Genomic DNA, 72089 nt, shown 5'->3' with positions numbered 1-72089 from the left:
TCTTTATTTTCAAATGCTCTATTCTTAAATGTATTTATTTTAACAATAGGAAAACAATATTTTTTTAATTGAAGTATAGTTAATTTACAATGTTGTGTTAGTTTCAAGTGTACAGCAAAGTGATAGGAAAACAATATTTTTAAAAGGCTGTTTCATTTCTTGTCATCCTTAGCTCTTCAATGTATTGAAAGTTACCATTTGATTGTGTGGGGAGTTGGGAAGGGGATCAGGGATCCTTCAAAACCCAGTTCCATTCATCCCCCACCCCCAAAATACATGCACGTGAGTAGCAGGAAAGGGGAGAGGAATATACATACAAGAAAATGTGACACTTTCATCTTTGCACACGCACTGTCTTGTGAAAAGTAAGTGAGGCAGACGATGAAGAAATGGGAGTCAGAGAGAGGAATCTTGAGGTGATCTGGGTGCTCAGTGAAGATGGTGGGATTTGCACTAGTTTATCTTCGAAGGAAAGAAAACGTGAAGGCTAGGAAAATCATATTCCAAGCTGGCAGAATTATGTGAGCAAACAGCAATGTGGGGGAGGGTTTGGCAGAAGACGAGGAAACCTGGCAACTGGGAACAAAGGATTCATGCAGGACTCAGGGCTGGAAAGGTGGGTTTGAGACCGAGAATCCTTCTGGCAGCGGGGAATCGCTGAGAGTTCTGAGTAACTGTTCTGACGCAAGAAACACGGGACTTGAGGAAGATCAGTCTGGGGCGGTAGGCAGGACACATTGCCAGGAAGGAAATGCGGTTCACATGTGGCTTCCCGATTGCCACACAGATCTGAATGCCAAAGCTGTCTTTCACTGATTCCTTCCAAACGGGCTGTTTCTTCCTTCAAAACAGAAACGACTGTGTCGAGATACAATTCACAGACCATACGATTTACCCATTTGAAGCATGGAATTAAGTGTTTTTGAGTACAGTCACATGGTCGTAGAAACATCACCATAATTTAATTTGAGAACATTTTTGTAAAAGAAACCTCAAACCCACGAGCAGTCATTCCCCATTCGCCCCTAACCCTCTGCTTTTTCACTCATCTGATTTCTCTCTCTGGATTTGCCTGTTCTGAACATTTCATATAAATGGAATCAGACAAGAGTGACATTTTGTCTGGCTTCTTCCGCTTACCGTAACGTGTTCAAGGTTCATCCACACAGTAGCATGCGTCAGTACTTCATTCCTTTTTATTGCTGAATAATATTCATTGCGTGGATGACCGCATTTTGCTTATCCAGTCCTCAGCTGACAGATATCTGGGTCATTTCCTCTTTGGGGCTCTATTATCAATAACGCTGCCATGAACATCTACGTACAAGTTTTGGTGCGGTTATAGGTTTTCACCTCTCATGGGCATCTTCCTAGGAGTGGAATTGCTGGATCGTACAGTAACTAGACTCTCTGTTTCTGACCTATGTGTGCTCTCTGATGAATCTTACTGCTTATTTGTTTGTTTTTGAAGCTGGCTTCTGTCTCACCCAGTATAACTGAATTCTCACCAACTAGAGTCGTTCTAACTTAACTCAGCCCTACTTGTGATTTTTTTCGAAGCCAAGAAGGAAGTAGGTGATGTGTCAGAGCCTTCTGCTCTGATCCAGAAAGCAGATCTGATCACAGAGCACGTCACAGCAGCCCACATCTGGGCAGCCCTTGTGCCTCTTACACTTTCATGGGAAAGGAAACCAAATGTCAATCTCTCTCTGTCTCTCTCTCTCTCTCTCTCCAAAGTTTGGGTACATCAGAAGCATCTTCTATGGAAACAGGAGATTTCAGCCCAATCAAGGCTCATCTTCTAGAACTCTCTTCCTTGTTTACTGAGACAAGGATTCCTTAAGGAGGAATCTCAGGATCTCAAAACTGATAACAGTTGGAGCAAAGGTGGGAGCCCAATGCTTTAGAAATGTGTGTACAATTAGAAATACCAAGAGGGGCTTTCCTGGTGGCACGGTGGTTAAGAATCCACCTGCCAATGCAGGGTACATGGGTTCGAGCCCTGGTCTGGGGAGATCCCACATGCTGCAGAGCAACTAAGCCCGTGCGCCACAACTACGGAGCCTGTGCTCTAGAGCCCACGAGCCACAACTACTGAGCCCGCGTGCCACAACTACTGAAGCCCGCGCGCCTAGAGCCCGTGCTCCGCAACAAGAGAAGCCACCACAATGAGAAGCCCGTGCACCGCAACGAAGAGTAGCCCCTGCTCACCGCAACTAGAGAAAGCCCGTGTGCAGCAACAAAGACCCAACACAGCCAAAAATTAATTAATTAATTAATTAATTTTTAAAAAAGAAATATCAAGAGGTTTGAGGGTTTCTTAGTAGTTTAAACAAGAACACCTGAGAAATAAATGACAGTCAAAAGTGAAAGAAAAAAGAAATACATTGGACCCCCTAGGTCACAGTGACATCATTTGAAATAAAAAAACAATTTTTTTTTTTAATGCAGTCACAGGTGAGATAAGAGAGAGTTTTGAAACACCTTGTGGTTTCAGATTCCAGAACACCTCCTCCCCTAGGAGCTGATGTAATAGTAACCAACATCACGTACAGTACTAAAAATGCTAGGGTGGCCAAAACCAGCTAATTGACCTACGATCGATACCAAAGGCCATCAATGTGCAGTTGAGTGGTAGCAAATGATTGACCTGTACTGAAGACTTGACAATGGAGGGAGGAAGATTTATACCTCAATAATGTTCTAACAATATTTCAACATCTCTGCCAGCCCTGTGGGATTATAAATAGTTTCTGCTAAGAATAATAAACTGACTCCTGGAATCCTATATGGATGGGAAATAGGGTGCCCGGGGAGCAGACACACTGAGACAGCAGTGTTATAAAGCTTGAGTTAGGAAAGAGATGAATGTTCTAGTGCTATAGAACAAAACTGTCCAAGGAACACAAGATGATGGCCTGTCTCCCTGTTATTGGGAACTTGTAACCTACAAAGAAACATAAGAAAGAACAAGAAACTCGACATTGGAAACTGAACCACCTGCCTTAAGAAAGTAAGGATTTCACTCTTGTACAAAAGTATTGTATAAACTGGCTTGCTAATGATCAGGAAAGTGTTCTGTCCTTCGGGAAGAGACAGATGTCCTCCTTTCGTGTTTCAGAACTCTCTAATTCGGACAAGCCAAAAGGCCTTCTGGAGAAATAATTCAAAATGTCTCTTGTGAAATGTTCTCAGGAAAGAATCTTTCTGGGGAATCTGTAAGCATGGGGTTTCTGCAACTCCCCTGATTTGAGGTGTCATTTTGAGCCTGTTGCCATATGCCAGCTCTGCTTCACACCCCATTCTCTGAAGCTTAGCCTTTGACCAGCTGGACACCCCCAGTGGGCTCTTAGCCAGGTCCTTAGCCAGGCGCTTTCTCTCTGACCTAGTCCCAGATTCTTCTGTTTACCTCCTGGCTGGCTGACTTAATTGAGGTTGGTACCGTGCACCTAAGGGTACTTAGAAATCCAAGGATAGCCAGTACATTGTGAGACCAGCCTCTGACGGGTCCATATCCACGTCATTGCATTACTTCAATTTCCCTGCCCTTCTTTCCTGGCCTGCCCAAGGCCAGAAATACTGAAAAGAGGAAGAAAGGGAGGGAGGGAGGGAAGGAGGAGAAAAAATGGAAGGCAAGAGAGATTCAACCTCTGGTGTTGGAAAGTTCACAATAGCCCATCATACTCAACAACAGACTTCAACCCCTAGCAAGGCCTTAAAAAGTTTTATTTCTAATACTTACTTTCCGATAAGAGAAACGTGGCATTTAATTGAGTTCTGCTTATACTCAAATTTCCTTTTCAGCAGCCAGGGTTGAAGGCAGCTTTTGCAAGTGAGTAGCAAATTTTGTTAATTGACGTTTAAGGAAAATAAATATGTGATCAATGAGAAAACAACTCCCCTGCCTATGATGGAAACAATATTTTTTTCAGCCTGAGGGATTAAAAAGTCCTAAATAATTTCATGTACCTCGGTTGCATCCTAACGTCTGCTTAAGAAAACAACAGCAACAATCTCTACACTATAGAAACAACATTTCCCTCTTCTAGCAATTAATGTTTTACACTACAAATACGCATTTGCTGTTAAAAAAAGAATTCTAACATTACAAAGGTATAGAGAGTAAAAAGTCAAAATCTCTATTCATCTCTCCTTAAACCCCACAGGGGTGGGACTCGCCACATCACACTTCCTCAGGTGGGGACGGGAAACTGTTTGCAGTATGTTCTTCCAGACTTTCTTCTATGCATGTGTGTCTATTTACACACACAGGTGTTGTGAGTTTCATTTGTTTACACGTATTGGGTTGTAGTAAACATATCGTTCTGGAACTTGCTTAATGTTGAGTCAGAAACTTCTTCCGTGTCAGAACAGCTAGAGCTGCCTCACTCTCTTTCACAGATGTAGAGTTATCAGTGTACCATAAAGTATTCGACTATTCCCCAATTTGACTGTTTAGGTTTTCATTAATGCAAACAAGGCTGCAATAAATATTTACGTGCACTGTGCATATAGTGCTGAATCAGAGTGTATGAGCATTACTGGGTTTTTTTTAATTTTTAAAAATATGTACTTACTTTGGCTGTGCCAGGTCTTAGTTGCAGCACGCGGGATCTTTAGTTGAGGCGTGCAAACTCTCAGTTGCGGCATGTGGGATGTATTTCCCTGACCGGGGATCGAACCTGGGCCCCCTGTATTGGGAGCGCAGAGTGTTAACCACTGGACTGCCAGGGAAGTCCCAGAGAATTACTGTTTTGATAGATGTTGCCAAATTGCTCTCCACAGAAGCTTATAACATGAACACTCCCACCAATTGAACGTGAGAGTATATATTTTCATTTATTTGGGGGGGCATTGGGGAAATGAAAATAACATATTATTGTTGTTTTTATTTGTATTTCCCAGACTCTTTTTTTGGGAGGTTGAATAACTTTTCATATGTTTCTTGCCCATTTATATTTCTTTATCTATAAATTTCCTTACGTTTGCCCATTTTTCTTTTCGTTTACTTTCTCTTGTGATTCGAAGGAGCTCTTTATATATTATGGCTCTCCTATAGTTCTGTGAAAACACTTCCTCTCTCTCTGCTGCTTGACATTTAGCTTCACTGATGCATCATCATTTACTAAATAGAAGTTTAAAAAGATATTTCTGAGGACAGATCTGTCAATTTTTTACTTATGTCTTTTGAGGTTTGAGACTGATTTGGAAGGCCATGTTCAGCCCCAAGATTATTAAAAATAAAACAAATCAAAAGAAAACCTCCTATACTCTGCTCGTATTTTTATGGAAATTTTTTTTTTTTATCGTTGGATTTTCAATTCATTTGGAATAGGCTTCTGAGTGTAGTTGGAGAGCAAAATCCAAAATAAGATGATGGTGGAATTCCTATCCTGTTCCTATCTTTAATAAGCGTCTCCTAATATCTCATTATTATGATATTTGCAGTGATTTCTGCCTCTATCAAAGCTTATTATTAATAGTTTCTTTTAAAATAAGGAATGCATATTGAATTCTATCAAGTGTCTTTTCAGCATCTAATGATGTCATCATTCAATTATTCTCCTTCAGTTGATTAATATGTGAACTGCATGACTGGATTTCCTAATGTTGAAATTTCATTATCTTCCTGGGAATTCTATTTTTCAATGTCTCAGCTTCATGATACAAAAAGAAATGGTACTTCTATCCCACAGTATTTTAAAGGATTTTCAAATGAAAATCTAATTATTCTGCTTTTTCAAAATCCAAAGCCATGTTAGTTACACAGAAGAATATGTTTTTATTTTGTTTCTTGCTAAAAAACAAGTACTCAACTGGCTGTCGTAGCGGGTGGCCCCAACGTTAAGTTTATCCCTTTGACACTTTTGTCTCCCTGCTGCTTTCATCTGCATTTACCGGAAGGTCACCTTGTAACGCAGCATTTCTTGAGCGGCTCCCCTGGGCCAGGTTCTGGGCTTTTGTTCTCGCAAGGGATTCAGAAGGCCTAAGAACCAGTCAGTCAGCCTTCAATCCGCTGAAGTAACACAGAATCGATAGGATCTCACCTTTTATCTGTAAACTCAAAGAGTAGCCACGTTTATGCTACCTAATGCACGGAAGACACAATGTCAAATGCTTTACCAATAGCCACGATGTGCATTGCTGTATATGCACTTCTCTGGGTACCAACTGTGCAGATTATCATGCATACTTAGGTGACTAATAAAGTCTTTTTAAATAAAGTTGATGATGATGATAGGGTTAAAGAATAATGAGAACTGGCAGAAGGTTACACGAGAAGCATTACGCAAATCAAGGTACTACCACGTATGTACATAAGGTCATTTAAACCATCTTTGTACTCTTTACTAGTGACGTGTGAATGATTTCGAAATATCCTCAATGACCTCTCAACGTGATCTGAGTTCTTGTTTTACTCATCGGAATAGCATCAGGTTTTCTTTTCTGTCAAGTATTCAAATAACATCAACTGATCTGTCTGGACCTGTCAGTAACTGATGATGAAACTTCCTATATTTGCTGAAAACATATCTTAATAATTCATATTAATACATACGTTATGAATCAAATATAATTTTCTCAGACCCAATCATTTGTGAAAACTTTTTTAGCCTTTCAATAAATATAAATCAAAAAGGAATGATCTCTTGCAAAGACTTTTCCATAAGCCTACTGGAAATTAATTGAATAATAACATTAGAATGATATTGAAGAAAATGAAATAAAGAAATTACATTTTTTAAAATAATTTCATGTCCTAGCGGCATCACCTAGTTTTTTAATAAGTATTTGTTAGAATGGCAAGAGAAGTGGAAGAATCCTCATCTTTTAAAACCAGTATACACTGCTTTTTCAAAAGCAAATATTAACAGTAACAAAGATGTGATGCTGAGCTATGCATTATTTGAGAAAACAGAATTTGCTGAAGAGAATTGTAGAAAAAAATAACTGAGGGATCATTACTACTATTATATCAAGGAGACTTGCAATCATTTTGAAATTTTTAATGAATATATTTCTTCCAGAACTTTTTAGATGGGGGATAATTTTGTCTAGAAAAGTAAGGATATTTGCTTACAATGCAAAATCAGGTTTCAGCAGAAAAATAAAGCCTATTTTAAAGCAACATCAGCAACAACGAAGGCAAAACTTCCAAATACTTCTTCGGCAATTCTAATAAAAGGATGTATTTATTTCTTACATTTTTTTCTGTTATTTTCTTTCTCTAAAAAGGAAGACAATTAAAGAGACTCAGACACCTGAAGGAACTATTAGTGGGTTACAAAGAAATTACAATTAGAAGCAACAGTAAGAAGAAGAAAAAAGATTTCTGTTTTCTATTTTTTTTTTTTTTTTTTTTGGCTGTGCCGCATGGCTTGTGGGATCTTATTTCCCCAACCAGGGATCGAACCCAATCCCCCTGCAGTGGAAGTGCAGAGTCCTAACCACTGGACCACCAGGGAATTCTCATTACCTGCTTTTAAGATAGGTGCTTTTGGGTTTTGAATTGGTTCTTTTTCCTGTTTATGTATTTATTTATTTGGCTGTGCCAGGTCTTAGTTGTGGCACACGAGATCTTCGTTGCCGCACGTGGGATCTTTGTTGCGGTACGTGGGATCTAGCTCCCTGACCAGGGATTGAACCGGGGCCCCCTGCATTGGGAGCACGGAGTCTTAGCCACTGGACCACCAGCGAAGTCCCTGACCTGGTTCTTTAAAAACTAGGAAAAGGACATGCTTGTTGAAAAAATAATTTTTCATACAAATGTACACGTAGTAAAATGTGAACATCTCATCACCTCCTCATTCATTTTCATTCCCACTTCTCAGGACTTACCCTGCTTAATAATATTTGTATGAGTCCTTCTAGATTTTTCTCTGAGCAGGTACACAGTTTTTCATATGAATATAAATATATACTTATTTTATACATTGTCCTACCGCTTTTTTTTTTTTAATATGCCAAGTTCAGACAGCCAGCAAGACCTAGAACTGAGACGTGACTTCCGGTCTGTCTGACCCTAGAACATACTTTGTTTCCAACACACAATCGCCAAGAACACAGCACTAATTTAGGAAGACTGGTCTGGTAGTATTGTATAGCTATACGTATAGCTAAAAGATATCAGTTGAATTCTAGATTGAGTCAAGATATTCTTGGTTAGTCTTAGAGATAGCCAACAACCCGGAAATAAATGGTGGTACGTCAACTAAATCAAGTGTGAAAAGTTACAAAAACTGTGCTGCAACATGGAAACATGATTGTGGTGAAATCTTAAACAGAAAAAAAAAATGGTATCTTCTGGTGATTTTTAGCAAAACCAGAGAATTTTGCATCAAACCTATATTGACATCTTTACTTCCTGTAACAAAACCAGCACCTAGTTTTAATGGGAGTTTCTCCCTTTACAAAAAATCTTAAGTCCTATCTCCCTGGGCAGAGATAATAAAAGCCTTCTAGAAACTCTAAAGTCACTAGACAACTATTGATTAGTATTTTCCTGCAGACGATGGGAAATCGTTATGGGTTGAATTGTGTTCTTCAAAAAGATACGGACACCTAACCTGGGAATGTGACCCTATTTGGAAACAGGGCCTTTGCTGATGCTAATGTTAAATTTAAATTTAACTTGCCGATGCAGTCAAGTTACAATGAGGTCATTAGGATGGGCCTTAATCCAATATGACTGGTGTCCTCAGAGAAGAGGGTAATTTGGACACAGAGAGAACGTTGCGTCAAGACAGACACAGAGGGAAAACTGTGATGACATGGCATTATTCTGCCACAAGCCAAGGAACATCGGAGGTTCCCAGAAGCTACAAGAGGCAGGAAGGATTCTCCTCTAGAGGCTTCAGAGGAAGCATGGCCCTGCCAACACCCTGATCTTAGACTTCTGCCCTCTAGAACAGTGAGGATAAATTTCTGTCGTCTACCTGATTCGTGGTACTTTGTTACGGCGGTCCTAGGAAACTAATACAGAAATCATTAAAGATTGTTTAAAGGGGGGAGGGGAAGACTAACATTTACTGACAACCTATGACATTGCTCCAGGTTCTGTGCTGGACGCTTTACATATTGTATTTAATTCCAACAACGGTGGGAAGAAGGCATTTGACAAATAAGTTGAGGCTCAGAAGCTAAGTCAGTCATATGCTGAAGTTCCCTCAGCTGGAAAGGGCTGAGGCTAAGGTTCTGCTTCTAAAGGCCACAGTGCTTCTGGTGCACAGTTGCCAAGGACACAGCATTGGCCCGAGAAGACTGATTCAGCAGAATTGCATACACGGGTGTTAAACCATCAGTTACCGTGCAACCTTTATCCAGGTGAACCAAACCTCCATGGGCTCCCTGGAAGATATGTCAACATCTCTTTTTTTTTTTTTTTTAATTTATTTATTTTGGTTGCGCTGGGTCTTAGTTGCAGCTCGCGGGCTCCTTAGTTGCAGCATGCATGTGGGATCTAGTCCCCTGACCCAGGGATCAAACCCCATGTCCCCTTCATTGGAAGGCAGATTCTTTTTTTTTTTTAAATGTGAATTTTTTTTTAAGATTTAATTTTATTTATTTTTGGCTGCATTGGTTCTTCGTTGCTGGGCAGGGGCTTTCTCTAGTTGTGTCGAGAGGGGACTATTCTTCATTGCGGTGAGCAGCTTCTTACTGTGGTGGCTTCTCTTGTTACGGAGCATGGGCTATAGGCGCACAGGCTTCAGTAGTTGTGGCACGTAGGCTCAGTAGTTGTGGCTCATGGGCTTAGTTGCTCCGTGGCATGTTAGATCTTCCCACACCAGGGATCAAACCCATGTCCCCTGTATTGGCAGGCGGATTCTTAACCACTGAGCCACCAGGGAAGTCCCCAATATCTCTTGACTGCCAAACATAGCTGCTAATTGCACTGAAGCTTCATACTTTGCCAACTAGTAGTCAAATCCTTTTTTTAACAAAAAGTTAACTATAATGCTGAGATTGTGAATAAACAATTCTATCCGTTTACCATTAGACCTTCATATTGAATGGGAGAAGTAAAACATGGTATGGTGTACCAGGGAAAATGATTCTTTCTCCAGCAAATACTGATCACAGACAATATCCTAGTATCAAACTTAATTTTTGGTTTGAAATATTTTGCTTCAACCGTCATATTCTCCCAGGTCTTCAATGACTGCTAGCTGCTAAATGATAAAGCTGGTTGCCAGGACATGAAAGCCCAGTACACTGTTAGTTTATAAAGTCAGTATGGTGTGTAGTTAAGAATTCAGACTCTGAGGACCTCCCTGGCGGTCCATCGGTAAAGACTCCACGCTCCCAATGCAGGGGGCCCGGGTTTGATCCCTGGTCAGGGAACTAGATCCCACATGCCACAACTAAAGATCCCGCACGCCATAACTAAGAGCCGGCACAGGCAAGTAAATAAATAAATATTTTTTTTAAAAAAAAAGAAGAATTCAGGTTCTGGAACCACTGGATTTCAGGCCCCCACTCACCCCTTCAGCTGGCATCCTTGTGCAGGGCACAACATGTACAACCGCGCACAGCAGCCCTGCAGGTAGGTTTTCACCTACCCTGACGACGGGTGGTAGTGTTCTCACATCATACTAACCACCCCAGACATACGAGTAAAAAGGAAGCAAAACAATCTGTGAGTTCCAAACCATTCCGTATATTTGATACTCATGATATTGCTAATGAAATCATGAATCTTCCCCCAAAAAGGAAAGTAGAAACTGTAAGTATTGCTTAATCACCATAGTTTTCCTCAAGTGGGACCACTTTGGGAGAAAAGAAAGGACCACAGGAGGGGAGTATTGGGATTTAGTCAACTTAGCCCCTCATACACTCATCAGATTCCCCTCGGGGGGCAGTAGTCAGAACATGACACCCTGGATGTGGTGCCTCATGTGTGTCTCTGGGAGGAATAATTAGCAGCTCGTAGAGAAGAAGGCAACCTCTGGTGCCCCGTTAATTACAGAGCTCCTGGCAATGCAGGAGAATGCCTCCTGCACAAAAAGGTCACATCCTGGTGTCACTAGTCAGATCTGTGCAAGACCTTTTTGCTGTTCATGGTTACTTCCCTGATAATCACTCCCTGGGGGTCGCTCTGGCTACAACCTGGAATATTTGAGCTCGGTAATTTGCAAGATTTATGGAAAACAATTTTTCAGAAACGAGCTCTCCATTTTCATTGGGCAAATTCCTCTTTCTCTGATAAGTACTGGGGCATATGGAGCAGGTAAATGTTTTAACGGACAGCATAAAAGTAACATTTTTTTCTTCTGAAGTTGATGCTTTGCACTTAGGGCTCCCATTCCCATTTTTTAGCAGAGCAAGTGTTCAGCGCAAATTAAAGGGAGAGGGGAAAAGTCCACTCTTTCAACCCTGCTCTCTCCACAGCTTAGCCATGAGTGCACCATTTCACAGGCTCATAACACCCCCTTGCTCCCATCCTCAGGGAGAAAACTGTTATTGAATTTCTCTACCCCAGCTGTTAGCCTCCTAACCTGTCTCTTGTGCTATATACACTGAACTCATTTTTTTCCTAAGATTTAACACAATACGATGAAAATGGCCAAAGGCGGTCTTTCTCGTCTCTGGGAAGAAAGATTAATGGTAGAAACAATCACCTAATGAAAAGTTGAGGAAAAAAATAAAGTGCAGGTAAATACCCATGTGAATGTGCAAAGCATCTGCTGGTTCTTTATTATCATAACAATTGCAACCGTTACTAACTTTTTTTTCTTTTATGACATGAAAGAGCAATAAAGGGGTCTTGGAATCAGCCATCGAACCATCTGAAGTTAGAATCACAGCAACACAATTCATTTGTTTGTTCAGCCACGTCCATTTATTAAATGTTGCACACACCTAGTTTTTATCTCCAGGTATGATCAACTACATTACTCTTCCACGTGTACTAGGTGGCCTTCCTCTAATCTCCTTTAATACCTTCTCTATATCTCTAGCAATGGACTTATCACTTTATGCTGCAATTACCTGATAATATGTGTCCTCTGAGCTGACAGTGGACTGGGGTTAGCTGGTGGGGGTGCTGACACAACCTATTCTTCCTTTGAAACTCAGCACCTAGACCAGGCAGTAAGTAATGAATGACAACATGCGTTCAATGAAATAATGAAATCTTACGTGATGGCAAAATCAACTCTATTCTCCTAAGGCCTGTTCTGAGAGTCAAAGGGAAAGGTTGGACATTTATGAGGAATTATGAAGTCAATGGAACAAGTCCTTTCTCTAAAAGTGCAATAGCAGATGGCTCTTGAAAAGCTACTATTAGATTTTTTTTTAAGCACCAGAAGGAATTGTAGAGATCGCCAGGCAGATTCCACTCCTCTCTCTGCCCTCCTCCACATGTAGAAAAATGGAGGTTATGAAACCTGCTTGAACTCAGGCAACTTGTGGGTGACTGAGGCATAAATAGAGTCCAGGGTATTGGATGCCCCCAGTCCATATGCCCTGAAAGTCAAAGCCGACCAACTGTGCAAGACAGACCCTTCCAGCACTAACTCCTGCTTTCACAAATGCCTTTTTTTTTTTTTTGGCGGTACGCGGGCCTCTCACTGTTGTGGCCACTCCGGACGCGCAGGCTCAGTAGCAGTGGCTCACGGGCCATGGCTCACGGGCCCAGCCGCTCCACGGCACGTGGGTTCTTCCCGGACCAGGGCACGAACCCGCGTCCCCTGCATCGGCAGGCGGACTCTCAACCGCTGCGCCACCAGGGAAGCCCGCAGCTCTGCATTTTAAAATGCAAATCAGAGAAGAAACATCCTGTGCGTCTCCTCCTCCCCCTCCCACAGTTTGTAATTTATTTGACTCGTTCTCAGGATCTTTGCACTGCCCGTCCCACCACTGCCAAGGCAAACGTCGCATCCCCAAGGAAGCCTTTCCTTACGATTCTCTCCCCCCCAGGCCAGATCAGATTCCCCTTTATATACCAGCGGGGTGCCCTGTATTTCCCCTTCATGGGACTCGTCACGGTCTGAAGTTACAGATCTCTGCGATTGCTTAATTAACATCTGTGAGACTGGTTCCTCCGTTAAATGCAGAGGTCATACATGACACCTCTAGAGGGAAGAGGCATTCTAAAACACACCCTAACCCATCTTTTCTCCATCATACCAACGCAGAAGGAGCATCAGTGTGATAGTCTCAAAACTATTTCTCTAGATCTACCCCACTTCCCGGTGTGGGTTCTTCAAACTCAATTCGAGGCCACTCCCCACCCCCTCACCCTCCGGGATGTGAGCCCCGTGTGGTCACACGTGAGACCTCTCAGCTCTCCTTGGACACCTCAACTGTCCTTAGACTTTCAGCAATGTGCTGCCGGGGCCTCTACGGATGGGCCTCAAAATGGCCTTTGTGTTATTGTGCGTGATACACGGGTCCCCATCACAGAGACTTTAAGCAAACCATTCTCTCCAGTTTTCCTCCCAGGCCCTGCTCCCTTAGGACTCAAGACTGGAGTCCTTCGGGGTTGGCGAAAAAAAAGAGAATCACCCCTCCCCTCTGAAACGGAAGAAAAAGCTCCGTGTGCTTTGACTCCTGTCTTGCAAAGCATTTGTCAGAGCCTCCTTGGTGGTTCATATAAATAAACCCCAATATGGCTGCCACATGGGCCCTCCAGGGACCACAGGCCTGTGTGCATTTAAGTCGAACAGAACTAAGTCGAAAGCTTGGATCCCTGCTAAATTCAGAGAGAGCAGCAGGACATCAGTGCTGTGGGCGGACAGGAGCAGCCAGAGGAGGCTTTATCCTGGCTCAGAGCCGCCAGGGTGAAGCTCCGTTCAACACACATGCGCACTCGTTCAACCGCCGTACCGCGGCCGAGGGTTTCCGCGAAGGACCCCCGCACGGGCACTGACAATTCCAGCCAAAGACACTTCGTGACTTGTGAATCTTGGCAGTCACGGAGTCATGAGGAATATGGCCACGTGACTTTGGGAGCAGAGGCAGGGGTAGGGGGAAGCCGTCAGCTGAGGACTCCGGTGGGAGTTATGTGACGCTTGGCTCCGACACTTGCCACATCTGTGACCTTGGGCAAGCTTCTGAGCCTCTGTGAACCACGGCTCCCTCATCAGACACTGGGATAATCTCTAGCTCTCAGGAATGTTATGAAAATTAAACAAAACCAGGTTGGTAAATCACCCAGTGCCGTGCTTGGGACATAGCAGATGCTCAAACCGTATTCGTTCCCTTGCCTGTGACTTTTTTTTTTATTATTTATTTATGTATTTATTTTTGGCCACGCGGGGTCTTAGTTGTGGCACACGGGATCTTTTAGTTGCGGCGTGTGGGATCTTTAGTTGCGGCATGTGGGATCTAGCTCCCCAACCAGGGATCGAACCCGGGCCCCCTGCATTGGGAACGTGGCGTCTTAACCACCAGACCACCAGGGAAGTCCCTCCTGTGACTTTTAATCTGTTCTGATTTTTACAATCATTCCTTCTCCAGTGGGTTTGGTTTTAAATTTTTCCATAAAAATACATCTTTCATTAAGTACTAGTTAAAAATCCAGCTGTGCTCCTAGAGTTAATATTGCATCATGAAATCCAAGAAATTACACTCATTATTAATCAGCTATTTCCTGGATTTATTCCTTCTGACCGAAACCGCCCGCCCTGGCCAAGCACCACAGTAACCACTCGCATGAGTTCTCGTACAACAGGAGGTCCTGGTAAAGAACGTGGAACGAATAAGCTAGCACCACCCGGAAGAAGTCGGGAAAGGTCAAAAGGAGAGAGGAGATACCAGTCCATACGTCCTACCAACCTCCCAGAATCCCCCTCGCTGGAATCCCTCTTTGCTGAGTGATGCGCGCACCACCAGGAAGGACCCTGAGTCAGAGTGATTGGCCAGAGACAACCCGGAAACTAATCCCATCACCATGAAGCCCGAGACTGCGAGCCACGTGGCAGAGCAGTCCTCCTGGGTTCCCTCACCCTCCGGCTCTCCACCCGGGCGCCCCTTCCCAAAAATGTCTCTTGCTTTGTCAGTATGTGTGTCTCCGTGGATAATTCATTTCCGAGTGTTAGACAAGAGCCCACTCTCGGGCCCTGGAAGGGGTCCCGCTTCCTGCAACAGGGGGACACTATTTTCCTCTACTTGGTTTTTTCCTTTTTTTTTTTTCCTTTTTTGGCCACACCACATGGCATGTGGGATCTTAGTTCCCCGATCAGGGATGGAACCTGCGTCCCCTGCAGTGGAAGCGTGGAGTCTCAACCCCTGGACCGCCAGGGAAGTCCTATTTTCCCCTACTTTGAAAATGGCTTCCAATTCAACAAGCCTATCTTAGGTGAAAAGACGGGAAACTAGTATTAATTTACTATCTATTATGTGCCAAGGTGGCAATAAAGCTTCGCAGCTAATTGCTTGGGCTTCGGAACCACTTGCCTCGGTTTAAATCCAGACTCCACACCACAAGTAGCCGTGTAATCTTTGGGTGGGTAACATAAATTATGGGTGCCTGAGTTTTTTATTTTATTTATTTATTTATGGCTGTGTTGGGTCTTCGTTGCTGCACGCGGGCTTTCTCTAGTTGCAGCGAGCAGGGGCTACTCTTCGTTGCGGTGCAAGGCTTCTCATGGCGGTGGCCACCAGGGAAGCCCGGTGTCTGAGTTTTTAATCCACAAAGGGGTGGCGACTGCACCCACCTCACAGGGTGGTTGTAACAATTACATGAGTTACTTGCAACAAAGTGCAGCACATAATAAATGCTCAATAAATATTAGCCGTTATTACTTCCCCACATCATATACAGTATTGTGTAGGAAGCACATAATTCATTGTCACAGCAGCCCTTCAAGGTCTATGTCTGACTAACACACAGCACCCTAGTCCTCCTGCCGAAGGTTTTCTTAGCCCGAAGCTCTGACCTTTTCTCTACAGCCTGACGCTTTCCAGGAGGCTGCAGCTGGTTCTCTCGAAGCCTTAAAACAATAAACAAGACATGAATTATGAGATGGATATCACCTATGTCCTAAAAGCACAGTTGATATAAAACCTGTTCCCCTACATTTGTCTAACTCTAGGTTAAACAAGTGAGTTTCAGGGCTACTTTTGTTCCAGATTAAATTATGGCCACATTCCTGGTGACTGAACCGTGCAACCACTTGGCAGCCAGAAGACAGAATTTCGGACCAAAAGCTACATAGCTGTTTCAATAAACAAAAGGGGAGGGCTACCCTGATGGCGCAGTGGTTAAGAATCTGCCTGCCAATGCAGGGGACATGGGTTCGAGCCCTGGTCCAGGAAGACCCCACAGGCCACGGAGCAACTAAGCCCGTGCACCACGACTACTGAGCCTGCGCTCTAGAGCCCGCGAGCCACAACTACTGAGCCCACACACCACAACTGCTGAAGTCCACGCGCCTAGAGCCCGTGCGCCGCAACGAGAAGCCACCACAATGAGAAGCCCACGCACCGCAACGAAGAGTAAGCAGCCCTGCTCGCCGCAACTAGAGAAAGCCAGCGCGCAGCAACGAAGACCCAACACAGTGCCAGTACATCGTGCCAAGCATTTTACATTTGCTATTTAATTCTCTTGGCAAAGCAGGTACTATTTCCCCCATTTTCTAGATGAGGAAATTAAAGCTTGGTCAGGTTAGGTAACTTCTCCAAACGTCAGACAGCCAGCACGTGACAGAGGCAGCATGACACAGATAGACACCTGGCTCCAACACCTTAGAAAGTCATCATCTCAATAAACACCTGGCATCTCTTCATGGCATCCTCTCAAACCCCTTGTTTAAATACTAGTTAAAGTTTATCAGGTGTTTACTGTGTACAGGCTCTGTTCTAAGCACTTATGGGCAGTAATTTCTTCTCACACTCCAAGGAGGTTGGTACTATTAGGGTTTTTTTTGTTTTTATTTTTGTTTTTGTTTTTTTAGCCACGCCACCGCACAGCAGGCGGGATTTTAGTTCCCCGACCAGGGATCGAACCCGTGCTCCCTGCAGTGGAATCGTGGAGTCTTAACCACTGGACTGCCAGGGAAGTCCCGATACTATTTTTATCCCAGTTTACAGAGGAGGAAACGGGTCTTGAGGAGTTGATAGTCTGTTTCATGTCACACATCCTGGAGGTGGAGCCAGATAATTTCAGAGGATGTGATCTTAAACACTAGGCTAGGCTTTTTCCCATTAAAAGAGGTAGGAGCATGGAAAGTAAACCCAGTATTCTTCCTGTGGCAACGTGCTAACCTAGGAAGAGCACCGGATTGGAGACACTTGATCTGGGTTCTAATCCTGACTCTTGCACTGTGCAATGTTAAGCAAAGTAACCACTCTAGGACTTAGTTTCCTTATCTGTAAACAAGAAAGGTTGAACTTGAGCTTATTCCGGTGCTAGAACGCTCGACAGCATATCGGTGTAAGTGACATGAGCAGATCAGCAGAGGAACTTCATTCGGCCGTAGAAACTCTTCCTCATCAGAGACCACTTCGGACTCTAAGGCACTTCATTAACATTCACCTGAGCTAGAAACCTGCTTTTTTGCCACCCTAGAGGATATAGTTAATATATCAATTTAGGATTAACATGCCATTCATGTGAAAGTGACAGTTCAGCATATATAACATGTAGATTTTTACTGTCTGGGATAGATGGATGGTTGGATGGATAGATAGATAGATAGATAGATAGGGCACTGGAGCCAGGTAGACCTGTGTTGTTATGCTGCCTCTGACATTCACCGGTTGTCTGACCTTTGAAGGAGTCATGTAACCTGTCCAAGCTTTAATTTCCTCAACCAGAAAATGGGGGAAATGTTACCTACCTCGCCGAGAGAATTAGATAACAAATGTAAAATGCTTAGTACAACATCCTGGCACTCAATAAACGTGAGTTCCTTTTCCCCTTTTGCTTATGAAAACTGATGAGATAATTTTTAAAAAAACAAACAACCCAATCAAAAAATGGGCAGAAGACCTAAACAGACATTCCACCAAAGAAGACATACAGATGGCCAAGAGGCACATGAAAAGCTGCTCAACATGACTAATTATTAGAGAAATGCAAATCAAAACTACAATGAGGTATCACCTCACACCAGTCAGAATGGGCATCATCAGAAAATCTACAAACAACAAATGCTGGAGAGGGTGTGGAGAAAAGGGAACCCTCTTGCACTGCTGGTGGGAATGTAGATTGGTACAGCCACTATGGAGAACAGTATGGAGGTTCCCCAAAAAACTAAAAATAGAACTACCATACGACCCAGCAATCCCACTACTGGGCATATACCCTGAGAAAACCATAATTCAAAAAGAGACATGTGCCACAATGTTCATTGCAGCACTCTTTACAATAGCCAGGTCATGGAAGCAACCTAAATGCCCATCGACAGATGAATGGATAAAGAAGATGTGGTACATATATACAATGGAATACTACTCGGCCATAAAAAGGAACAAAATTAGGTCATTTGTAGAGATGTGGATGGACCTAGAGTCTGTCATAAAGAGTGAAGTAAGTCAGAAAGAGAAAAACAAATATTGTATATTAACACATATATATGGAACCTAGGAAAATGGTACAGATGAACTGGTTTGCAGGGCAGAAATAGAGACACAGATGTAGAGCACAAACGTATGGACACCAAGGGGGGGAAGTAGGGCGGGGGGATGAATTGGGAGATTGGGATTGACATGTATACACTAATATGTATAAAATGGATAACTAATAAGAAAAAAATTATGTGTTTAATTAAACTGATAAAAAACCTGATGAGATAGAGATAGATATACATATACACACAATCCTTAACTTTAAAAATGCAAAGACTGATAGGAAAAGAAAAACAAAAGACAGGGTCTACAAAGAAGCAATCCAAGAGCAAACTGAAAAGATGAATTTTGGGGGGCAACCATCTAAACTCAGATGTAGCCTCCAGTGGAGGCAGGGAACGGGAGAAGATGGGAAAGTCACAGCAAGGCTGTAAAATGCTGCTGGTCCCCGTAGAGTTGTTTTATAAACTCTTCCCCACTCCCTTCCTCCCAAGCTTTAGGGATCATAACAGTGAGCTCCAAACCCTGATATTTCTCCTCTAGGCTCCTCCCATGAGAATTCATGTTGTAATTCACTCATGTCCCTGTTGCCAATTTTAACCACTGAAAATCACGGAAATCGGCTGAGGAAATGTTTGTGCTGCTTCCCATACGGACTGACAAACAGTAGGCCCCTTTGACATATCTGGAGGCGTCATTGGAAACGCTTTCTAGTGAACTGACACAGTTCCTGGGGCACAGGAAAAGAACAAGAACAAGGCTTCCCAACAGCTAAAGGCAAAGGCCAGGAAACGGAGCCAGAGAACTGCGCAAGCAGATTGCGTCTTTTTAATTGAACGTTTTTTGTGAGAGCATTGTAAATTTACAGGCAGTTGTAGGAAATAATACAGAGAGGGACCTCCCTGGTGGTCCAGTGGTGAAGACTCCGAGCTCCCAATGCAGGGGGCCTGGGTTCGATCCCTAGTCAAGGAACTAGATCCCGCAGGCCGCAACTAAGAGCCTGCATGCCACAACTAAAAGATCTCACATGCCTCAAGTAAAGATTTCACGTGCGGCAACTAAGACCTGGCACAGGCAAATAAATTAATTAATACATAAATACTAAAAACTAAAGAAGGAAGGGAGGGAGGGAGGGAGGGAGGAAGGAAGGAAGGAAGGAAGAGGGAAAGAAATAATAGAGAGATCCTGTGTAGCCTTTACCCAGTTTCCCCCAGTGATAACAATTTGGAAAACTATACTACAGCATCACAACCAGGATATTGACAACGATACAGTCAGTCAGCAACACCAGAACAGCTCCACTGCCACAAGGATCCCTCCTGGTGGCTTTTTATAGCCACATCTACTTCCCTCCCTCCTTTGGTAACCATTCATCTATTCTCCTTTTCTATAAGATTGTCATTACAGAATGTTATATAAATGGAATTATACAGTATGTAACCTTTTTGGATCTAATTATCTAGCGATTCATCCAGTTGCTGTATCAATAACTCTCTCTTTTTATTGCTAAGTAGTACTCCATGGTATGGAGTACATAATCATTTACCTGTCAAAGGACATCTGGGTTGTTTCCAGATTTTGACTATTACTAAAGCAGCTGCTGTAAACATTCATGTACAGGTTTTTGTACATGTCTTCATTTCTCTGGGATAAATGCCCAGAAGTGCAAATGCTGGGTTGTATGGTAGTTGCATGTTTAGTTTGGTAAGAAACTGTTTTCCAGAAAGGCTGTAACATTTTAAATTCCCACCAACAATGTATAAGAGATCCAGTTTCTCCCCATCCTTGCCAACATTTAGTGTTGCCACTATTTTTTTTTTTTTAGCAACTCTGACAGGCATGTAATGATATCTCCTTGTGATTTTTAAGCTACTATTTCTTTTTTTTTAAGGAACATTTATTTATTTATTTATTTATTTATTTATTGGCTGTGTTGGGTCTTCGTTGCTGAAAAGAACAAAATATGCCTTTCCATTTATTTAGGTCTGCTTTGATTTCTTTCATCAGTTTTGTGTAGTTTTCAGCATACAAGTCCTATACGTGTTTTGTTAGATATACAATTAGGTATTTCTCTTTTTTTGAGCAACTGTAAAGGGTACTGTATTTTTAATTTCAGTGTCTACATGTTCCTCGCTGGTATACAGAAATACAATTGAGTTTTGTATTTTTATCTTGTATCCTGTGACCTTGCTAAACTCACTTATTAGGTCTAGCAGTTTTTTTGTAGACTTCTTGGGATTTCCTAACTAGAAAATCACATTATCTGCCAATAGGGACACTCTTATTTCTTCCTTTGAATCTGTATTCCATTTATTTCCCTTTCTTGCCCTACTGCCCTGGCTGTAACTTCTAGAATTATAATTGAATTAGAGTGATGAAAGTGGCTATCTTTGCCTTGTACCTAATCTTAGGGGGTGTTATGGGCTGAAAATTCATATCTTGACATCCTACCCCCAGTACCTCAGAATATGACTATATTTGGAGATAAAGTCTTTAAAGAGGTTAATAAGTTAAAGTGAGGTCATCAGGGTGGGCCCTAATCCAATATGGCTGGCGTCTTTATAAAAAGAGATTAGGACACAGATTTATAGAAAAAAGACCATGTGCAGACACCAGAACAAGACAGCCATCTGCAAGCCAAGGAGAGAGGCTCCGAAGAAATCGCCCTGCGGACACCATGATTTTGCACTTCCAGCCTCCAGAACTGGAAGAAAATAAACTTTTGTTTAAGTTACCCAGTCTGTGATACTTTATTATGGCAGTCCTAGCAAACTAAAAACTCATAGTTTTTCACCATTAAATATAACATTGTCTATAGGTTTTTTTGTAGATGCTCTTTATTAAGTTGAGAAAGTTTTCCTCTGTTCCTATTTTTCTGAGAATTTTTATCATGAACAGGTGTTAAATTTTGCAATGCTCTTTTCTGCACCAGTTAATACGATCATGTGATTCTTCTTCTTTAGCCTTTGAACATGGTAAATAATTTGATTGATTTTCAAATATTGAACCAGCCTTGCATCTCTGGGATAAATTCCACCTAGTCATGGTGTATAAGTCTTGGTATATATTTCTGAATTCTATTTGCCAATACTTTGTGAAGGAATTTTTCATCAATATTCATGAGGGATATAGTCTGTCGTTTTCTTTCTTGTACTGCCTTTGTATGGCAGTATGTATCGGGGTTTTTTTGTATGTTTTTTGTATGTATCAGGTTTTTTGTATGTATCAGGGGTTTTTTTTCGTAGTAGTTGGTATTGTTTGCTTTTCTCTAACTACTGGTGGAGTTGATATGTTTTATTTTGTTTTGTCATTTGTATTTCTTCTTTAGGAGCTGCCCAGAAGATGTAGGTTTTAAATAAATGGTTTTATTAGATACTCTGGAGGTTTAAGTGAAGTACCTGGAAAATAAGATCTAACTTCAATGCCTGTCCCAAATGCAAAAGCAGTGGAAATAGTTTCATGTTTTCTAATTTGGGATAATGGATATAGATGTATGTATCTATATATATAGACACATACGTACAGATATAAGAATTTTTACTTCATTAGTTTATTTTGATTGATTGATTGATTTGGCTGCGTCGGGTCTTAGTTGCAGCATGCGGGATCTTCATTGTGGCATGTGGGATCCTTTCTTGTGGCACACGGGCTTCTCTCTAGTTGTGGTGTGCGGGCTCAGTAGTTGCGGCACGTGGGCTTAGTTGCCGCGAGGCATGTGGGGTCTTAATTCCCCAACCAGGGACTGAACCTTCGTCCCCTGCATTGGAAGTTGGATTCTTAACCACTGCGCCATCAGGGAAGTCCCCACTTCATCAGTTTATAACAAAAGGACTGACTCTCAATCTATTTTCCTTAAAAGGAAAAAAAAAAAAAGAGAGAATAAAGATTACATGACTAAAAAAAAAAATAAAGAAAACATGGCTAACATCCCACTTCTGTTTTCTATACTCTAAAAAACATGGGTTCCTTAAAAGATTAAATCCATCCTTGTTTATTTTGAGATTTATAAAATAGAAAGTCATATCATGAATAAATTGGATAGAGAGTCAGTCAAGGGCATATTAGAGAAACATGAATAAATCATATCCTCATCCTAAAGACTTTGCTTACACCGCTGCAAATTTACTTCAGAAAAGAAAGTTACTTTAAGTTCATTTATGTATCAAACTATGTTTGAGAAAATAAAATAATCTATCAAGTTTTCTGGAATGACTGTGTTTTTTAATTCCCTTTATACTTTTCTAGTTCAAAAGCCTTAGAGAGCATCTTCCTACCACTTGCTGATTTTTTTTCTTTTTTTTTTTTTTTTTGGTAATTTCATCCAGTATTTTGCTATTTCATTATTCGCTGTCACTTTCATTATCATGAAGTAACATTTCTTCAGTTCCTATTGGAGACTATATGACTTGGTGACACAAGTCCTGTGGCCGGATGATTGAGTCATCACCTAAGAAGCTAGGACTTTCCTTTAGCCCAGGGAACCTCAAAGTCTGGGAAAGGAGCTCAGAGAAAAACTCATCCCACCTTTGAGGCCCCAAAACCTAAGTTCTCCTGGGGTGCCTCAACTCTCTTCACACATACACGGGGCTTTTCCATAGTGCTGGGACGCAGAAAGAAAAGACGCCCATGGTTATGAGGAGTGGAATTGAAAGGGCACAGTTTCCCACTCCTGCTGTTTTGATGGGACCCATCTGTCTACAGCAAGGAGGTCATGGGGAGATAGTAGAACCTCCTTCTCCACCCAGCAGCTATTTTATGTTTTATATTTTATGTTTTTTTTTAAATTTTTTTTATTTTATGTTTTTAAATGTATTTTATATTTAAGAACATAAGTCAGATGTTGTTTTTGTTGCTTACCCTCCAATAGCTTTCCATTGTTCTTAGAATAAAATTGTAAACACAGAGCTACAGTAGAAACACAACATTGTAAAGCAACTATACTCCAATAAAAATTAATTAAAAAAAAAACACAGAGAATTGCTCACCACCCAGTTCTACAAGGATTAAGTCCTAACCCACTGCAGTCACTGACCAACAGCCCACAAAGAGGAAATTCATGATAACATGATGATAACATGATGAGTTACCCTGTACTTTGGACAAGCAGCCCCTTTAGATAGTTAGAGATATACCTTAGGAACAATTTTTTTAAATTAATTAATTAATTATTTTTTTTTTTTTTTTTTGGCTGCATTCGGTCTTCATTGCTGCACGCAGGCTTTCTCTAGTTGGGGCATACAAATTTTGTCTCCATACAAATTTTAAGATTTTTTTGTTCTAGTTCTGTAAAAAAATGCCACTGGTAATTTGATAGGGATTGCACTGAATCTGTAAATTGCTTTCAGTAGTACAGTCATTTTCACAAATTGATTCTTCCAATTCAAGAACATGGTATATCTCTTCATCTGTGTGTGTCATCTTTGATATCTTTCATCAGTGTCTTATAGTTTTCTCGGTACAGGTCTTTTACCTCCTTAGGTAGGTTTATTCCTAGGTATTTTATTCTTTTTGTTGCAATGGTAAATGGGATTGTTTCCTTAATTTCTCTTTCTGATCTTTTGTCATTAGTGTATAGGAATGCAAGAGATTTCTGTGCATTAATTTTGTATCCTGCAGCTTTCCCAGATTCATTGATGAGCTCGAATAGTTTTGGTGGCATCTTTAGGATTCTCTATGTATAGTATCGTGTCATCTGCAAATAATGACAGTTTTGCTTCTTCTTTTCCAATTTGTATTCCTTTTATTTCTTTTTCTTCTCTGATTGCCGTGGCTAGGACTTCCAAAACTATGTTGAATAATAGTGGTGAGAGTGGACATCCTTGTCTGTTCCTGATCTTAGAGGAAATGCTTTCAGTTTTTCACCATTGAGAATGATGTTTGCTGTGGGTTTGTCGTATATGGCCTTTATTATGTTGAGGTAGGTTCCCTCTATGCCCACTTTCTGGAGAGTTTTTATCATAAATGGGCGTTGAATTTTGTCGAAAGCTTTTTCTGCATCTACTGAGATGATCATATGGTTTTTCTTCTTCAATTTGTTAATGTGGTGGATCACATTGATTGGTTTGCATATATTGAAGAATCCTTGCATCCCTGGGATAAACCCCAGTTGATCATGGTATATGATCCCTTTAATGTGTTGTTGGATTCTGTTTGCTAGTATTTTGTTGAGGATTTTTGCATCTGTATTCATCAGTGACATTGGTCTGTAATTTTCTTTCTTTACAGTATCTTTGTCTGGTTTTGGTATCAGGGTGATGGTGGCCTCATACAATGAGTTTGGGAGTGTTCCTTCCTCTGCAATTTTTTGGAAGAGTTTGAGAAGGATGGGTGTTAGCTCTTCTCTAAATGTTTGATAGAATTCACCTGTGAAGCCATCTGGTCCTGGACTCTTGTTTGCTGGAAGATTTTTAATCACAGTTTCAATTTCATTACTTGTGATTGGTCTGTTCATATTTTCTATTTCTTCCTGGTTCAGTCTTGGAAGGTTATACCTCTCTAAGAATTTGTCCATTTCTTCCAGGTTGTCCATTTTATTAGCATAGAGTTGCTTGTAGTAGTCTCTTAGGATGCTTTGTATTTCTGTGGTGTCTGTTGTAACTTCTCATTTTTCATTTCTAATTTTATTGATTTGAGTCCTCTCTCTCTTTTTCTTGATGAGTCTGGCTAAAGGTTTATCAGTTTTGTTTATCTTCTCAAAAAACCAGCTTTTAGTTTTATTGATCTTTGCTATTGTTTTCTTAGTTTCTATTTCATTTATTTCTGCTCTGATCTTTATGATTTCTTTCCTTCTACTAACTTTGGGTTTTGTTTGTTCTTCTTTCTCTAGTTCCTTTAGGTGTAAGGTTAGATTGTTTATTGGAAACTCACAACTTTTTAAAATTTATTTTTGGCCGTGCCACATGGTTTGTGGGGTCTCAGTTCCCCAACCAGAGCCCTCAGTAGTCAAAGTGCGGAGTCCTAACCAGTGGACCACCAAGGAATTCCCAAAACTCGCAACTCTTATGTTGTGCATTTTTCTTTAAGTAAACAACAACAACAAATCTCTTGGGCTTCCCTGGTGGCGCAGCGGTTGAGGATCCGCCTGCCAATGCGGGGGACACGGGTTCGTGCCCTGGTCTGGGAAGATCCCACATGCCGTCCAGGAAGATCCCACTTGCCGCGGAGCGGCTGGGCCCGTGAGCCATGGCCGCTGAGCCTGCGCGTCCGGAGCCTGTGCTGCGCAACGGGAGAGGCCACAACAGTGAGAGGCCCGCGTACCGCAAAAAAAACAAAAACAAAAACAAAAAAACCAATCTCTTTATATGACAGCTGTGATCTGACTCCTGTCACATTGGCTCCTTTTGTACCTGAAATAATTTTCCCACCTCAAGGCAATTACCCTGGCAGTTCCCTGCCCCCGCCCTTCCCACGGTGGGGTGCTCATTCTCATCCTTCAGTCTCAGTTCAGATATTTCTCCTCCCTATCACATCGCTTTATTTACTTCCTTCATAGCACTGATCACACTGTGTAATTACCCTATTTATTTTGCTGGCCTATTATCTGTCTTCTCTCTCCGCTAGAATGTAAGTTCCATAACGGTACCCTTGTCTGTCTCATTCGCTGTTGTATGCCTGTAAGTAGATAGGGTAGGGGGTCCTGGGAGAAAGAGCACAAGGTATGGTTTTCTTGACATAAGAGAAACCACTTGTGGCCTAAGTCATTTTGCGATCTAAGCCTGGTGCGATGCTTGCCCTGGAACAGGTCTCAGTAATCAAAGATCTTTTAATAATGATCTTAAGGGAACAAAAGAACAAACTGTTATCAGGCAAGAGAAGTAAGGATAGCAAAGACACCAAATCAGTTGTAAAGACTCCCAGTCGTGTTTCAGTTGTAAAGATTAGCCTGAAGCACTTTCTTGAGCTGTTGTGCAGAATTCAAACCCCCCTCAAGCACTCAACCACCCAATCAACTAGAACTTAAGGGATGGTGACCTTTTCTGACCCTTCTGACTTCAATCAACTAAAGCTTGTACTCTGTTGACCTTTGCCCCAATTCTATGCTGAATTCTCCTCTGCTCAAGCCCCCTCCTGTATATGCATGTATCCTTAGCTTAAAAATTCTCCAGTTTTGCTGTTCGGGGAAACTGCTTTGGGAGAGATCCACGGTGTTCTCCTTATTTGCTACAAATAATAAACCTTTCCTTCTCCTAATCTTTGGCTTGGTTGTATCTTTTGAATCAACACCCACAAAGAGGCAAACCCAGTGTTTTGGGTAACATGCCCAGCACCTACATCTATGCCTGGATTATGGAGGTGCTCGATATAAACGTTCATGGAATGGACAAGATTCCTCTAAAGAGGTAGTGGCCATGAAACTGAGCTCCCCAATAGACACCATCTTGTGGGAAAAACAGCATCTTGCAATCCAAGAATTTATGGTTCACTCCTAAAGAGAAAGGCAAATACTCAATACTCAATGTGCTAAGAATTACACAGTTAAGGTATCTCTGTCCCACCCCCAGAATCCAAAAAAAAAAAAAACTAGGATGATTTACCATTTGAAAACAGAACACATAATGGCTTGTACCCACATCTTTCAGGTGCTACGGAAAAGACCAGGTGTTTGCTACATCTCCACTTAGAGCGTATCCTCGGGAATCCAGGATATAACTGGAATGCAGAGATGCTGAGAAATTGAAACTTCTTTTGAGCTGTACCCAGGGAGCTGTGGTTAAACCCAGTCTAGAAATAATGAGTATTAGGAGGAATTCACCTATGTTTCTCAAACACTGCATACTCTAGGGGAAAGAATGTTTATAACTAACCATCGTAATAAACGTGACTGTTCCCCCAAAGCAGGAAAGCAATCCTTTTATAGCTAGAAGCCTAGGGCTCGTCCCCTCTCAGGCACCTCCTCTCCCTTCTGTTGGGCCAGCCCAGGCCATGCAGCTCAAGTTCCTCCCAGGGCCCTTAGGTAGGCTCCTTCCAAGGAAACTATTAGTAAGAGTTAGCTGCAAGGAATGTTACCCGAAAACTGGTTGTGCCTCTTGGTGGGTGTCGAGCCAATATAGAAAACCAAGCCTCACATCGGGAGAAGGAAGCATTTATTATTATTTACAGCAAATAAGGAGAACACCGGGGGATCTTCCCCAAAGCAGCATCACCCTGGACAGCAAAATTGAGGAAGTTTTTTTTTTTTGCGGTATGCGGGCCTCTCTGTTGTGGCCTCTCCCGTTGAAGCCCCAAACCGAGGAAGTTTTAGGCTAAGGGTCCACGCATATTCATGAGCTTGAGCAGAGGAGAATGCAGCATAGAAATGGGGCAAAGGTCAACAGAGTCCAAGGTTGAGTTGATTGAAGTCAGGAGGGTCATCAACCTCCTCCTTCCACCCTCTGCCTGGGTGGGGACCTTAGTTCCTGCTGAACTCAGAGATCTATTATTATGTATAATCCCTCGAGGAGGAACTAGGACTCTGCTTTATCACTGCACTGGTGTTTGGCTGCCTTTTCTCTGTTCCTTCATTCCTTTGTTCCCTTGAGATCACTGATTCCTGAGACCTTTTCAAGGGCAAGCATCGTGGCCGGGCTTAGATCACAAAATGCCTTAGGGCAAAAATGGATTCTCTTCTGTCAAGAAAGTCATGCCTCGTTCTCTTTCTCTGGGGACCCACCCCCCAAACCTATGTGCTTACAGGAGGGGCTGAAAGTGAGGCTGGTCTTCCGTTGTTTGAATGATTTAATGTCTTAAAGTGAGACTGTATTCATGTATTACTTATGATAAAAAGAGAAAACAATATTACTTTTAAAACAACACTTATCTTCTGTCAGGGAGGAGGAAATTTTCCTTTACGCTTTTAGGTTTTTCTGGCTGGTCTAAAAATTAACTTGGAATGACACACATTAACAGCAGAAAAATCAAACAAAAATTTTAATAACATGGGAGAGACCCAGGAAAACTGAGTCACTCGCCAAGATGGCTGAAGCCCTCACCTTAAATACCATTCTCGGTAAAGACCACAGAGGAGGGCTTCCCTGGTGGTGCAGTGGTTGAAAGTCCGCCTGCCGATCCCACATGCCGCGGAGCGGCTGGGCCCGTGAGCCATGGTCACTGAGCCTGCGCGTCCGGAGCCTGTGCTCCGCAACGGGAGAGGCCCGTGTACCGCAAAAAAAAAAAAAAAAAAAAAGACCACAGAGGACATTGAGGATGGGGAGAGTCAGTTACACGGGTTACAGGCAAAGGCACAGTAAACAAGGGTGAGGTTGTTATGCAGATTTAAGTCATTGCCTTCTCCGTTCATGAGAGTTTCTAGAGAATTGGTCAACCTCCTCTCCCAGGTATAGTGAGGGAACCGCCCTTACAATTGGAGATTTCCCTTACAAATATAAATCTTTCTTACAAAAGGGTAACTCCTACTTGATTTTCAGAGTTTTTCCCGGCTCGGCTATTTCTTAGAAATCAACCAGCTTAAAATATTCCAAAGAGACATTTTGGGGCAGCAAATTCTGTTCCACGACAGTCCCGCCTTTGAAACTTCCCAGGGAAGTTTCACCATCCAGAAGCTAGGTTGATACATGACTCCATGTCCTGTTTGAAGAAGTTAGTCCTGAGAATAGGTCAGTTCAGTGAAATGGCTGTGTCTCATTTCAGGAGGTGGTGATAGGGCTGGGCTCTCAAAGTTAGTACTGTACTCTACGTGAAATCAGGTATTTAATAAGAGGCATTTCTACTGCGAAAGAAGAAAAACAAAGCCTAGTAGTTGGAACAAATTATAAACCCACTGTCTGAGTCCTGGGAGTTGCCAGCTGAAGAGACATTCATTCATTGATTCATTCATTCATTTATTTTTGGCTGCGTTGGGTCTTCGTTCCTGTGCGCGGGCTTTCTCTAGTTGCAGCGAGCGGGGGCTACTCTTCATTGCGGTGCGTGGGCTTCTCATTGCGGTGGCTTCTCTTGTTGCAGAGCACGTGCTCTAGGCACGCAGGCTTCAGTAGTTGTGGCATGCAGACTCACTAGTTGTGGCACGTGGGCTCTAGAGCGCAGGCTCAGTAGTTGTGGTGCACAGGCTTAGTTGCTCCGCAGCATGTGGAGGGATATACATAACGATATCTTTGAGCTCCTTACAGAACTAAAATCCCCAACAAGTGGAAGATGTTAGCATTCTTCATTCCAGATTAAAGGAACCGGAGAAGCTCTTCAAGAAACCACCTCAGGCCAGATTAAAGGAGTGCAGGCCCTGCACATACCCTAATCCTTATCGGCAACCCTGCCCTTGAACCATTGCTATAAAACTGCTCAACAGGGCTTCCCTGGTGGCGCAGTGGTTGAGAGGCCGCCTGCCAATGCAGGGGACACGGGTTCGAACCCTGGTCTGGGAAGATCCCACATGCCGCAGAGCAACTAGGCCCGTGAGCCACAACTACTGAGCCTGCGTGTCTGGAGCCTGTGCCCCGCAACGAGAGAGGCCGCGACAGTGAAAGGCCCGTGCACCGCGATGAAGAGTGGCCCCCGCTCGCCGCAACTAGAGAAAGCCCTCGCACAGAAACGAAGACCCAACACAGCCAAAAATAAAAAAATTAATTAATTAATTAATTAATTAAAAAAAAAACTGCTCAACAAATCCTTGCAGGTTGGCACAAACAGTTACTGAGGGGCATGAGCTTCTTGTGTTCCCCCTTTGCCTGGCAAAGCAATAAAGCTATTCTTTTCTACTTCACCCCAAACTGTGTCTCTGAGATTCAATTCGGCACCTGTGCACAGAGGCTGAGCTTTCAGCACCAACTGCAAGTGGGCAAGGGCTCTGAGTCACAGTCATTCACGGATCCAGGCTAACTGAGTCTCCGCCATCACTAGTACATTGCTTTCCAAGTCACTCTGGCCATCACTGTAAAGGCCAGTTCAGCTCCTGAGAGGAGGGAAGACGGAACATGGAGGAAAGCACATGGGATACTTTTTGGACAAGGCTTGGAAGCAGCACACATCCTTCTGGCTCATACTCCATTGGAAAACTTAGTCACTTGGCTCTATCTACCTCCTGGGGAGACTGAGAAATGCTATGCAGCTGGGAACCCAAATGGTAGTGAAACAGGAGGGAAGGGGGCAGGGCACAACCTTTAAAAGAATGACATAGCCTTAGAACACGATATAAATGGTTAGAATCAATTAGGCCCAAGATGGCGGATAAGACTTCCACTAGACCTTGAGCCTCAGTATACGCTCATGGTAGCACATCAACACGCTAAATGACATACCCACAGGCGCCATGACAGTTCCAAGGCCGACCATAAAAGGTCAACAAGTGGGCAGTAGCCCAATTCCTGGAAATCCCCACCCTGTCCCCAAAATAGCTGGAATATTCCTCCCACCCGTTAGCCTATGCAATTACCCACCCCTATAAAAACCGACAACCCCATATCCTGGTGCCTCTCTTGCCTTCTGAGATGGCCCACACTCTGTGAAGTGTGTTTCTCTCTAAATAAATCCACTTCTTACCTATCACTTTGTCTCTCACTGAATTCTTTCTGCAATGAGACATCAAGAAAGTGAGTTTCATTAAGTCCTGAGACCAGGTGTGTGATCTCAGTTAAAAGAACCTGGGTTCCACATCTTCTTTATTCGTTCATCTGTCGATGGACACTTAGGTTGCTTCCATGTCCTGGCTATTGTAAATAGTGCTGCAATGAACATTGTGGTACATGACTCTTTTTGAATTTTGGTTTTCTCAGGGTATGTGCCCAGTAGTGGGATTGCTGGGTCTATTTTTAGTTTTTTAAGGAACCTCCATACTGTTCTCCATAGTGGCTGTATCAATTTACATTCCCACCAACAGTGCAGGAGGGTTCCCTTTTCACCACACCCTTTCCAGCATTTATTTTTTCTAGACTTTTTGATAATGGCCATTCTGACTGGCTTGAGGTGACACCTCATTGTAGTTTTGACTTGCATTTCTCTAATAATTAGTGATGTTGAGCATCTTTTCATGTGCTTCTTGGCCATCTGTATGTCTTCCTTGGGGAAATGTCTGTTTAGGTCTTCCACCCATTTTTTAATTGGATTGTTTGTTTTTTTGATGTAGACATAGGGAATGGACTGGAGGACATGGGGTGGGAGGGGGAAGCTGGGGTGAAGTGAGAGTAGCATCAACATATATACACTACTGAATGTAAAATAGCTAGCTAGTGGGAAGCAGCCGCATAGCACAGGGAGATCAGCTCGGTGCCTTGTGACCACCTAGAGGGGTGGCATAGGGAGGGTGGAAGGGAGACGCAAGAGGGAGGAGATATGGGGACATGTGTACACATATGGCTGATTCACTTTGGTGTACAACAGAAATTAACACAGTATTGCGAAGCAATTACACTCCAATAAAGATCTATTAAAAAAAAAAAAAAGAACCTGGGTTCAAGTCCCAATGTGAGTTGCCGGGTTTCGGCACCACGTCTTGCCAAAACTCAGGGTTCTGTTGCTTAAGAAGAAGGGGAGGATGCGTAGCCATTCTGAGACAGGCATTGTTAAAACCATTCCATAGTTGAGGGAACCGAAGCTCAGGCTGGTTAAATAACTGCCCGATGTCATGCAGCTTCTACACGTTAGAGCTGGAACTCCACCCCTGCTCTATCTCATTCCAGAGCCCGTGTACTGTCCAGCGCCCATACTAACCCGGCTCACTCAGCACGCGAGTTTGACCCTCAGCAACGTGCCAGGAGATTCTCTGAAGCCACACAATAAATTCAGCACATCTTTTATGTGTACACATTTCACTCTATGATTTAGGAATAAAACAAATTTACTTAAGACAAACGTTATGGTGTAGAGGGCCAAACTGCACTGATTTCTATGATAAAACAGGGACGTGAAAGAAATTTTACATGTTAGTCCCTGTAGATGAAGCAAAGCTTGGGAAGCCCTTCATGGCCCTGCACTATCCCCATCACACTCTTCTGCTCCTTGTTATGTGGTGACTGTACTCACTGCTGTTTTCTAGTCTTACCACCAATCGCAGGGTTTAACTCTCCTTGGAACTTATAGCCTTCTAGACCCCAGCAGTACTCATTTTTTTTTCATGAATTTTTATTGGAGTATAGTTACTTTACAATGTTCTGTTAGCTTCTACTGCACAGCAAAATGAATCAGCCATACGTAAGTATTCACTTCTTTAAATTTATTTATTTATGGCTGCGTTGGGTCTTCATTGATGTGCGTGGGCTTTCTCTAGTTGCAGCGAGCGGGGGCTACTCTTCGTTGCAGTGCGCGGGCTTCTCATTGCGGTGGCTTCTCTTGTTGTGTAGCACGGGCTCTAGGCACGCGGGCTTCAGTAGTTGCAGCATGCGAGCTCAGTAGTTGCGACACGTGGACTCAGCAGTTGTGGCACATGGGCTTAGTTGCTCCGCGGCATGTGGGATCTTCATGTGGGATTGAACGCACGTCCCCTGCATTGGCAGGTAGATTCTCAACCACTGCGCCACCGGGGAAGCCCCAGTACTCACTTCTTATAGTATAGTGTCACTATCACAGGCTACCAATTGATTTAAAAACAACAGCAACAAAAAAAAACTTTGATTTTTAATAGAAATGTTCTGATACTTTTAAAAGTTTGAAAATGGCTGGTGATCCCATTTTGGATAGAGTCCCTATGTAATAATATTGTATTTGCTGCTACAAACTATAATCTCCCAGTCAGTTCACACAGGTTTAAGGATATCTGCTGATTTGCAAGAAAGGGTCTCAATCCTGATATAAATAATTCTATGTGGCCCTCAGGGCACACAGTCTTAACTCCTGATGATGTTTATAGCCTAGCAGTTCCTTTGATGCTAAGCTTCCAGACAGTTTCCTGAAGATAGATCTTTCTTTTCATTGTGGAGCTCCATGTGGCTGGTATCCTATTATGGTGTCTGCCGGAAGGCTGTTATAAAGCTTTGGTAGAATTACCAGTTTTGGTGTGTTCTCCCTACAGCTATTATACCAGTTAATGAAAAGTTTAAGGATACAATTTGCTTATGTGGGCGCCAAGCGGGGAAAGCAGGGGGCGGGGAGGATGAATTGGGAAAATGGGATCGACAGGTGTACACTAATATGTATAAAATAGATAACTAACAAGAACCTGCTGCATAAAAAATCGAATCAAATCGAATTCCAAAAAAAATAAAACAACTTAGAAAAAAAGGAATACAATTTGGAGGACTATCAAATTGGTTCCAGACATCTGAGGGGTGGGTATGCAAATGAGTAGAAGGTTTAGATACACACAAAAAAGATGGTTCCTTTTTTTTAAGGTATAGATGCAGAAGGCCTTATCAAACTATACCACAGTTTGATCATGAGATAAATTGGTTATTATCTACATGGACAAGTAGTTCAGAGACTGACTCTCTAATGTAAACAAAAAATCAAGTTTTTTAGTTTGCCCAAGTGCTAACACACAGCTTTGTTAGGTGACTGGGTGGGGAAAAAGGAGAGGGAGAATCTGAAATATTAGATGGGGAATTTAATTTTCTAATAGTTTGGTCTCTAATAAACAGATGATATTTAAGCCAAACAAAGAAGTAAGATTGGGGCCATCACATTTTCTAAGGACAGAATACTTAGACATTGGGGAAGAAATGTCTACGAACATCCTAAAAGTCAAAGAACTTGTATCCTCGGGCACCTGGGACTCAGATTCCATGATGACCCTGTTACTAACACAGTTCAGGCTAACTCAGCCAACCAGGATTTAGCAGAGGACAGGAAAATCATGAATTGCTTAGTACAGGTGAAGAAAAGCAGATCTCAAAAAGGGGTTAAGAAAGGATCGGTTATAATTTACACGTCTGATGATTGTAAATAGTGGATTTCATTGAATTTAAGAGCCCATCTCCATTTCCAAGGTGTTAACCTGCATGTAGGTGAGGGCTGGACTGAGGAAACACATTTCCTTAACTGGGAAAGAAGCCAGAAAGAATTGTATGCAAAAACATAATGACAATTGTTTCAGGTTGGCAAAAATGTTGCTGGGCCAAGTTTCAGAACTGGGTACATGCTCAGCCCAAACTGGTGGCCAGGTTCCTTAGGAGCTCTGAGTGGGATAATTGCTATTAGGCAAGAGTCCATTAAGAAGAGGATCTGTATCGTATCTCTGTTCTAATTAAACTCCAAATTTCATTTAAAAAAAGGAAAAGAAAAAGAGGAGGATCTGTATCAGTACCTGGGCCCTGTGAAGTCTATAATATAATTGGAATAGGTTGTACTGGAATAGTCACACCTACCTCTAAGCCCAGGGCATTAGTGCTACAGAGATATCCAAGGGAAAACTTTTTAACTGGTTTCTTATTCCAAAAAAATATCTTCAGGGAAGTGTGGAATCCACGTGGTCATTAAACCAATTAGTATGTTGTAGGTTTTTTTGTTTGTTTGTTTTGTTTTGTTTTTGGCTGTGTTGGGTCTTCGTTGCTGCACATGGGCTTTCTCTAGTTGTGGTGAGCGGGGCTACTTTTCTTTGCGGTGCGTGGGCTTCTCATCGTTGTGGCTTCTCTTGCTGTGGAGCACGGGCTCTAGGCACGTGGGCTTCAGTAGTTGTGGCTCGCAGGCTTCAGTAGTTGTGGCACACGGCCTTAGTTGCTCTGGGCATGTGGGCATCTTCTCGGATCAGGGCTCGAACCCATGTCCCCTGCAATGGCAGGCAGATTCTTAACCACTGCACCACCAGGGAAGTCCCTGTTGTAGGTTTTTAAATTTTTATCTTATTTTATTTTTTATTGTTAAGGGTTTCACAGATGGACACCGGAGATTTACATCAATTTTGGTTGCCATGGTAGGCTTTGGATTCTGTTAGCTGGAGACCGATAATTCTAGTCAAAAGGATTCTATTCAGGCTTCCCTGGTGGCGCAGTGGTTGAGAGTCCGCCTGCCGATGCAGGGGACATAGGTTTGTGCCCCCGTCCGGGAAGATCCCACATGCCACGGAGCGGCTAGGCCCGCTGAGCCTGCGCGTCCGGAGCCTGTGCTGCGCAACGGGAGAGGCCACAACAGTGAGAGGCCCGTGTACCGCAAAAAAAAAAAAAAAAAAAAAAAAAAAAAAGGATTCTATTCTATCATGTTTATATTCATAATTACAGTATAATATTTTCTCTGCTTATTTATTTACATTCTGAATGACTGGCTTTGGACTAGTGGCTTTTCTTTTTAATTGAATGAAACATTCTTTAAATTCTATAGTGCTTTAAAATGTTCAAAAGTTTCACAACATGATTTCATATAATCCCATAATAATGGACTATTTGTTTTAACATTTTACATTTTCAATCCTGTCAGTTACCTGTATGACCAAGACAGACTATATTTTGCTACTTCACTATCAATAAAGAGGAGCTCTGCTGAACAACAGAGCCATGCAACCTGAAGCCTGGAGGATAGAATGTTCTTGATTATACAGCCTGCATTGTTGTGAGGGTAAAGGAATAGATACCTGTGACAGCAAGCCCAAGATGGCATCCCAACTCTCTCTGCCCTGCTATACAACATAGAATCTCTGGTCCAGGGCTTCCCTGGTGGTGCAGTGGTTAAGAATCCAGCTGCCAATTCAGGGGACACGGGTTCGAGCCTTGGTCCAGGAAGATCCTACATGCCACGGAGCAACTAAGCCCGTGCGCCACAACTACTGAGCCTGCACTCTAGAGCCTGCGACCCACGAATATTGAGCCCACGTGCTGCAACTACTGAAGCCTGCGTGCCTAGCCCGAGCTCTGCAACAAGAGAAGCCACCGCAATGAGAAGCCCGCGCACCGCAACTAAGAGTAGCCCCCGCTCGCCGCAACTAGAGAAAGCCCGTGCGCAACAAGGCAGACCCAATGCAGCCCAAAATAAATAATAAATAAATTTATTAAAAAAAAAACAAAACACTTCCTCAATTTTGCTGTTCAAGGTGACGCTGCTTTGGGAAAGATCCCCCGTGTTCTCCTTACTTGCTGTAAGTGATAATAAATGCTTCCTTCTCCCAACATGCGGCTTGGTTGTGTCCACTGTCTCGACACCCACCGAGAGGAGAAACCAGTTTTGGGGTAACAGGACCATAGGTGGCAGTGCAATGATAAGAGTTTGGTAAGGCCGTGGGGAGTTCCCCAGCCAAATTCACCCCTCACTCCCTGTCTCGCAGGAACGCGCCTGTCTCAGTGTTCCCAGCATGCTCAGCTGTGGGCTGGGCCCACTTTATAAGAAGCAAGGCCCCGGCTCCACAGCGGTGATGGGTGTCAGAGCAAAGTCACTGAGGGCATGGACCAATCATACCTTTGCAGTCCCAGTGAGAGGTCTGAGAGCCACATTCTCCTGTTCAGGATACCTGATGATCCTCTGAAAAGACGCCTGGAACAGTGTTACCTTCTGAGAAAAGGGATATAATAAGTGAAAAGACTCCAACAGAGTTTAACATACATTTTTGAATGAATTTCTTTAATAAATATAAAGATATGCTCAAAGCAATTGGGATTTTTCTGCCTTTTTAAATATGTTAAAGATGATATCACTTCAGTTAGAAGTGAAGAATCATTTATAGTGATAGGACTAGAGACCTCATTACTTTGTTTTGACTATTCATTGACTGATGTACTTCTGGTCTTTGACAACGCGATGGACTGCCATGTGTCGCCTCACCCAATTCCTATTTTGAATCCTAACCCCCAATGTGACTATATTTGGAGATAAGGTTTTCAAGAAGGTAACTAAGGTTAAATGAGGTCATAAGGGTAGGGCCCTAATCCAATAGGATAGGTGGTCTTATAAGAAGAGGAAGAGAGAGAGATTTCCCTTCCCCTCATGCTCGTATATGTGTATATCTACGTATGTGTGTATACATATATGTGTACACATGTGTATATAGCTTCACTTCAGACAGCTGAAGTTAGATGTTAACAAAGGAACTAGTGATGGGCTTCCCTGGTGGCGCGGGGGTTGAGAGTCCGCCTGCCGATGCAGGGGACACGGGTTCGTGCCCCGGTCCGGGAGGATCCCACATGCCGCGGAGCGGCTGGGCCCGTGAGCCATGGCCGCTGAGCCTGCGCGCCCGGAGCCTGTGCTCCGCAACGGGAGAGGCCACGGCAGTGAGAGGCCCGCGTACCGCAAAAAAACCAAAAATACAAACAAACAAACAAAAACAAAGGAACTAGTGAAACGGCTAGGCAAACAGCAGTGCTAAGCAGAAAGTCTCAACAGGAGAAAAACTACAACTTCTATGTTTCTTAGCTCCTTCTCTTCTATTTCTATTTTGAGGTTGCTCCAGTCTTCAGAGAAAAAAGACTCACCTGGTTCTTTACGCCATTGTTCTTTCATCGGGCTCCTGCCTTCCGGCCTCGCTGACCGCTGCCACTTGCTTTCCACCAGCACGACCGACCTACAACCGTTCACGTAAAGAGTGGCCTTCCCGTTGTCAAATCCAAAGGATCCGCTCGCTGCCTTGACCTCCTGGGAGCATTCGTCACTGTTCTACCCTTGTAGAAACTTTCGGCTCCCTTACTTCGAAGATACCAGCCTCCCCCGGTGCTCCTTCTCTGATGAGGTTTCAAGTCGTTTCCGCTTCCGGCCGTCCTTAAAGCTATGTGTTTCACAGGAATTTCATCCTTTAACACTTCGCTTCTCTCACTCAGAGACTTTTTGTGAGTGACCTCATTATCCATGGCTTTAACTACTGGACCCTCAAACATGTCTGGGCCTGACTCTGTTATGAGCGCCCAGTCCTTAGTTTTCTTTGCCCACAAAGTGACTCCACCTGGGTGTTCCACGGGCGCGTCCCAATGATATGTTCCCATCTTAACTCTCAGGGAGTGTCCTCCCTAAGAGAGGCATCTCCACCTGTTTTCCTTGTTTGGTACCATCATCTACCAGTCACCCAGGTCGTCCCTAGACTCTGTCCTCTCCTCCCTCACCCCCTGGATTTAATTTGTCACTCAACCCCGTAGTTTCTGTCTCCTTCATAGTTCTTAAACCCATCTCTTTTGCATCACTGCCCCCAATTTATGTGTTTGGGAGGTAGTATTGAGGGAACAACAGGAATGTGCATCAGAATCACCTGTGTGGTTTTTTTTTTTTTTTTTTTTTTTTTTTTTTGCGGTACGCGGGCCTCTCCCGTTGCGGAGCACAGGCTCCGGATGCGCAGGCTCAGCGGCCATGGCTCACTGGCCCAGCCGCTCCGCGGCATGTGGGATCTTCCCGGACCGGGGCACGAACCCACGTCCCCTGCATCGGCAGGCGGACTCTCAACCACTGCGCCACCAGGGAAGCCCTGGTTTTCTTTTTAAATAAGTGTGCCTGTCCTGCCCCTCCTCCAGAGATTCTGAACCAGCACGTCCTCTTCCTCACCATGCTATTCTTATTCTCCCCTGGTCTCCCTTCCATCCTCCACACCGCTGACAGATGATCTCTCCAAAAGGCAACCGTCAAAGTGCAACCTATCTGTCTCTTCAGAGGTTCCGCAGAACCTTCAGGATAAAGTCCAAACTCCTCGGAAAACCCTTGACACTTTGGTTCTTGCCCACAGCTTCCACCTCATCTCCTGCCACTCCCTTACAGGCACCCTGAACTCAAGCCTTATCGAAGTGTGCTACTTGCGGTCCTGGAACATTCCTCCTTTCCTTCCCTTGCTGTCCTCAGTGGATCTCCTCCGCCAGCCCTTTCCACCTGGAAGTCATCTTGTTCAAAACCAAGACCTCTCCTGACTTCTCCAGGCAGTTAGATACTTCCTCTTCTGCGTTTCCACAGGAGCTTGTTCATATAATGATTCTATATTTATTATTGGATGATTGTATTTGTGTTTATACAATGTCTCACCCACTAAACTATGAGCACACTTTGTTCAGTTCATTATCGTATGCCCTACTGTAGAGACCCACACATAATGTGTACTCAACAAATGCTTACTGAATGAGCTTTTGAAGTGAATAAAGTTTTAATTTACACTTTTCTGATTGATTAAGGTATACAGTATTTTTTTTTCTTTTTCTTCTTTTTCTTTTTTTTTGGCCTCGCCAAGCGGCATGCCGGATCTTAGTTCCCTGACCAGGGATTGAACCCATGCCCCCTGCAATGGAAGCACGGAGTCTTAACCACTGGACTGCCAGGGAATTCCCATACAGTATTTAACATATAACAAAAATGATACTACTGACCCACTTTCAGGACAGCATGATCTTTGAATCCCTTTAATATTTATTTACTTGCTGCACCGTACTGTATGTGGGATCTTAGTTCCCCCACCAGGGGTTGAACCTGTGCCCCCTGCAGTGGAAGCACAGAGTCTTAACCACTGGACTGCCAGGGAAGTCCCTGAGTCCCTTTTAATAATGACAGTTTATATTTGAAAGTACTTTTGATTTTTCAAAGCACTTTTTTTTTTAATAATCTCACCACATTTTTTTTTGGCTGCGTTGGGTCTTTGTTCTGGTGTGCAGGCTTCTCATTGCGGTGGCTTCTCTTGTTGTGGAGCACAGGCTCTAGGCGCGCGGGCTTCATTAGTTGTGGCACATGGGCTCAGTAGTTGCGGCACGCAGGCTCTAGGGCACAGGCTCACTGGTTGTGGCACACGGGCTTAGTTGCTCTGTGGCATGTGGGATCTTCCCCAACCAGGGATCGAACCTGTGTCCCCTACATTGTCAGGCCGAGTCTTAACCACTGTGCCACCGGGCAAGTCCCTCAAAGCACTTTTCTTCCAACCCTTTATTATGAATATTTCCAAACACATGGGAAAGAAAAAGAATTGTAAGTGAACTCCCATAGACCCTAGACTCTAATTCAACATTTTGCTATATTTGCAAAACGCTTTTTTTTTTTTTTGCGGTACGCGGGCCTCTCACTGTTGTGGCCTCTCCCGTTGCGGAGCATAGGCTCTGGACGCGCAGGCTCAGCGGCCATGGCTCACGGGCCTAGCCGCTCCGCGGCATGTGGGATCTTCCCGGACCGGGGCACGAACCCGCGTCCCCTGCATCGGCAGGCGGACTCTCAACTACTGCGCCACCAGGGAAGCCCCTGCAAAACGCTTTTTATAGGCTAGTTTTATCAGCACTTTTTATTTCACCTAGTGACTAAGGTATGATTCTGTCTGTTTTTATAGACAAGGAAAGCGAGACTAAGAGATTTAATGATTTGCCACGAAGCATAACTCCCAGGAGTTATGATCAACCTGTGCCAGCTGATGGCAACCACACCTTCCAGGTGTCAGATATATAGCCCAGGCCTGAACATACATTGAATATCCTTGGTAATGAAAAGTTTCCAATTCCTCAAGACAGGAGAATCACCAGAACCATGGGAAATCCGGCAAGAAAACATTTCTAGGTCATAAATCATTCAGAAAGGAATCCAGTCTTGGGCCTCCCTCCCCCTCCCCCCACTTCCCTTCCCGGTTAGTCATCATTTCCTGCCCAAATCTAGCTGAGATATTTCTTCCATTCATTCTTTTCCAGTACTAGATGCAAGTCTAGAATAACTTTTTTATCAGCTGGCCTACTTCTCTCTCTTGTCTTTTCACATGCCCGAGATACATGACCTCAAGGAAACCACAGCCCTAAATCATATCCTTGCGCAGCTCACAAAACAGCTCACCGTTTCCTACCAAATTACGTCTAATATAACGTCTGCCTCCCGCAGTATAACCTATCCAAGCATCTGTCTTCTTACTCCTTAGCTTCCACCCTACATAACTAAGAGTTGTTCTTATAAATACACCCAGGGCTTTCTTTATTCCCCTTTTTCATGTGTAAATCACCATCACTCTCCCCCTGCTCCAAATTCTACAAGTGTAAAACAGAGACCTCCAAGTCTTTGCTCAGCACAAATGCCAAGTCTTCTAATAAACCTTCTAGAAACCGCAGGCCTGTTATGACCTCTATCGCCAAACTTGCGAAAACTTGTGGCACTGAACTTAATCTACCTTGTAAAGCTTTAGGTCTGATTTCTCTTGCCACCTTCGGCCCCCTTTGCCTGAGGATAACATTCTTGAGGAAAGGGACGTCGTCTTCCTCAGCATCGCCATCGCACACAGTGGGGGCTTTATCGCGCTTAATTTCGTTTAACGCAACACGTCCCGCCGACGGCGTCGGGGGCGGACACCCTTTGCCGGATTCACACGTCCACTCACACGCACACACGGATGCTGTCTTCCACTCGGACACCCACGTGTCTCCAGGGCCACAGCCCTGGAGCAGTCTTGGGTCTCCCAGCCTGTGGGCGTTTCCACTGCAGCCAGCGGAAGGGGAGGCTCATTCCTTTAAAACCGCCTCAAGGGATCCTTGTTACTTTGGACCTCCCATAGCCCCCACCCTATAAATAGCTTAAGATCCGCTTCCTCCCAAATCAGTATCACTCCGGTTCGAGGAGTCGCTACCTGGTTGCGCCTGGCTCCGATCCTATGGATCCCCCCTCCCTGTCGCGCTTGGTAGCGCCCGCTTTGTCAGCGCTCTGCGCTCGCCGGTTACCCCCCAGCTCTCGCCGGCTGGCTGCAGCCAGCGCCTTCGCGTCGCAGCAGCCGCAGCACCAGCCACTCAGTCCCGGGCTCGCCTGCCCAGCACCTTCCCCCGGGCCGCGGCGGGAAGAGAAGGAGCCCGGGAGCCTCCCCTCGGACGCCCCCGAGAGTCTGCTCGGCTCGCCCGCGTCGGCGAGGCCCGCGGGTGGGTCGGGCGCGCGAGGGGCCGCGGCGGCGGCAGCGGCGGCGGCGGCGCCCGGCATGTATCAGAGCCCGCGGCGGCTCTGCTCCGCCCTGCTGCAGAGGGACGCGCCCGGCCTGCGCCGCCCGCCCGGCCCGCCGCCGCGCCGCCGCTCGCCGGCGCCCGCCGCCGCCCCCCGCCTCGCTTCCCCCCGGCTCCTGGCGGTGGCCTCGGCGGCCCGCAGTGTCGCGAGGGCTTGCTCCCGAACAGGTGAGTGCGCGGCGGTTCCGGGCGGAGAACGCGGCGGCGGCCAACGCGCGGCCGCCACCTGGAGACGGCGCGGAATGAATGGGAAGCCGGGGGCCGCCGGGCGGTGGGGTCGGACCGGGAAGCGGGCTCCCCTCTCCCTGAGCTGCTGTCTCCGCTCCGCTTTGCGGCTCTGCCCTCGCCTTCCCTTGCCTGGGGCTTGCACCGCGTCCGGTAAGAACCGGAACCCCGCGGGAGCTTCTAGTTTGATCCTTACCGTTCGATGCCGTGGTTTTTGTATTTCTCGCTCTTGACCTGTAAGTTTTCCCCTTCTGAGGCCGCAGATTATTTGTGTTTTGTTTCTAATCGCACTAATGATGGAACATTTTATGCAAACAAACAAAAAATCTAAAGTTACACTTATCTGATCACGTGACCTACATGTCTTTTAGGTTTCTGAATTTTGAAAAATGTCATGTGAACAGTGTTATAACACGCACTGACTCTTTGGACATACATTTGAAATCTTTCGGGAGCCTTCCCGTCTTAATATTTGCGTCATTCTGCGTCCTGTATACCTGGCTTAAGATCTTGCAAAGGTGATGCCGTCTTGGCCAAGAGCCAATTTTATACGTCACGTGCCCTGGATTTCCCCTTTTTGGCCACAGAGGTTTCGCCTGAGCACCCATTACCGCGGCTACAATCTACATACAAAGTAGTCATACTTTTCAAAATGAGGAATAAAGCTTCTCTTTAAAACTGGCAATCTTACCACACTAAAAAAGTGTATTTTGGTTGTGCTCAAGTTTATTGCTGTTTAAGACGTATGAGCATCTTAGATTGTAAATAACTACATTTTGCTCCAAAGGTCTGGATTAACGGTTTGGGGGTTTTTTTGGGGGGTTTTTTTGGCCCCGCTTCGTGGCTTGCGGGATTCCCAGACCAGGGATTGAACCCAGGGCCAGGGCAGTAAAAACCCTGAGCCCTAACCACTGGACCGCCAGGGAATTCCCAAGTTTGGGATTTACTTAAGGACAGATTGAGCAGTAAAAAGAATATGTTCAGTGTGGCTTTCTTTACTTAAAGTGATCACCCAAAATGTGACTAGGGACTTACCTGGCGGTCAAGTGGTTTAAGACTCGGCGCTTCCACCGCAGGGGACGCAGGTTCGATCCCTGGCGGGGGAACTAAGATCCCACATACCCTGCGGTGCGGCCAAAAATAAATGAATAAATAAAATAAAGTAAAATAAATTTAGGATGTTAAAGTGGTTACCGGAGACTCTAAATTCTTCAGTGTTCTTAAAAAGGGTGAATTTGGCAGTCACCGAGATCTTTCCAGTTCTATAGGAGTTTGGCACAATGAAATAACTGTTAGAATGGTTACCACCTAATATCTGATAGTGTTTTTTTATAAAGTATTTTTTAAATAAATAAATTTGTTTATTTATTTTTGGCTGCGTTGGGTCTTCGTTGCGGTGCGCGGGCTTCTCATTGCGGTGGGCTCTAGCGCGTGGGCTTCAGTAGTTGTGGCACGTGGGCTCAGTAGTTGTGGCGCACGGGCTTAGTTGCTCTGCAGCATGTGGGATCTTCCCGGACCAGGGCTCGAACCCGTGTCCCCTGCATTGGCAGGTGGATGCTTAACCACTGCTCCACCAGGGAAGGTCAGTGGTTTTTCTTGCTGGAAGTTTTCAAGAGGAACATTGTTAGGTTTGAGGTAGGAGAAGGGGTGAAAGAAAACCAATTGGGGTCTTCCTAGCCGTCTCTCCTATCTTAACCTTTCACCTTAAGTTTCCTCCAGGCCCCTCGGGGCAGTTAGTCAGTAGGCTCATCTTGGGAGTACAGATAGCTTGCGTAACACACATACAGAGAGCTGTGCTGTTGGCTGAGGAAGAGAGGCCAGAACATTTGAAATCTTAGGCTTTGGACCCAGAAAGATGTTTAATGAACTTTCTGGAAGTCCCCTGAAGTTTTAGAAGGAAATTGAAAGATTTTATGGTAGTTACACTATTGTAAACTATTATAGACAGTTACTACTACAAGATCTAGGCAATTTTCCGGCTTCTGCGCAGTTTTCGCTTCAGCTGCTTGTTGGAAGACACTCATGAATGCATTCATCAGCTCATCGCTTGATCACTCATTCATTCAAAAACTTACAGTCTGTCTCACTCTGTAGATGCTTTATTATAGGAGGTAAAAGAACGTGAGACTTAGCCAGCCTCTAAGGAGTTTAGTGTGCCCAGTAAGAGAGGTGAGTTTTGCACAAAGACGTGACTGTTTAATGAAATCAAACACCTTTTATTCTTAGTCTGTTACAATTAAAGGTTTGCAAATGGCACAAGGATGCCAGAGAGTGCAAAGTCTCTTTTAGCAGTGGTGATCTTTTTCGGCTTCAGAACGTGGTTGGCATTTGAGCTGGGCCTTGAAGTGCAGTTTAGGATGGAAAGAGATTAGAACACTTTGGTTGGGAAAAGCCAGGAGCAAAGTGGAAGGCATGAGGCATGGATGTGTCAGGGTGAGAGAAGAGATACCTTGCAAAATGTTTCCCAAAGAGCCTCGGAACCAGCATTAGGTGCTTTTTAAATAAATGCAGATTCATAGATCCTACTGTAGACTTACTAAACAGAATTGTTACCGGTGGACCCCAGATTCCACATTACTTAACAAAATAGCAACAGTAATAACCAGATTATTCTTACAGGCCCCAAGGTTTAGACATTTGGCTAGAGAAACCTTCAGGGAACTGAAGCTACTCTTCCCTTCAGCACGTTTTTGCGGCGGGGAATGGGTAGTAAAGCCCCACGCTTGACCCCATTTGATAATCGGTTCCTTCCTAACTTAACGCCCCTTGGCAATCAGAGGTCACTGGAAAGATGAGTACAGCCTCTTTGCAGTCATCAAATGCTGGGTTATTAGAATTGAAAGGGGGACCTAGCAGTGTTTTGCTACCTTTTCTCATGGAAGGACAGCAGCTCCATAAAGAAGCACCAGTTGCCACAGTTACTGTGTTGGATGACTGTACTGGTCCGGTGTCATCTGTGGGTTTATAAATGCCTTCCTCCTCAGCTAATGAAGAGTTGGCTGAATTACTGTTCTCCATCACTGGAACATGTTGCTTTTTTTCTTGGTACAATTTTAAAAGCAAATACCGGCTCATTGGAGGAGGCGGCTTTATTTAGTATGTCCCTTAACGGTGTGAGTAAGCTGCTTATGAGAGAGAAGAAATGCAAAAGCTTGTAATTATCAAGCTTCTACAAAAATAAATTGCTTTCTTTGTAGGAGGACCAAGGTATTGTTTTCCTGTAGCATTTAATGGTAAGAGCTTAAATACAGTGAGTTATTGGGGGCTTTTGAATTAGTAACCGTGGCTCCAGGCTCACATTCAACACACTTGTGTGAACATTTGCAAATCATTTAACTTCGCCTGCTGGACTTTACCTAGGGGAAAAAAATTAATAAGGTAAATTGGTATCAGTTGATCCGCAAGTATTACTGAACATAGTACACTTAAAAGGCCAAATATTTTATTGCTTCTCATGACTAATTGCAGCAGAGATTGAGAAGAAAGACGTGAGTGTGGCTAGATTTGTTGGATAAAAACTTTGCTTTGAATGCAAGAAAGGAGGGTGAGAGAAGACCATGTGCCGGAAGAAGGTGGCAGGTATGGGAACAGCGATGAACACCCTGGGAAAAGGGGTACTTGAGAATCATCTGGGCCTTTCACCTGTCTACTTGAATCAGTTTTTCCTGAGAATCCTGGCTGTGTTGTGTTTAACAAATGCCCCAGGTGATTCTCTGGAAAGCCTAGGGAGTCTTTTATAAGCTCCACTCCTAGAGGTACTTGTTCCTCCTGGAAAGTTTGGGAAACCCGGAGAGAATTCTGGACGAGTGTTAAGAGTTGTGAGCTTGGGGCCTAAGACAATTCAGGAGACGCCTGAGCAAGAATGTTTACCTGAGCAAAAGCGAGCTTCAAGGAAAGGAAAGAACTGGTGTCTTTGTGAAAGTTCAGTGAGACAGAACTTGACACTGACATTGTAACGGGAGTGTACGATTTATAGAGTAGGTAGGTGGATAACTATATACTCTGTAGGTTCCTGTGATGGGATGTTTGCTAAAAGAGGTGAGGCGGGTATATTCAGGTTCTTGGAAGGAGGAGGGAGACTCAGCATATATGTTTATTGTTAGGAGTCCCTCTAATGGGGATTCGTAGGACCTTGATAACCACATGAATGGTTCTCACACTTGATGAATACTTAGCAATTCAAGGTTGATGTGCATTTCTCTCTTAGGTGGTTCATGCTGAATTTTATTTGGAAAATTTTCATGATCGTTTTTTTCTTTTTTGAATTTTGTTTTTTTATACAGCAGGTTCTTCTTGGTTATACATGTTAGTGTATACATGTCAATCCCAATCTCCCAGTTCATCCCACCACCACCAGCACCACCCCGCCACTTTCCCCCTTGGTGTCCATATGTTTGTGCTCTACATCTGTGTCTCTATTTCTGCCCTGCAAACCGGTTCACCTGTACCATTTTTCTCGGTTCCACATATATGCGTTAATATACGGTATTTGTTTTTCTCTTTCTGACTTACTTCACTCTGTATGACAGTCTCTGGATCCATCCACGTCTCTACAAATGACCCAATTTCATTTATTTTTATGGCTGAGTAATGTTCCATTGTATATATGTACCACATCTTCTTTATCCATTTGTCTGTCTATAGGCATTTAGGTTGCTTCCATGACCTGGCTATTGTAAATAGCACAGCAATGAACATTGGGGTGCATGTGTCGTTTTGAATTATGGTTTTCTCCGGGTATATGCCCAGTAGTGGGATTGCTGGCTCATATGGTAGCTCTATTTTTAGTTTTTTAAGGAACTTCCATACTGTTCTCCATAGTGGCTGTATCAATTTGCATTCCCACCAACAGTGCAAGAGGGCTCCCTTTTCTCCACACCCTCTCCAGCATTTATTGTTTGTAGATTTTTTTGATGATGGCCATTCTGACTGGTGTGAGGTGATACCTCCTTGTAGTTTTGATTTGCATTTCTCTAATAATTAGTCATGTTGAGCAGCTTTTCATCATGATAGTTTTTTAAAATAATATTTTAAATTACACAAGTAACACATGCCCATTAATAAAAATATTTTCCCTCAGAGCTTAAATGTCTTTGTCAGTACTGGTTATCTCCAGAAGTTTAGGCTTGCTTGTCCTTGGTGTTCAAAAGTTCTGTCAGGATAAATGTCTCAGGTCAGGTGAGCCCATTCAGTCTAAGGCCATCCCATGCTTTAGCACAGGAAGATTTTCTGTTATTTCTTGGGTTATTTTATCATATTCATCACTGTATCATGTTATTGAAAAGTTCAACAATGGTTCAACAATGGACAGATTGTTGTCCATACGGATCCCCACCCTCTGTGGCTCCTCTCAGTTTTTCAAGTCCTTTATCTCTATTTTATGAGATTTTTCTGAACGTGTCTATTTTGCAGTCGTTTACAATTTCTGGGCATTTTCTAGTTCTCCACTCCTTCTTCTCACAGAAGCCTCGTCTTACATTGTGTCCTGTGTAGTTGTAAATATATGTAGCTATGTGTATTTTAGGATTTATAGACCAGATATCCGTTACAACTGTTCATCTCTGCTGCTGTAGTGTGGAAGCCGCCACCGACAACACATAAACCTTATTTATGGACATTGAAGTGTGAATTTCATAGGATTTTCACATCATGAAATATTATTAGGTTTTTTTTTCAACCATTTAAAAATGTCGAAGATCACAGGTAGCACAAATACAGGGCACCGGCCAGATGTGGCTCACGGGCTGTGGTGTGTGGACCTCTGATCTAGAGGGAAAAATACCAGCAGAATAGTCCTCTTGGCTCCATACTCCATGTTTCCATTCGTAGCTGTAAACCTGGCCCACTTCTCGAGTATCCCGGGAACGTCAGTGATGGGCATCAGGTAGTAACACAGACCTGATGTCTTAGTGGAGAGCTGCTGTCCCACCAGATTCTTTTCATTTCTGCCTTTTCAGTTTCCCTTCAGAGCATTCTGCTAGAAAAGCCGGGCTTGTGGAAGTGCTTGGCCAGGCCGCTAACAATATGAGCACCAGTTTTAACAGGTTAACCTCAGCGTTCATCGTGGAGGGGTTTCTCTTTCCCTTAGCCGTATTTTCTAGATGAATCGGGCGTGACTGAAGGTACAGCTTAGCCTTGTCTGGAAGACACGTGGGCGTTCCTGTCTGTGACTGCTGCCCAGCAGAGGTCGTTGGGATTGTCACGCTGTGTCTAGGATCTTGTATTTTTAGACACGCTAGGTTGAGAGCCGTGACCTTCACTCGATATCTCTAGCCACGCCGTGCGGGTCATTACTCCGCTTTGTACACTTTGTGCTGTGCCAGCGTGCGCACCGTGACAGCGGTGACGTCCTCATGACGTTCTCGCAGAGGAGGTGGAATTCGACCTCGTGACCCCGGGCGCACCGTCCTGACTCTGGACCAGCGCTATCAGGGATGCTGCCGAGCAGCGGTCCAGGGTGCAGGCAGCCTTCCACCAGGGCCTGACCCTTTGCCGGTTGTGCAATCCTGAGAAAACCAGGTAATCGCCTCACCTCCGTCGCCGTGTTTATAAAAGTGGGCAAACACAATACCTACTTTGCTGGATTGTTGGAAAGAGTAATGAAAATACATGCAAGGAGCATGGCGCATGCTGGGCTCTCACATGTTAAAAGCGGCTTCTCTTTAAACCCAGAAAGTGCACTCCACTAACAGTAACAAAATAGCTAACATTTAGCTCCCATTTCGAATGTGCTGGGTGTAGCTAGTTCAGTTCAGCGGCCAGTAACTCAGTGAAGAAAGTGAGCCACAGAGGTAAATACCTTGGTCAGGATCTGATTCGTAAAGGAGGAACCGGGATTTGAAACGAGGCAGCCTAACCCGAGTCCGTGTGCTTAAGACCATCTTGCCTCACTGAGAAAAGTGAAAGCTTTCGCCGTAAGGCTTTCCCATGCTTAGAATCCGGTCTCTGGGACCCAGGGAGTGTAACGTACTACAAGTCACAGAACTTGAAGGTGGTCGTGTGCATTTACCAGGCGGACCTGCCGGGGACGTGTTGCACTGTTTTGAGTTTCGGTGTTCTGGCTGATACGGGTACAGAAACACAAAGAGAGGGCCCTGACTACAGTCTCACAAAATTCCAAAAATACAGAGTACATTTAATAGTGGCTCTGGACAAGTCACTTCTGAGCCTCATCTATAAAATAGCCAAGGGGTTCTTGAGAGGGTAACAGGTGTCTCAGCAAGTAAAAGTGCCTAGTGCACCGTAAGGTGCTCTACCAACGTAAGGCGGTTCTTCTGCCCGTGTTTGACAGGGGTCCTTAATGAACACTTTGCTGCCACTTGCCATCCTTTCTTTTATCAACGTTCTTAAAGCGCTAGGCCGGGAACCGGGTACCAGGGGAAGTGGTAATCAAGGCAGATGTAGTCCCTATTCCTCCTATGAGGAGGAATGAGTGAAGGACAGGCATTGTAGTTCAAATGTTAAGGGTCATTTAAGTAAGAGAAGAAGGAGCCACTGGGGCTCGCTCCATGAAGCTGTGAGGTGGGGGGCTGTGAATCTTTGACTTCTTCAGTAAATACGAGCTATACCACATATCCAACACCCAGGCTGCTTTAGGTCGATGGTTATCTTGTGACTGTCTTGAAGGTGGCCGCGTGTGTTCAGGAAGCTGCTCTAAGGAGCCCAGTGAAAGCTAGCGGCTGAGTTAGCCCGTCTAAGCTTCCCGAGGTGGTTCAGCACGCGGCCAGTAGGTGGCAGCACAGGCTCGCTGTTCAGTGATGCCTTCCCGTGACGTCTGTGCTTTACACTTCTGGGTACTTGACGCTTGGAGGTTTCCGCGGGCCCAAGGCTGGTCAGCTCCAGCAGCTTCTCAGGCGTTGGACCCAGAGAATCCTGGCCTTCCTTCCGTTTTTGCTTTTTAACCAGTATTTTTGCCAAGCTATCGTTTCAGGAGACTGAGCTCAGGCTGTTGTGAGAAATTATTAACAGACTGAATGGTTTGGGCAGACTCTAGAAGAAGCAGTTGCTGGGTAAGTAGAGAAATGTTACGTGGAGAGAGGTCTTTCTGCCGAGATTTCTGAGTGCTGTTAGGACTGCTTGAGGTGGTCAGCCCAGTCAGTTTAGGTCTCAGCTGTTTGGGTTCTCATCCAGCCTTTTAGTTATTGATTGAAGGTGTTTTCATGAAACCCCTGATCGTTTGCCTCTGATGGCTGGCACTCTTAGGAACTTATATGGTGGTCTGCCTGTTGCTTTAGTAATCAGTAGCTTAAAGAGTAAATGTATTCTGTATTTTATAGTTAGCCCACTTTTGCTTTATTAGGAAAATAAAGGGATGACAAAATGGGGGCAGTTTACATACCACTGCTGTATTTCTGGAACCTAAATAATGTGAATTCTCTGGCAGACCTTTAAAGGCTGTTACAAAGGTAAGAAGAGTTATTCCTATAAAGTGAAATAGCGACGTATTTGTTCATCGCCATCCTATCATCACGGAATGCAGGCATCCCGTTCTCGGTGTATACGGAAATATGCTTATAGGATTGGGAAACGGCAAGAGATGGGAGTGGTGCAGCTAAATGAGAAATAGAGGCATGAGAGATAAAGCTGTTATCACCTGCCTTTTGCCTGTATAAATTACATCATGTGCATTACATTGAAGTGATGGCTGATAACTTTCTCGAGTAAAGTGGCTGGAAAAAAATGAATTTGGGGCAAAAACCAAATATAATCTGGGGTCAAATAAATAACACTCCAAACACATGTAAAATTCGACCCAGAAGCTAGTATGAGTGCCAAATAAAAGTTCAGTAGAGGTTTTGTCGAGATTTCATGCCTTCCAGTATCTCAGCAACCACCTGGATGAATTGTTTGTGCTGCCTTGCCTCAGGAAAGTGGCTTTCCGTGTTGCTGTTCTGAACCTGTGACAATCGTTTTAAAGCCCTGAATGGCAACCCCTATTAAGGTATAAAACTTCAGCAGAAAGGCAAGCAATTTTGGAATTGGACTTGTATTTATGTGTGAAAAGATTTTTTAAATGGTCGATACTCTAAAAGAAAAAATGACTTTTTTTAAAACAGGTGAGAGAATTGTTACTAAGTTATCCCTCCTCGTAAAAGGGGCATAATCAGAGTGGCTACCGCCTAGGAATGTAGTGAGAATTACTTAATTTGCGAGTGGTGCGTAGTAAGCTTCCAGCAGTCATTAGCCGTCAGGGGCGTCATCCTCCGGGTGGGGGAGGGGCAGAGGGTGTCGCGCGCTCTGCAGCGTTCCTTTGTTCTCAAATTTAGATAACTTGCCTTCCCACCTAGCAGTTCCTGGGTGGCTCTGAGCCTTGCTACGACGGTGTTATAAGTACACAAATAGCATGTGAAGTCTCCTTGGTGTCCACTTTGAGTTATTAATTCCCTAGCACTTCCTTTGAATTGATGTCTCTGTGTTGCCAGAAAGTTTTAAGAAATAAAGCCTTGAAAAATAACTGAGTAAGCGCGTATGTTCTTAGAATAAAAGCCGAAAAGAATAACTGAAGACGGGAAGAAATGAATTGGGTCTTCCCCAGATCCCTTCTGATTGGGTTCAGTTACCTGACTTTATGAGAAGAATATTTTTGAGTTATGGAAAATCTAGCTTAGAAATATAAAGACCGAGGTCAGGGAAGCTTGTCTGTGATTTGGAGATAATACTAGTCTCTGGAGTGCCGTGGAGACAGCCTAGCAGCAGTGACCTCTCCCACCTTTTGTGATCGGATGCTCTGTCAGTTGGAGAAGAATTCAGATACGTGCTCTGTGTGAATTACAGACATGTCTACTTTCTGTAATTTCATTTCACCTTTTTTAGTTCTCATTTTCTCCCCGGGGATTGCTTTGCTTGTATCCCCTGGAACGGGATGTCTACACTCAGGTGATGGTTGGTCTAGAAGAGACAGTCTCACCTTTTGTTTTCTGGACCCCTTCGCAATCTTAAAAAATACGGAGGGTCCCACAGAATTTGGTCTATGTGGGTTAATATATAACATAATTAATATGACCTATGTTTATATATCATGTTAGAAAGTAAGACGAGAATTTTTAAATGTTTATCAAGTCATTTAATAGTAAAATCAGTGTTAACGTAAGTAACACTTTTTAACTGTTTTCCAAGACAAAAAGAAAGTTAGTGAAAGAGTGGCATTGTCTGACCTTTTTGGAAATCTCTTTAAAGTCTGGCTTAATGGGAGACAGCCATATTCTCGTATCTGCTTCTCCATTCAGTCTGTTGTGATATGGTTTGGTTAAAATATATGAAGAAAATTGAGTCTCTCCAGATGATATAATTGGAAAAAAGTATTTTAATAGCCTTATAAGATAATCGTGGGTAGTCTTTTTTTGTAGTAGTCTCTATGTTAATACGTGGTTATTTGTGACGTGGAATCGGATACCATATATATCAGTGAACTTTTGGTATTGGTTATTTGGGAAATGTTGTTTCACTGGGTTATGCAGATCTTCCAAGCGTTACACAGTATAGAAATAACTAGCTTCTCTTGCCACCCATCTTGTCAGAAACTTTTTTTAAGTACTGGGGACTTGTCAGGCTCCCGATGGCAGATATGTTTTCCAGAAGTTTTCCTCGTGGGCAAAAACTCTGTCCGTTGTTTTCCTTCAAGTGACAGGCTGACTTCTTCTTACATTTTTGTGGGTACGTGTCTGCCTCGTGTCCATATGTGATGAACTAGTTTGTCGGCTCTTCGAGGTGAGATGGTGTTCCATGAAGACAGGACCGCGTTCATTTTGCAGCTCAGACGCTCACCCGAGCGCTTTTCCTTACGGCAGCGTATTTTGCGCGCAGCGTGTTTCTGTGGACGCTCCATTTTGTCACCTATTAAAGATACGTCATCGAGGCTGCACATTTCACAGAGATACTTACTACTGCCTCACTAAGCGACATTTTAAAGTAAAACAGGCACTTTTAAACCAAAACCCTGAGTGATGGGGATGCGTACCGTGGCCACTAGTGGAGCCCGGGGCCGCTGGGTGCCGGGACGTGCCGACAGGACAGCGGTTTCACCACGGCTGTGCGGAGAACAACAAGCACCAAGACAGAGAAAACGGCACGTGGGGGCTCGGCGTCATGAACACCTTGGCCGTGCGTGGCTCCAAGAGTCTCAGACATCCCCAGTGGCCCATGAACCATGCCCGCAGCTGCTGCTGGAGCAGCGCCCCATCGGTGGGTCGGAAACCAAACGAAGTCGGGTCACGACCAGCATTTTTTAAAAAAGAAATGGAATGCGCCAGAAAATGGCCCAGATGTCATGCAGAAAGAAGCTGTTCTGTGAACCTCCTCTTAGATATCCATGTGCGCCGTGAGTGCGCACTGAGTTGTGAGTGTAGAATGTGTCCGTTTCCATTTTTATACTTATTGGCTAGATACAGCTGATGTTATACATGTAAATATATAAATATTCATGTGTATTTATTATGTATGTTTACGTAGCATCATGTAAAAATGACAGTTTTAACTGAAAGCGTTCATTGCTACAGAAGTACCTTATCTGCTGGGGCGTGACAAGGCATCAGGACCTCCTAGGGTCCCACAAAAAGATCAAACAAAATTCCTTAAGAAGTAATGTTATATCTTAGCAAAATGTTTTAGATTTATGTTTCTATCCTCAGAATAACCCCGGACATATAAAGATATAAAGTAGACATTTGTAGCGTGGGAAAAAAGCAGGGGGATGGTTAATTAATTAATTTAATTAATTAAATAAATGATTAGCTCATGGCAGACAGCAAGTGGAAAAACACAACCGTCCACATCGCTAATTATCTCTGTATCTACACATCTATATATGTATAGTAAGTGAAACGTGAATTCAGGCTGATATCTCTGACTCCAGCTCAGTACCATGGGATTCCTTTTTTCTTGTTTTTTTAAATTTATTTTTGGTTGCATTCATAGCTGCACATGGGTTTTTCTCTAGTTCTGGCGAGCGGGGGCTACTCTTCGTTTCTTCGTTTTAGTGCGCGGGCTTCTCATCGCGGTGGCTTCCCTTGTTGCGGAGCACGGGCTCTAGGCACGCGGGCTTCAGTAGTTGTGGCTCGCGGGCTCTAGAGCACAGGCTCAGTAGTTGTGGCACACAGGCTTTGTTGCTCCGCAGCATGTGGGATCTTCCACACGCTAAGGACCAGGGCTCGAACCCGTGTCCCCTGCATTGGCAGGCGGATTCTTAATCACTGTGCCACCAGGGAAGTCCTTGCATACCTATTCCTGAATGAACTTAAGTTCACTTAGGTAAATACCTAGGGGCATGAATTCTACGTGTATTTTTAAAACTGCCAAACTGTCTTCCAGAGTGGCTCTACGTGGGAAGCAGTATGTGGGAGTTTGTGAAGGCTTGCTCCTTCTTACTTAAATATTTGATAGACTCACCAGCGAAGCCATCAGGGCCTGGGCCTTGCTTTGGGGCAGGTTTTAACTTAATTTAGTACCTTTGCCGCCCTGGTTGAATACTTCCATGGAGCTGAGGGGGAGGGGTGGCACCAGCTCCGGCAGGACCGGGCACAGGCTAGCACTGTCCTTAACTGAAGTTCAATCGCGTTCGTGAATAAAAGCTTCTCAGTTCGTTGTATGCCTTTGGTCTCCGTCCAGAGCACTGAAATTCAGGCTGGTTTTGACACTCTCGTCCGGGTTGATAATCGTTCTGGGGGAGGACTTGTCGCCTTCCTCGTGTCGTCATGCCTGAAGTCTCCTGCCTCGTGGGTTTCTCCCTCTGCTGTGTCACCCCCGTTAGCAAACAAACGTGATACAGCAGCTTCCCCAAGTTCTCAAGCCGCCATCTCCAGCCACCATTCCATTTCTCTCCTTTTTTGGGGGGAGGGGGGCAAGATTTTCTCAAAATACATCTCCATTCTCTGTCCTGTTCTCCCAACACCTCCACCCAAAATCAAAAATCGCTGTCGTTAAATTCACCAACGTTTCCCATGTCGCTGAATCCAGATCTGAGCTGTGCTCAGTCTTCATTTTCCTTGAACCGTCAGTAGCCCTTGACACAGGACACAGCTCCCTCGTGGACGAAACTTTCTCTACTTTGCTCTCCCGGTTGTCCTGCCCCTGGCCTTTGCCTTCTTTGCAGATTTTCACCACACTCTCCCCAGTCTGATCCAGAGCTGAGTCCTCGTCTGTGCCCGACGTCTTGCATGTGTTCATTTCCAGTTTGCACCTCTCTCCTGAGCATTAGTCATGTCTTACGGCAGATCCCACCCTGTCTTCCTAACTTGTATTGGCAGCTTCACCCTTCTGGTTGCTCTGCCAGCCGCCTTGGGAACTTTTTTTTTTTTTTTTTTTTTTGCTGTACGCGGGCCTCTCACCGCTGTGGCCTCTCCCGTTGTGGAGCACAGGCTCCGGACGCGCAGGCTCAGCGGCCATGGCTCACGGGCCCAGCCGCTCCGCGGCATGTGGGATCTTCCCGGACCAGGGCACGAACCCGCGTCCCCTGCATCGGCAGGCGGACTCTCAACCACTGCGCCACCAGGGAAGCCCCCTTCCTCGGGGCTTTTGCATTCACCATTCCCTCTGCCCAGAATGTTCTTGGATTTCTCTAAGACTGGTTTCCTTATGACAGACCTGTAACCTTTAGTGAGACTTCCTTGAGCGTCCTGTATAAATTAGCAACTTCCAGTCCCTAGCATTCCTGGTCTCCCCTTTCACCTTTTTATTTTGCTCCGAAGCACTTTTCAGCATATGACAAAATGTCTTTCACCCTGTTTGTCTCTCCCCCGTACAAAATAAGCCCCGTAGCCAATAAGGAGAGAGATTTTAGTCTGTTCAGTGATATATCTCCTGTGGACCAGCGTGGTGTCTGAGGCATGGGCTCATGGTGGCCACCTACCAAGGAAGTGGTGGAGTCAGGAAGGAGAGCTGAATACCTTGAGTCCTTTTCTGAAGTCCTTTTCTGATAACTCTTCTCCATCCTGATGGGTTTAGCCCTTACTATACCCCAGCCCATTCCACACAGTATGCATTCACTTTTTCTCTTGTTAATTTATCTCTATATTAATCTTTAACCAGACACTTCTTGAGAGAAAAGATCAGCTCATGTTTTTTAGGTATGGAGCGTTCTTCCCAAAGTTCAGAGAGCAGAGAAATAAGAATGTAGAATCAGCAGACTGCAGACAGATGGTTCCTGAGGACTGCAGGGTTAGGTTAGGTTGTGGAGATTAGTTTTGCCAGTGCCCACTGGCCGAGAGAGTGACCTGCAGGGCTGGACAGAATGCAGAGTGCCCAGTGGGAACAGAGCCTGGCTGTCTAGGAGGAGGGTGGAGTCATCTTCCAGGACCATGTGTCTCTGTCCTGACGCCTTGCTCTCTATGCGAGAAGCCGATGGGTTGACCAGCTTCCCAGGTACTTTGGTATCAGAAGGCATGTCCTAGGCTGGCTTCGTTATTAAACAGGGTATTCAGGCTTGCATCTGTCCATCAACGGGACCGTCCTAGGGTTTCCTGTAAGACCTAAGGAGGAGAGACAGGACTATAGTAAATATGCCCTGAAATTCCCCTCTGCCCAGTCTCTTAGTTGAAATGTTGCCCGATTCTCTTTCTTGGGTAAAGGAATCTCGTGAAACAAGAGCAAAGGGTCTATGTCAGTAAAATTTTTGAAAAGACAACCTTTAGTGCATTCCAGAGTACTTTTATTACACCCAACAGAAATTGTCCATTTGGGGACTCAAATTTAGGGGAATAAAAGTCATTTTGAATAACATACGCAAGTTTTCTTAATAGAGATGTGTGTGCCCTCTAGTAGAAATACTGTTTTGAAATTGCTGCCTGTTCTAACCTAGATGCATTTTCCAAATAATCTTAAAGAAATTATGGTCACTTAACAAGCCTTGTCAGCAGCTCTGGAGAGTGGCACAGCTGAATGGTGGTGGAGCTGGGACTGGAACTGATGCTTTGATACTCACGATGCAGTACATCCTTCCTCTTTTTGGCTGCAAAGCTTTGTCCTTTGATGGTAAATTTAATTTTTGAAAACCACCAAAAGTCACAAATAAGGTGAATGACAAGATTTAATAATCCACTATTGGTCCAAATTGAGCCGGCTTTAACTAGAATGTTTTCCTTGAATGTTGTAGCTAATAGCCTATAAATACATTTCTAAGACCAAACCAAAACAGGACAACAGGGAATGATGAAATTAGAATATCCAATCTGCTTCATCTCACATCTACACAACAGTCTCAGAATAAGAATTCTGATACTACCATTACTAATTTTGATCACTGAAGACCATTTTTTTTAAGTTTTTTATTTTGATAAAGTCCAAATTATCAATGTTTTGTGTGTGGGTTGTGTTTTTTGGAGTTTTTCTGTTTTGTTTTGTTTTGCCGCACCGTGCACGGCTTACGGGAATCTTTAGTTCCCTGACCAGGGATCGAACCCATGCTCCCTGCAGTGGAAGGGCAGAGTCCTAACCACTGGACCGCCAGGGAATTCCCTAAAAACAGTTAAACAATGTTTAACTGAATATGCTTGCTTTCTGGTCCCTGCTCCCCCCCACCCCCATGCTTTTCTGGGGTGTACTAAACCTTCATTGGTTCATTATCAGATCACATAGCCATCGTATATTGTACTCTGTCTTTTAACCTCATTTAGACTTGATTTTCTAAGTAGCTATATGTTTAATATAGTACCACCAGTTCTTAAATCAGTGTCTCTGGTCATTTTGGTCTAAATTTTGTTCTCTAGTTCCAGGGGTGGCAAAGACCTTTCTGAAGAGGGCAGGATAGTAAACATTTAGGCTTTGAGGGCCAAAAACAATCCTGTCACATAGTGTGTGTGTGTGTGTGTGTGTGTGTGTGTGTGTGACATCTCTTTAAAACCATTCTTTGCTTGAGGACTGTACTAAAATACATCTAGCTGCAGTTTGCCGTCCCCTACTCTAGTAGTTTCTGGAAGAAGTGCTCCTGGCATCCGTGTTCCAGTTTTGCTGGATATAAAATCCTTGGCTCGGGTACTGATGAGCCATCTATATAAAGTTTGACGTATATTTGAAATACGTAACTTCATTTTCTTCTGGTATAAAACATTGCAGTTGAAGTCCGGTGATGCTCTAATTGTCCTTGTAAGTTACTTGCTGCTTTTGCCTAGAGCCCAAGGGATCTTTTCTTTTTCTTTTTCTTTTTCTTTTTCTTTTTCTTTTTCTTTTTTCTTTTTCTTTTTCTTTTTCTTTTTCTTTGCAGCCCAGTTGGTGTTGGTCATTCTGGGTTGATATTCTCAGGTATGTGTGTCCATGATACATGTTTTTTTAACCTCATAATTTTTTCCTCTTAAACCATTCACTTTATTTTTTTCCAACTTTATTGAGGTATAATTAACAAATAAAAATTGTATGTATTTAAGGTAAACCACACGATATTTTGATATTTGTAAACGTTGTGAAATAATTACCTCAGTCGAGCTAATTAACATATGTCACTCACATAGTTACCCTGTGTGTTTGAGAGAGTGGGGACGTGAGATCCCTTTAGATCTCCTCTCTTAGAGGATTTCAAGCATGGAATACACTACTGTTAACTGCAGTCACCATGCTGTACGTTAAACCTCCAGAACTTAATTCATCCTGCATGATTGGAACTTTGTGCTCCTAAAAGTTTTCTCGATTTTTAGTTTTTAGTATTTGTTTCATTTCCTGATATGTTGCATCTTCGCTTAAAATTAGTGCATAATGTTTGCCACTGCCTCTTAAATGGTTTCTCTCCTCATTTCTTTTTGGTATGTTTTTTGTTACTAATTCCTTGTGTTGCCTCACTTCTGAGTTTTCTAATTTAGGCTATTCTGTCATTGTCTTATCTTTTAGCTCATTTTGCAGTAGGATATAATTTTGATTGGCTTCCTCGCCGTCTGTTTCCGGCACACGTTTATTGTCTGAACAGACGCCCACCTGTTCCTTATTCACTTCACGTGAAGGTTTTTCTAAGTTTTTTAGAAGGAAGTGTGGCTCGGGACAGTCTTTCTGGCTTCACGTAACTCCTCAAACCTTCGACTCCTGTTGGACACGGCTACCCTCTTCTTCACATGCCTTTTCACATAGTACTTGCTTTTTATCACAGCAACTACCCCAGAACTCAGCTTGGCAAGGATATGATGGCATTAAAAGGATGTAGAGCAGTCCTGTTGAAAGTGAGCTGCATCAAGCTGGTCCTTTGCCTAGAGCCTGACAAACGCCACATACTGGAGCCCCTGTGCCTTTGCTGTGACGCCCTGTGACAGTTTGGTCGACCGTTAGGGTGATGCTGATGCTGCCGATCTGGAAACCACACTTGAGAAACCAGTAGGACTTTTTTTTTTTTTTTTAATTTATTTTATTTTTTGGCTGTGTTGGGTCTTCCTTGATGCGCGCGGGCTCTCTCTAGTTGCAGCGAGCGGGGGCTACTCTTCATCGTGGTGCATGGGCTTCTCATTGCGGTGGCTTCTCTTGCTGCAGAGCACGGGCTCTAGGCGTGTGGGCTTCAGTAGTTGCAGCACGCGGGCTCAGTAGTTGTGGCTCACAGGTTCAGCAGTTGTGGCGCACGGGCTCTAGAGCTCAGGCTCAGTAGTTGTGGTGCACAGGCTTAGTTGCTCCGCAGCATGTGGGATCTTCCCAGACCAGGGCTCGAACCCATGTCCCCTGCATTGGCAGGCGGATTGTTAACCACTGTGCCACCAGGGAAGTCCCCCAGTTGGACTTTTTACTGCCTTTTATTTATTTGTTTATTTATTTATTTGTGTGTGTGTGTGTGTTATTTTCTGCTTTATAACAAAGTGCATCAGCTATACATATACATATATCTCCATATCCCCTCCCTCCCTCCCTATCCCACCCCTCTAGGTGGTCACAAAGCACCGAGCTGATCTCCCTGTGCTATGCGGCTGCTTCCCACTAGCTAGCTATTTTACATTTGGTAGTGTATATATGTCCATGCTACTCTCTCACTTTGTCCCAGCTTCCCCTTCCCCTTCCCCGTGTCCTCAAGTCCATTCCCTACGTCTGCATCTTTATTCCTGTCCTGCCCCTAGGTTCTTCAGAACCTTTTTTTTTTTTAAGATTCCATATATATGTGTTAGCATACGGTATTTGTTTTTCTCTTTCTGACTTACTTCACTCTCTATGACAGACTCTGGGTCCATCCACCTCACTACAAATAACTCAATTTCGTATCCTTTCATGGCTGAGTAATATTTTTACTGCCTTAAAAAAAAAAACCCAAAAAACCAGAAGTACAGAAGAAAGATTTTCAGAGTTGTACCGCCAGCCAAGAAGAAAGCTCCTCTGGACCCATGTACTCAGAGAGGCAAACAGATTTATTAAAGGGAATTTAATATACTGAAATCAAACAGTTTCGGGACAGGTGTGTGCGTGTGTTCACGCGTGTGCGTTTGTGAGAACAGGCTTGCTGGCAGTCGCACGTGCACAGAAATGTATGTTGGGAAAACTGGTGTGTTTCTTTGCCTCCATCTAGCTTTCTTGCTGGGGAACTACTTTTGAGTTGATGAAAAGGAACAGTAGAAAGCATGCTTGCATGCTTGTTAACCCTTGGTGGTGAACACTTGAGTCTGCTTTTGTGACCTGCTACAGCAGGTTCCATCCACCGCTAGTTTCAGATGCAATCCGCTTGCCAAATAATACGTTTTATGAAGGAAACTTTGTGTCCTGCAAGAGGAGGCCAGGACTTGGACGGGGTAGGGAAATCCAGGTTCCTCCATACCAGGAACCGCGCACAGAATCGAGGAGGTGGTTCCAGGTAGAAGGTGCCCCTAATGCGCACTATAATGAGAGGCAACACGGCTGACCTTGAAAGGAGCAGGCGGCTACTTACCAGGGAGGCGCGGGCACAGCTCTCCTCACGCGGACTCGTTGAAGGTTGTGCTCTAGTCTCCTTAGTGAGTTCATGTCCAGTTGCATAACAGTAGGAAGCCTCGGAGGCGCACTGACAGTGCCTCCCGCACCGCTCCTCCCCCTTTCTCCTCCCAGGATCCCAGAAAATGTGGGCAACTGCCTGTGCTCCCAGCCCCGTTTCTGACTTGTTAAAAGTCTGGCGGTCGATATTAGATGACAGACCATACTGCTCCGTGATGTCCGGAGTCCCACAGAGAGCCAGATCCCTGGTGGACAGTTAACATGGACGAGAAGTGGGATATGGACTTAATCCAGCCGTTTCTCGCCACAGCAGAGGCATCTGTATAGGTGACATGGCTAGGGCAACAGCCTGCTCTAACCGAACCTGTTCTCCAGGATTAACTGGGCTTTCTGATACCTGGCTCTGTACACACTGGCCTTCACGTTCTCACTTAAAATGCACAGAAAAAGGAATATGGATTTTGTTTTGCCGTGCTTTCATAAGACTGCGTCTGTAAATTATAAAGACAGATCCTAGGTTAGAATAAGCCATAAAGATCGAGGTATCTCAACAGCGGTATTTCAAGTACCCGCGCTAAGAGAAAGCTAGAACCCGGAAGCTCTCTAATCCACCCTGTAGAACGCGAACGTGGCAACATCGCCCTAAAGTGAGCTCGCGAGCCCGCGGCTTCCGTGGACAGTGCCTTGTCTTCCGGCGAGGAGCCGGGCGAGTGACTGTGCTTTCCTTCCCCGCAGCGTGTCCCATGGGAAGCGGCACGAGCCGGCTCTACAGCGCTCTCACCAAGACCCTGGACGGCAGCTCCGCCTCCCAGCACCCAGCGTATCTGGTGGCCCCCGACCCGGAACACCTGGAGCCCATTGACCCTAAAGAGCTCCTTGAGGAGTGCAGGGCCGTCCTGCACACGCGGCCTCCCCGCTTCCAGCGGGGTTTCGTGGATCTGAGGGCCGATGGCCCCAGTAGTAGCCACACACCCATCCGGGTCATGCAGTGGAACATCCTTGCCCAAGGTACGTGTGCGCGCAGGGAGAGGGGCGGGGCGCTGGGGCCGCCCGGGGAGCTCCCGCACGGGGAGGCCAGGAAGGGGTGACGTCTGGCTTTCACTGGCCACTCCATCAGCTGAAGACGTACTCCTTCCCCTCCACGTGTGCAGACTTTCCGTGCTCGGGGAAGTGTCTGCTTCGCGGCACGTGCTTCCTGTCGCCTGTTAGCCCATAAGCTTTCATCAGTTGTCCACAGCACTAAGATAGCACCTGGAAGGGGGAAACTGAGTCTACCAAACGGGTGACCCTGAACCTTCTGCAGGGAATGGGGGCTGTGGTGGGGTGGCGCTGAGTCGGGGTACTCCTGCGGCCAGCTTCTTATCCAGACGCCTCTTCATATAATTTGAGGCCAGAGATGTTGCTTCAGTTCTCTGTGCTTTAAGATACTACTCTGTACGGTAGCAAGGACTCCTTTCCTGCGTCCGCTCAGTTAAAAAACAGGTGTGTCAGTCAACCTTATTGCCGATCACGTGGCAGTTGAAATTTTAAGAAGAAACCAGGGTCACCATTTTTTCTGGAAAAGAAGGGCATGCTCCCTGACTTTCCACTCTTTGATTCATTTGTTTTTTCCAGGTGTAGGAAAAAGCTGCCCATTATTCTAAGTGGTGTCTATAAAGGCCTAGTATGGCTTATTATAAGTCAGTGTTGAAAGCACTCTCTAGAGTTAAATGTATTTACTTTGTCTGGCATAGTTTAGATCTCTTGGACGCCAGAGAACACTGTCTAAAGCTAAAACTTAAGGAGATCTTATGTCCTAGAACATAGTGACAAGAGATAGTTTTAATACGAAAGGATCGGATAGTTGCTTGCTTCATCTGCATGGTAAGAGGTCGGGGCAGTAAGAGAAGAACCACCCAGGGCATCTGAAGCAGGGGAAGCGCTCTGAAGGTCTTGGGTAGCGTCAAGCCTGAGGAGACTCGCAGGTACCTGGTAGCGGTTCTTAGTCGCTGACCACTGACCGGCTTTTTTCTTTCAGCTCTTGGAGAAGGCAAAGACAACTTTGTACAGTGCCCTCTTGAAGCACTCAAGTGGGAAGAGAGGAAATGTCTCATCCTGGAAGAAATCCTAGCCTACCAGCCCGATATACTGTGCCTCCAAGAGGTGGACCACTACTTCGACACCTTCCACCCCCTCCTCAGTAGACTGGGCTATCAGGGCACGTTTTTCCCCAAGCCCTGGTCACCTTGTCTGGATGTGGAACACAACAACGGACCAGACGGCTGTGCCTTGTTTTTCCTCCAGAACCGATTCAAGCTAGTCAACAGTGCCAACATCAGGCTGACGGCCATGACGTTGAAAACCAACCAGGTGGCCATTGCCCAGACCCTAGAGTGCAAGGAGTCCAGCCGACAGTTCTGCATCGCCGTCACCCACCTGAAGGCTCGCACTGGCTGGGAGCGATTTCGATCGGCTCAAGGCTGTGACCTTCTCCAGAACCTGCAGAGCATCACCCAGGGAGCCAAGATTCCCCTCATCGTTTGCGGGGACTTCAACGCAGAGCCGACAGAGGAGGTCTACAGACACTTCGCCTCCTCCAGCCTCAACCTGAGCAGCGCCTACAAGCTGCTGAGCGCGGACGGGCAGTCGGAACCTCCGTACACGACCTGGAAGATCCGGACCTCGGGCGAGTGCCGCCACACGCTGGACTACATCTGGTATTCCAAGCACGCGCTCAGCGTGAGGTCGGCCCTGGATCTGCTCACGGAGGAGCAGATTGGACCCAACCGCCTGCCGTCCTTCAATTACCCTTCAGACCACCTGTCCCTAGTGTGCGACTTCAGCTTTAACGAGGAGCGTTGATGGACCTTTATACCTGCTTGTCTGTGTCTCCTTCATCCCAAGTCTTAACCAGGGACGTTTCGGGAAGCTGAAATGAGATGAGAGGTTGACTGAGGAAGGCCCCCCAGTTCCTCTCACTTCGGTTTCCATGTCTCCAGCATGCCCTTGGGAAGGAACCCCATTTGCTCACAAACCTTTTCCATTAAAACCTACAGCGAAAAAGGTGTTTGCACTCCAGGTTTGGTTTGTATTGTTTTCTTTCCCTTAGCGTTAATTACATTTTGATCCTTTAAGGGCATTATATTTGGCTTTGTTCCGAAGCTCTTTCAGTTTCAGGATCCTGTATCGAAATAGACTTGCTCGAGTCCCCTGTAATTAACAAGTATGCAAGAACAGTTTCTCTAGACAACGTTTCCAGTTATTTATTTGTGGTTTTTTAAAAATATCAACAAGTCATGCATGGCAATATTTATTTTTTTTATATTTTCGTGTAAAATTAAGTAAATAAATTATAGCATTATGAACATTTAAAAACCATGCAAAACATAAGTTATAGAGTAATTTATAGTAATCTTCTTAAAACGTTAAAGATGTTCTTACTTGGGGTCTAATAAAATCGTAGTGTACAAAGGAACCGTTTAGGCTGGAGGGGTTTTTGCTTGCTATTTAAGTGGAAATATCAGTTCTCCTTGATACATTCTTCACAAATCCTTGCTGTGTCTCCGTGTCCCCCATTATTATGTTTCTTGAAGAAATTCCATTTCTGGTTTTCCATCGGAATGCTATCGGTGTACATTTGCGGTCACTCAGAAGTGTCATTATATGTATTGAATATGCTTTGCACGGTAGGTCGTTTAGGAGCTGATATGTGGCAGTGGCTAAGTCAGTGGGACCTTCTTTTCAGAGATGGGAAACTATTTCTAGCCTGTTAATGAGGCTGTCGTTGAGATTTACTAAGATAGCCAGGTGACTGGTTTAAAACAACTAGAAAGCAGAATATAGAGTTAGAAAGATAACCCGGAATTCTCTTCCCTCAGAAATAAAAGTGGTAAAGATAACAGGTGAAACCCCTTCCTAACAAAAATCCCCCAAAAATAGCCCACTGGTAATAAATGGATAGATGTTTTAACCCATGAGTTGTAAATATTTAAGATCAATAAATAAATGGTCTTTTAAAGCCAGTGTTTTCATATCTTGTCTTTTCGATGCAAAGAGAATCTGAGAACAGACTGGATCTTTCAATCCTCTTAATGCGGTGCCCACACCGTCCTTTCCACTCACACCTTCATTTTTAAACTGGACACAGGTGGATCTGTAGCTGCACGTTGAAGGCATCTGTGCTATGCTTATGAGGTGTCGCTCGGTGACAGGGTTGGAGTCCCCAGAGTAGTTCCTCCAGACATTTCTGCATTGGAACCACTTCGGAGACAAGTGAGGTTTTCAGTATATTGTATACACGAAATCTTGGGACTACCTGGAAGGAATGGCAGTTGGGAAGGACATCTGTACCAACTGTCATCTGGTTCAGGTCTTAGCGTGACTAGTTCATATGTTGTTGAGAAGCAGAATACTGATCCGTACAGCAGGCATTGAATGTTGTTTACCTACCGCAAAACACACCAACCTGAAGAGAAATTATAATACCCATATCATAAGCAAATCTGGATGAGAATGAAAGCCAAAAGAGTGTTTGAATTTCAAATGTTGTCCACCAGTATACAAGCTAGCAGGCTGTGGTTTGGGGGTGGAACTGGGGGTGGGAGGGAACGCCACTGAGCAGAAGGGCTTCGGGAATACCAACAAGTCATCCTTCAGTATTAGCGGGGCCGCAGGCCTAAGCACTTACCAGTGTGCTTTTGTTGTTTGTATTTGTCTTCATTTAAAATGTAATCACGTGAGCATTTTATGTAAACAGGTTTTTAGTATATAAATCTTGATAGGTGGCACTTTTATATTTTATTTTTACTTCCCCTCTAGTCTTTCTTTGCAGGCAGCTCTGCCTTGTGGACCATCAGGGTAACCTGAAGGCATAACAGTAAATAATAAATCTATTCTAAATTTTTTTAAGTATGTTCCATTACTGAGTTTCTCTTACTCCATCCCTATGTACCTTTTGATCCAGCTTTTCCTTTTATATCCCATAATATTTTGATTGTGGTTGTAATTAGAGTCTTAGAAATTGTGCAGATTCTTGATGACAGAGTGAGAGTGGATTTTTGTTTTTCTTCCTCCATGCCGTATTTCAGTAGACTCCATTCTACGAGGTAGTAGGAATGGCCGCCTCATTTACTTAAGTAAAGCATAGTGGCGTATATCTGTATAACATTTGAGTTCCTTATCTTTGGTTCTGAGAGCTTTACATATGATCTTAAAACTACTCTTAATTTAAAATGGGGCTTAAAAGGTCCAAATAATTTGACCAAAGTCTCAGGATTCACCCTCAGGTCTGTCATGACCCCAAAGGGCTCACTTCCTTCCCCACCACCATGTGCCCTTGGCCTTGAGTGAGTACAGATGGGAGAAAAGTAATATTCTTGGGGTGGAAGAGATTTGTTGAATGCAAAATGGTCAAACACATAAGTCATACTTTTTTTTTTAATATTTATTTACTTATTTATTTATATTTATTTTTTGGCTGTGTTGGGTCTTCGTTTCTGTGCGAGGGCTTTCTCTAGTTGCGGCCAGCGGGGGCCACTCTTCATCACGGTGCGCGGGCCTCTCACTGTTGCGGCCTCTCTTGTTGCGGAGCACAGGCTCCAGTCGCGCAGGCTCAGTAGTTGTGGCACACGGGCCTAGTTGCTCCGTGGCATGTGGGATCCTCCCAGACCAGGGCACGAACCCGTGTCCCCTGCATTGGCAGGCGGACTCTCAACCACTGCGCCACCAGGGAAGCCCCCATAAGTCATACTTTTATAGTACACATACAGTATAGAGTTAGAAGCAAGATACAGAGGCTGAATAGTGGCTGTAGAGCGGATTTCAGTTACTCTGATATAATAGTAAAGCAGTACTGCCAAAATTAGAACATCTGATACCGTTTGCATAGTTTGATGGTGGCTTTTTTTTTAAAGGAAGCAGTAAGAGCTGTAGTAGTGTTTCAAACTAAAGGAGGAAACTGATGCAAATATTCTGTATTTGAATCATTCTTTTTGTTGTTGTTGCGGTGGTGGTGGTACGCGGGCCTCTCACTGTTGTGGCCTCTCCCGTTGCGGAGCACAGGCTCCGGGACGCGCAGGCTCAGCGGCCATGGCTCACGGGCCCAGCCGCTCCGCGGCATGTGGGATCCTCCCGGACCGGGGCACGAACCCGTGTCCCCTGCATCGGCAGGCGGACTCTCAACCACTGCGCCACCAGGGAAGCCCGAATCATTCTTTTAAAACATGCAAAATTTTATAATGAAGGGAATGTTGCCTCTGATTACACGATGTGTCTTAGACTTGAGAGATTTCCAAGATTTAAATTCTATAAAGAGAGAAAAACACATGCTCATAATCATAATTGATTTCAATTTTAAAAAAGGAAAGGCATCCAAAAAAATGAACGTGCTTGCATAAGGAGCTCTGATGAACTTTCTAAAATGACAGGTAGAAAACTACGGCACAGGCAGGCCTTTATCTAGAGTGGATGGATACCGGAATGGCAGCGGTCTGGAGCTGGGCTTACAAAAGCAAATCGTGTACAAGGGCATGGGCTGTTAAGTAAAAAGACTTAGCTGTGACCACTGTGGTTCTATCTCTAGGGCCTCAGTTTTCTCATCCAGGGAGTACAGCATCATACCTGCCCTGTCAACCTCATAGATTTGTGAGGTGTTTGTAAAACGATATTGTAAATTGTAATATAATATATATGTAAGTCGTTGAGTAAACAGTGCTTAAGATTCAGAGCAAGAAAAGGAAGGGCACTGTTCTGGATGTCCTAACAAGCCACTCTTCAGATCATTCCAAGGGGAATAATCCTTCAATTTTAAAGGGCAGAACTAGTAGTGTTAATAGAAAATTAAGGGACTTCCCTGGTGGCACAGTGGTTAAGAGTCCGCCTGCCAACGCAGGTGACACGGGTTCGATCCCTGGTCCAGGAAGATCCCCCATGCGGCGGAGCAACGAAGCCCATGCGCCGCAACTACTGAGCCTGTGCTGTAGAGCCCGCGAGCCACAACTACTGAGCCCGCACGCCTAGAGCCCGAGCTCCGCAACAAGAGAAGCCACCGCAATGAGAAGCCCGCGCACCACAATGAAGAGTAGCCCCCGCTCGCCGCGACTAGAGAAAGCCCGCGCGCAACAACAAAGACTGAACGCAGCCAAAAATAAATAAATAAGAATTAAAAAAAAAAATTAATCCCCAAATAGGTGAGGGGCTGATAGAATGGCAGGATTTTTTCCCCCTAACTCTTCCTCCAGGAAGTTGTGAGGCTGTGGGTTGGTGATTCGGTTCTTTAATTTCAGGAGAGGATTTCAACCCTACTTTGATTTGTAAAATAGAAATATCTGCCTGCCTTTGGGGCCCTAGCTCCCCAGATTTCTGTGGAAAGCTCACTTCTAAGAAAACATTTATTAGGCATGTAGACAGACCCATTCCTCTTGACAGAATGTTAGGGAAAGCTTTGCTTCTTCTAAGCAGCTGGTAAACTGAGACATGAATCTCGGTACGTTGAATTCTTTTTTGCTTTGGCTGCCGAGACATTCAAAGCCAAACCTTATAGCTGCATTTTAATTGCTGTGTAACATTCTATAGCATGTATTCTATTCTCTTTTGCCATCCTGCCTTTTTTTCCCTTGCATCATTGTCTCGTACCTGCTTGCTTTTGTTAACTTTCATTTATTCTTACAATACGTAAACTATCTGAAATTCTTTTGAGTATGAGTTAAATTGCCACACTGAACAGATTCAGGCCTCTAGATGTAGACCACTTGCGTATGTACTGAAATATGATTACAGAGTTCTGAATCATAGGGAGGAAACACCAGTCAGGAGATACGATGGGAAGCTGGACATGGGATACCGCGGCATCTGCCTTCCATTGGTAAACCTGAAGGGAACACCCAGCAAAATTCTGCAACATTTCACAGTTTACTTTGTGAGAAAGTAAGATCATTGCATGGTGGGATAGACTTATTCAGGCACTAACCTTGTTCCACCCCAAGCCCTGCCTTTTTTTGTTGTTTATTTTTGGCTGCATTGGGTCTTCGTTGCTGTGCGCGGGCTTTCTCTGGTTGCAGCAAGCAGGGGCTACTCTTCGTTGCGGTGCGCGGGCTTCTCATTGCGGTGGCTTCTCGTTGCGGAGCACGGGCTTTAGGCGCTTGGGCTTCAGTAGTTGTGGCACGTGGGCTCAGTAGTTGGGGCTCGCGGGCTCTAGAGCGCAGGCTCAGTAGTTGTGGTGCATGGGCTTCGTTGCTTCGCGGCGTGTGGGATCTTCCCGGATGAGGGCTCGAACCCGTGTCCCCTGCGTTGGCAGGCGGATTCTTAACCACTGTGCCACCAGGGAAGTCCCCCTCCCCTTTTTTGGATGGGAGGGAAAGGAGGTTGAGGCCAGAGAAGAAGTTCTGAATCTAGGTCTGCCACTGACAAGCTGAACTGAAACTGACGAGTTAAGTTTTTCTGAACCTTAGTTTATTTATAATACAGGGGATAGACCAGGAAATCTCTTAAAACTGGTTTGCACTTCAAAACAATTTGAATTACTGCTGCCACTGGTCAAAAATGTTTTTGAAACTTTGGGGAACAGCTTCCCTATCCAGTTTTATGAAGGTTTCAAGAAAAAAAAAAAGTGTGAACTTCAGAGCCACATTTCGTTTTGAAACAGGTATGACAGTACCTAGCTTAATTCGTGTCAGTTTCTTAACCTCAAGTGACTTGGCTATTTCTAAAACTAAAATCTTCCTCGGCAGGAAACCTGTCTCTATTAAACGTGTTTTAAACTTTTAGGTTCTGCTCCAAGAAGCAATTCAAAACTATTTTTTGAACGATGGTAGCATTGGTGGCATTAATATATAGCTTCCCGAAATTTTAAGGGACAAGGCACATTAACACAGTGTACTGTTTCATAAGACTTTAAAAGATTCATCCTAATTAAAGAGATATTAAGTATGAGAAAAAGACTTTAGAATCAATGAAATATACAGTATGTAGGTTTTTCTTTTTTTTTTTTTTTTTTGCGGTACGCGGGCCTCTCACTGTTGTGGCCTCTCCCGTTGTGGAGCACAGGCTCCGGACGCACAGGCTCAGCGGCCATGGCTCACGGGCCCAGCCGCTCCGCGGCATGTGGGATCTTCCCGGACCGGGGCACGAACCCATGTCCCCTGCATCGGCAGGCGGACTCTCAACCACTGTGCCACCAGGAAAGCCCAGTATGTAGGTTTTTTAAAAGCCATGTGTAATAGTTAATAGGTGTAGCTCAAACTACCTTTTTTCTATTGAACATTTTAGAAAAGCTTAGATTAAGACAGATCTCTAAGTGTAAAACTTTGCTTACTGCATCTGGATGGCAGTGGTTCCCAAACCTGGCTGCGTGGTGAACTCACACTGAGATATTTTTTAAAATACTGATGCCCGGCTCCCATTCCCACACATTGTAATTTTCTTTTTAATTAATTATTTATTTTTGGCTGCGTTGGGTCTTTGTTGCTGCGCGCGGGCTTTTCTCTAGTTACAGCGAGTGGGGGCTACTCTTCGTTGCAGTGCGCGGGCTTCTCATTGCGGTGGCTTCTCTTGTTGCGGAGCACGGGCTCTAGGCGCGCAGGCTTCAGTAGTTATAGCACGCAGGCTCCGTAGTTGTGGCGCACGGGCTCTAGAGCACAGGCTCAGTAGTTGTGGCGCCCAGGCTTAGCTGCTCCGTGGCATGTGGGATCTTCCCGGACCAGGGCTCGAACCCGTGTCCCCGGCATTGGCAGGCGGATTCTTAACCACTGTGCCACCAGGGAAGCCCCACACGTTGTAATTTAACTGGTATGGGATGTGACCTGCGCAACAGGATTTTAAAATCTTCCCAGGTGATCTAATGTGCAGCGAAGTTACCACAGTATTCCAGTGATTTCATGTCCTACAATCCAAATAATTTGCAGATTCTGTAAAACAGTTTAGTATCCACCTTTTACGACAGTATCACGTCATTAAAATCTTTTAGACAAAATTTTCTAAAAGTTAAGCATACAATGGGATGGGAGGAAACAATATTCTGGGAGAAGACAACTCTGCCCTTAGTTTACAGTCTATTTACAGTTTGGTTTTGACATGGAGTATTTTGCATTAAATACTCATGTTTTGTTTGTACGTTCTCACTTGGGAAGTTGTAATGTATCATTTATAAGTCCTGAACCCCCAGCATAACTGCTGAGGTGCAGTGTTAAAAGAGATAGTTATGGATGCTTAAAAAGTGAAGTAGATTCTTGTCCAGTCAGATGCAGCATACCTCGGAGACACTGGGGGTTCAGCTCCAGACCACCAGAACGAGTATCGCAATAAAGCAAGACATGAATTTTTGGTGTCCCAGTGCATATAAAAGTGACGATACTATAGTCTACTAAGTGTGCGATAACATTATGTCCCAAAAAAAGCAGTGTATATACCTTAATTGAAAAATACTTTATTGCTAAAAAAATCTAGCCATCCTCTGACCCTTCAGTAAGCCATAATCTTTTTTGGAGGGTTTGAAATACCGTGAGCGTTGCCAAAGACACAGACACGAAGTGAGCAAATGCTGTTGGAATAAGGGCGCCGATAGACTTGCTCGACAGCAGTGTTGCCGCAGACCTTCCATTTGTATAAAACGCAGCATCTGCAGAGTGCAGCACAGTAAAAGGAAGTATGCCCATGAGTCTCCCCGCTGCACTTGTTTTTCAGAGGTTTCTGGTGTGATGCAGGAGGCGAGTCAGTGCACTTGCAAACGGGGAAGCGTATCTTATTCTCATAAGGACTGGCGGCACTGTGCACCGAGTCCGCACAGAATAGTTACAACTGTGGAGGACAACGATATAACCGAGGGACTAAAGGACAGATGAACCA

General features: G+C 44.4%; 1 protein-coding gene and 1 long non-coding RNA gene across 2 annotated transcripts; one reads left to right on the top strand and one right to left on the bottom strand.

The window, feature by feature from the left end:
• Positions 1 to 32765: 32765 nt before the first annotated feature.
• LOC307185879 lies at positions 32766 to 37947 on the bottom strand. Its single transcript, XR_013828196.1, has 3 exons — positions 37764 to 37947; positions 36754 to 36846; positions 32766 to 32918 (listed from the first exon to the last, which is right to left on the bottom strand). It is a non-coding gene; the product is annotated as an uncharacterized lncRNA (long non-coding RNA).
• A 3715-nt stretch (positions 37948 to 41662) lies between these two features.
• On the top strand, positions 41663 to 65220 carry NOCT (nocturnin). The gene is made up of 3 exons (XM_079919727.1): positions 41663 to 42365; positions 62007 to 62279; positions 63289 to 65220. The coding sequence occupies exons 1-3, from the start codon at positions 41861 to 41863 to the stop codon at positions 64110 to 64112; spliced, it is 1602 nt and encodes a 533-aa protein (XP_079775853.1). The 5' UTR covers positions 41663 to 41860; the 3' UTR covers positions 64113 to 65220.
• Positions 65221 to 72089: the final 6869 nt, after the last annotated feature.

The sequence above is a fragment of the Stenella coeruleoalba genome, assembly GCF_951394435.1.
Source record: "Stenella coeruleoalba genome assembly, chromosome: 4".
NCBI lineage: Eukaryota > Metazoa > Chordata > Mammalia > Artiodactyla > Delphinidae > Stenella > Stenella coeruleoalba.
This window is presented reverse-complemented; position numbering and strand designations above follow the sequence as displayed.

Bases quoted from the DNA above. Each gene is read 5' to 3' on its own strand.
- NOCT (XM_079919727.1), top strand. From the start codon at position 41,861: ATGGATCCCCCCTCCCTGTCGCGCTTGGTAGCGCCCGCTTTGTCAGCG. The intron at 42,366-62,006 runs GTGAGTGCGCGG...CCTTCCCCGCAG, and splicing joins GAGGGCTTGCTCCCGAACAG to CGTGTCCCATGGGAAGCGGC. The intron at 62,280-63,288 runs GTACGTGTGCGC...TTTTTCTTTCAG, and splicing joins GTGGAACATCCTTGCCCAAG to CTCTTGGAGAAGGCAAAGAC.